Here is a 72,089-nt window from a genome sequence, read left to right on the forward strand (position 1 = left end):
GTCGGCCCATGTTAAATGCTTCTATCACTGATTTTGCATGTTAAAAATTTATCATCTTATGAGCTTAGAGCCATATTCGAGAAAGAAACTCTTTTAGTTTGGGTTAATGTGAGAACGCATTTCTGATACATTTTAGTGAGAGCTTGAAAAACATAAGTTACGGTGTCTTATTATCATAATTTGAAGTATTTGTTGTGCATTGTTTCTTTTTGCTCATTTTTTAAGGACCTTTATCTGGGAACAAATGCTGAATAAATGAATGGTAGGGGATAGGGATCGCAGTGGGTTGGGTTTTTGCACATAGCAGACCGAATCCTAATACGATGGATTTGAGTATTATATAATTAAGTTTGTAATGGGTTTAGATTTGAAGAATAATGTCTGTTACAGGTTCCGGTTGGATTTGAGTTTTATATATTAGGTACTCGTTATTCGAACTTCTTTATATAAACACTTAATTAAATATAAAATATGTTTTTTTAATAATGTTTATAATTTTTATATATTTTATTTTATATAAAATAGAATTTAAACTATTTATGAAATTATTAAAATTTTAAAATATAAATTATTAATAAAAATAAATTTTTTTATGTAGATTATTAATTAAAATAGATAAAATTAAATGGGTTAAGTTATTTTTTAAATAATAATAATAATAATAAGGTTTGGGACTGATAAAAATAAAGGTTGTGAGAAACTTTATTTTAAGCTTTCAAATCTAAATTTGAATATTCAAATGTTTATTAAAATTCTTTTAAAAACTATAAATATTTTATTCACATCAAACAATAATTATTATGAAGGACATCACATAATTAAATCTAATTAAATGAATGAGATATAAATATTTGTCTATGTAAAAATAGTTATTATTATAAAACTGCCAATTTTACTTTTATTTTTAGATGGTAACCATAATGAAAATTATTTTAATAAGATAAAAAAATAATAATGATAACATTTTTTCCTTCATCATTGGAGGGAGTGGAAATCAAATTAAAAAGAAAAAGTAGGGACACATCTATATAACAAGAAATTTCCAAAACTTGAGGAGGAGTTGGGTAAAAAAAAAGGAAAAAAAAAGAGGCTATATCAAAAAAATACTCAAAATCTTAGGGGACCAAATTAGAAAATGAAATAACACACCTTATCTGTTGATATTGTAGGGCTAATGCCTTTCTCTTGTTTTTTATGGGTCCTTCTCTTCTTTTTCTTCTTGAAAGTTAGATGCCTTAAAATAATATTCAATTCTTTTGTTTGAGAGGCCTTGTAGAATTACATCCATGATCATGAGATAATCTTGAAATATTATATACATATTAATTTGATCTTGGTTTTTTCATTTTTAGAAGAATGGATGCTTGTTGATAAATGTTTTGGTATTGGGTTAGTCAATCAATTTAACCTCAATGAGGTCTACAAGTGTTTCGTCCATTGGGGAACAAGAACAGTAAGATAGACCTGTTTCAAGGCAATCTCCTCTCATAATTTCCCACCAGTATGAAGTAAGAGTAACCTCTTAGTTTCTTTTATTATCAATTGTACTTGTAAAACTTCTATCAGTGTTAAAAATGTTTTAATTATTTGAATTAAAATATTAATTTTAATATTATTTTAATTAATTATATAGATAAAAATATTTATTTATTTAAAATTATTATATTTTTAATGATAACATAATTATAAACTTAAATAAAATAAAATAAAACTTTTAAAAATATAAATAGATGAAGATATTTAAATATTAAAATAAATTATTAAGAAATACAAGTTAGTTCATTGAATTAAATTTATTTAAATTTTGTTATTTTATTTTTTAAATTGATTTGCCTATATTATATTTTTTATAATTTAAAATAAAATTAATTTATATAATGAGATTGTAAAGTTAGATTAATATGAAAGAAAATTATTTATAAAATTAAAAAATAGGATAATTTTTAAAATGTATTTTTGTAGCTTAGTAATTATCATTATGCAATTTTTATTTTCATTATATTAATATTTTGAAATTTTATATTGTGATGTTGTTTAATATAAATAATTTTAAAACTTAATAATATATTATTTAATATATTTAATAAGTATTTTTATTTTTAAAATTATAGATTATATTATGTATGTTATAAACGCATCAATTATACATTAAAATATAAATAAAAATTTAATCTAATTAATTCATATTAATTATATAATTAATACTCTTAAATAGCTAATTTTCTTTTCTTTTTCTTTTTATATATCTCTCATTTTTATCATTTTGAAAATCTAAAACATATAATAATTTAAAATTAATACTGAAGGGTGTTTATCTTTTTACATAAATATGTTTAAAAATATAATTAAAATTTCTTATAATCTTATGGTCAAAATCAACAACCTAACTAAGATTGCCATGGTAATTTGAATCAAAACCAATGCCAAAGGCTCATCAATAAATTGCTCGATGAAAAATAAAAATACGGAAATGCCCACATATTGAATTAACATGTTAATGAATGATAAATTTATTTATAACATATTTTTATCAACTTTGGAATGACTACGCGTTGGGTGTGGGAATCAATCCCTCTATAATTATTCCTTAGAAAATTGGGATAGAGCAAACTTTCTAACTAGAATTTTTCTTTTTATTTTTAATTTATTATTAAAAGTATAAATTACAAGTTAGGAATATAAATTTTACGCATAAATACCTTAATACATAAAAAAATTAATTTTAATTAAAAATAATAATATACTATTACAAGAATTCAAGGTAAAGATTTTTTTTTTTGCATCACTATCTTGCTTGTCAAAGTCGCAAAAAATTAATCAAGTCAGATTTAAAAATAATTATCATTCTATTTTAACTCTACTAATGAGAATCAATGCTAAAAAATATTGAATAATTAATAATTTTAAAAAATTAAAAATTAGATATATAAATTATTAAAATGCAATTAAATATTAGCGATTAATATTAAGCATTAAAGTAAAAAACTATGCAATCAATTTTAATTAATTTAATATTAAGATTTAATTATTATTCTACAGTACAAAGTATAAATTATAAAATAATGTATTTTCGTAATATCGAGAAGTTGATATTTAATTTTTCTTTTAATTGTGAGATTCACATGTATGGGTTTATAATTTTTTTTATAAAATAATATTTTAATTGTAAGAATTTCAATTTTGATTATGGAATAAATTTATAATTAAATTCTAAAATTAAGATAAATTATTTAAATTAAAATATTTAAATATAATTAAAAAAATTCATATAGATTTATTTATTTATTTATTTTTATTAAATAGAGTAATAAGGTTTAAAAAATAGAATAAGTTTTAAATAAATTTTTTTTAAACATTTGGACAGGGGTATGCATTAAGCATCAGCAGTGTTTAAATTGATAAATCGAATCAAATCTCGTCATTTCACTTTAATTGATTCAGTTTTTCAGTATTTTTAATTCCATTTTCTTACCAATTATAACCGAACAATAGATTAGATAGATTATTAACTTTTGCGATACTATGATACTGGACTAGTCAATTTTTGATATTGCGATGCTGGTTTATCTTTATGAACTTTTATTTATGGATTTTAATTCATTATGGTTACAGACTTCTATGTAATATTGTGTTGTGTGGAGTTTTATGTAGCAAACTGATAACGTGTAGTGTTTTAATTTTATAGATTTTTATGTAGTTTAAATTTATAATTTTATGAAATGTGTTAGGGCCGAGTACTATTCGGTTCAAATTGAATTAACCGAACCGAATCGTTCTATTTTGGTAATTCAGCTTGGTTTTAAGAGTGATTAATTTTGATTCGATTTTATTTTTATGAAATTTTGATTATTTTAATTTGATTCGATTTTGATGGACAAAAAGTTCGGTTAAACCGAATCGAATAGAAATTTATCAAAACTCTGCGTTATGGCCTTGGGAGTTAGGGCTAACTTAAGTAATTTTCTCCAGACCAGGCGCCGCACCATTCTCCTCCTCCTCCGCGCTCACTGCTTTTTGGTCTGGTCATCAATTCTCGTTGTCAATCCTCTCTTCGGTTGGTCTTCAAGCTCCTCTTCCAAGATCAGTCCTCATCACGACATCACCGGTGTTTATCAACCTGCAGTGGCAGTGTGGCTCAATCAAACAATTACTTAGTCCTTTCCACTCTTCTCTCTCGAATCGTTATTCTAACTGCCGCCGGCTTGGAGAGGGTCTTTCGCTCTCCTTCTCCTTCTCCAATCCACGGTAGGTTCAACTCTCCCCTCTGATAAATTCCTTGATCAATTTTTATGCAAAATGCAATGAACTTCTTATTGCTTGTAAACTGTTCGATACTATGGGTCAAAGAAATGTAGTGTCTTGGATTGCCTTGATGACTGGGTATTTACATATGGGGTTAGGACTGATATCCATATTAAGGTTAGGACTGATACTAATGTAAAAGAAAATCAATAATGGCATATTACTTAAAAAAGATTAACACAGCTTCTTCAAAAGTGCATCAATAAATCGTGGTTGCAGAATGTGCTAAAAATTGTGTGTTCAGATATCAAAGAACAGACCAAGCTATTATAGCTCAACTTTCTATAAGAAGATGCTAGTGTGAGACTCTGATTTAAAGTATACTACCATTCATTATTTTATGGTGCAATGATACAAGCATAAGGTTGTCCACAGCATGCGAGGGATTTGACTCTTCGTTGACTATGCCAAAACAGATGAAGTTGCGTTTAGTTGGCTATTTCTCACATCTTGTTGATTTGAAATTTATTTTTTATTTATTATTTTTTTTTTCTACTCACCCACCCTGATGCCCTATTTAGACTGTAATTTTATTAGCAGGTTTCTTGTTTATATATCACATTAACCCTCTGAGAAAGTGTGGAAGGTTAGCGGTGTAAGCTTATATGAGGAATGTAAATAATTCATGCATCTTAGCAGAGGCAAACCACTAAACCTGAAGAGAGCATTGTTGTCTTCAGCTATGTTTTTGGATTGTTAAGGACTTTTGTATTTGCTTTTTGATGAATTTTCTTTTTTAAATTATTTTTTTTATAGGGATTTTGTGTATTATATGTTTAATTTTATTGATTAATGTGAAATTAAGTCCAAAAATAGGGTAAAAATCTGATAAAAAAAAGCAAAAATCAGGTTTAAATAAAGTGAAATCAGGTCCAAAACAGAAGCCCATTTAAAGCCCAAACCGATCGAACCGAACCGAAACATTTAAAGCCCAAACCGATTGAACCGAACTGAACCGAACCGAACCGAAATATCTGTTTCAGTTTCTTGTATATTTCGGTTCGGTTCGGTTCGGTTCATAATATTATGTAATTCGGTCTATTCGGTTTTGTCGTTCGGTTCGGTTCGGTTCGAATCAAATACTCAGCCTTAGAATGTGCACTCTCATTTAGTATTGATTTACAATTTTATAGATTTTGGATGAATTTATAATTTTATGGATTTTTGTATGGATTTTGATGTATTATTTATATTTATTTCTTAGGAGTAAACTGATTTTTATGTAATTTTGTAAGGATTTTGGTTTACGGCAATCGAACTGAGCTGAACTTTCTATTTTCTGTTTGGTTTGGTTTGTTTATTCTTTGAAGGTCGGTTATTTGGTCTATTCTTCTATTGAACGCTAGAAATAATTTTTGTAAATCTTTAATTTGGTTTGTCTTGAACACTAATAATTATTGATGTTCTTGGACAGACCCCTATATCTTCCATACATAGAAGTGGTTAATAGTTTGATGGAGCAAAATATATAATTAGATGATTTGATAGTTTGATCTTATGATTTGTGGCCCTATATATTGAAGATACTTGTTTAGTCATTAGATGCTTATTTTCAAATCGGATGTTTGGTTTATAAATGGGAAGGATCCATTTGCGCTTTAAGGCTTCTGATTGTTATTTTTTTTGTTTCCCAACCTAAAAGTTGTTGAATTTGGGGAAATAATTGTTTTGCATCTGCATAAAACATGCATCCACCCATATTTCAAATAATGTTTTTACTACATATTTTTAAAGTCTACCTTTCTTAATTGTTGGGATCCTTTGATATTTTGAAATTAATATGGACAATGAGTTCTTGTTTCATTGAGTTGGGGCTTCTTCAATGTGTTAGATTACTTTTTTTAGTTTAATATCTAACTAGTGAATTATTTATTTTATTGGAAAATAACAATTTGAAATTAAAATTAATTTAAATTGAATTGCTATAACAGGTTTTCTTTAATTTTCCTCAGGCGATGACTACTCAAAGGAAGAATATATGTGTAAATGAGTAATACGATTGTGATCTTGAAGAATGGTTGATTAAACACAACACTGATGCTAGGTGGTCAAGCAAGCACCACACATGGAATTTGGATCCTGTTAAAGCATCTATTAATTGGAACTTAGAATATCCCACATTAGATACAGTGCAATTGGTGCAGGGCATGATAACATCTGTCATAGAATTTCATGATAAGAATGGAATTCATGTTTATCTTCATAATCATAAGAACTTTTTGTTGAAATTTGGAATGAAGTGCTATTTAGGTGCACATGTGAGAAACATCATTAAAGTTTTTATTGTGCATGATGATAAGTCAGAGAAAAAGAATGGTGAATTGAAAGAGAAATCCAAAAATGCTGATGTGACTGAGTTGGTTAGCATGATTTGTCATACCATACTTAGTAAAGAGATGAAAGAGCTACCTTCTAATTGTATTAACCCAACTGACAGCGTTAATATGCTATACACGACTGATAGACATAAAAATGTTATTTCAGTGGAATTTGTGAAGAATCATCCAGCATTGTGGCCATGGCGAAGAAGATTTATGTTTTATGAGGAATGCTGAGTTCGAGCTAGACATGCGACGACTGACATGCACAAATATAATAGAAAAAAAGATTATATCCACAAGTAGGTTAGAAATATTGCAATTAATATCAAATTTGTTGATTGGTCTTCTAATGTTCCTATCGATACACCGATGCGACGACTTTTTAATGATATGTGTGGCGGTCTAGATTAAAAACATATAATAGTTATGATCTCCTTCACTTTCACAGGGTTTTTCATTATCACTACTGTGATCAAGATAAGTCGCAAAATCTCATTGTACATCAAACTGATAGCAAGGATTATAAGGATAAAGAATTTATCGAAATTGTAACAACACAGTGTTTTTTATTGTTTTTTGTGACCATATACAAAACATTATGCACGTATGATTTATTTTTTTAGGTATGTGCTTCTAGAATTTAATAAGCTATTATTTCTTTTTGTAATTAAAATTTATTATATTAATGTCTCTTTTTGTGCAATTTTCTTTTATCTGGTGTAAGAAGTGTAGGAGGAGACAACCATTTTTCTGTTGCAGGAGCCTCCTTCTACACTTCCTACACCAGATAAAAGGAAATTGCACAAAAAGATACATTAATATAATAAATTCTAATTATAAAAAGAAATAATAGCTTATTAAATTGTAGAAGCACATACCTAAAAAAATAAATCATACGTGCATAATGTTTTGCATATGGTCACAAAAAACAATGGAAAATACTGTGTTGTTACAATTTCGATAAATTTTGTCCTTATAATCCTTGCTATCAGTTTGATGTACAATGAGATTTTGCGACTTATCTTGATCACAGCAGTGATGATGAAAATCCCTGTGAAAGTGAAGGAGATCATAGCCATTATCTGTTTTTAATCTAGACCGCCCCATACATATCATTAAAAAGTCGTCGCATCGGTGTATCGACAGGAATATTAGAAGACCAATCAACAAATTTGATATTGATTGCAATATTTTTAACCCACTTGTGGATGTAATATCTTTTTCTATTATATTTGTGCATGTCAGCCGTCGCATGTCTAGCTCGAATCCAACATTCCTCATAAAACATGAATCTTCTTCGCCATGGCCACAATGTTAGATGATTCTTCACGAATTCTATTGGAATAATATTTTTATGTCTATCAGTTGGGTTAATCCAATTAGAAAGATAGCTCTTTCATCTCATTACTAAGTATGGTATGGCATGGCAAATCATGCTAGCCAACTCAGTCACATCAGCATTTTTGGATTTCTCTTTCAAATCACCATTCTTTTTCTCTGACTTATCATCATGCACAATAAAAACTTTAACGATGTTTCTCACATGTGCACCTAAATAGCACTTCATTCCAAATTTCAACAAAAAGTTCTTATGATTATGAAGATAACCGTGAATTCCATTCTTATCATGAAATTCTATGACAGATGTTATGATTATGAAGATAACCGTGAATTCCATTCTTATCATTCAAGGATCTAGAACATACTTCAAATTTAGTTAGGTAATTTTTAGTAACTAGTTTTCAATTTTTAGCTAGTTTTGGTTGGTTGAGCAGTTAAAAAAATCAACATTGGTTGGCTTTCAATTGGCTAGTTATTGTTTTTCCACTTATTTTCTTTATTCCACCCTCAATTGTATATAAGACAGAACAATTAATGTGATTGAGTGAAAACTTGCAGTTGTCCACCAAGTGGAGGCATTTCTATCATTGTTTTTTTCTCCTCAGCAAGCTAATATTGTTGCAATGATTTATGGGTAGATATGTGGAATTCTTATCTCTACTTTTAGATTTGATTATCAAGATTCAATTATGTAATTCTGGCTTAAATTGGTTACTACCGCAGATAAAGCAGTTGATTGGCTTAAACACTTTAATTCCATTTTATTTGATTTCTAGTATTCTAAAATCAGTTTCAAGAAGGATGGGAAGGAGATAATATTGCAGGGAGTTAGCGATATGGGATCTCAATCCAAGCTACTGAATTGTTTGAGTTATCAGCAGCTATTACAGAAGCAAGGGAAGGATTTTCAAACTCCTTTATTATGTGTGCAAGTGTCGTAATCACCTTCAACTATATTTTCAATTACTGCAGTAGGTAATGTTTTTTCAAGTACTCCTGATACTAATTCAGTTGAATTGCAGAATCTATTAAATAAGTATCAGTGTATATTTGAATGATCCAAAGACCTTGCCACCATTCAGAAGTCACAATCATTCTATTCCCTTGGTACCAACAGCAGAACTTGTGAATATTAGGCCCTATAGGTACCCGTGTTTTCAGAAAGCAGAAATAGAGAAATTGATGGATGAAATGTTACAAAATGAGGTCATACAACTCAACATCAGTCCTTATTTTTCTCCAGTACATCTTGTCAAGAAAAAGGATGGTTCTTGGATGTTTATTATTATTATATTTTATTTTTTTACCAGCTTTGGGTTTTTGTCTTGCTCAGCTGTATCTATGTGAGTGTGACATTTTGTGTTTGTGACCTCTTCAATCAATATATCTTAGTTCTGTATGGTTACTCCAGTTAGGTGCTCGAGCAGAATTAGAAACCATGTCACTTCTCCATGATACAAATGGATTAGAAGTTGGAATAAGTGATGCTACATTTTCCTTATTGTGCAGGGCAGTGCTTGTTTTATTGTCGTTGAATCACTATATAGGTTGCTGACTTAGTTTAAGATCATTAGTACTGTGAGCATCTTTTCAATTAGAGTGACTCTACTCAGAAGTTGACTCTTTTCATAAGTTGAATTGTAGCAGTTTTATTTTGCACTTGGGGAATCGGCATTTCTGTTATATGCTCACTGGGTCTCCTCCTCGTGGTTTTGGATTTCCTGCTACTATTCAAGATGATTACTCCCGCACTGTTAAATTGTTTGTCTTTGAGGAAACCAATTTCATTGCATCCGAATTATCCAAAAATTGTTTATTCTGCCAGTTTTGAGATCAAAACTTCATTCATTAATAGGGGTGACCAGTGAGCTTTTAATTTTGTGTTTTTGTTACTATAAATGATACATCTTTGATTGTTTAGAACCATCCAACTTGTTACTGTGCTGAAATGGCTTAACCTTACTGTAATTCTTTTCTGATGGGATCATTTTGGTTTTAGCTTATAGGAGGAAATTTCCTCTGTTGCATCCTTCAGTGCTTTTTCATTTCTGTGGTATTTTTGTTTGGCTTCTGTTGGAATTTGATAATGGTTGTGCAGGGAGAGAAGCATGGGAGCATGAAGAGGAAACATGAAGCTAAGTGGAAGCATGAGAGCATGAAGAGGAAATAAGAAGATAGCTGACAAAGTCAGATTAGATTATTGTTTGTTGACAAAGTAAGATTAGATTATTGTTTGTTTCCTTCTTGCCTTTCCCTTTGTTAGGTTTTGAATCCCTAATATGGCAGTTATAGGTAATTGGGAAAGAAAATAATGAGGAAGAAAAGAAATAGAGAAGTTAGAGAGAGATAATAGCAGAGATAGAGAGAAGAAAGAATTAGAGAGATGAGAACTTCAGTTATCATTTCAAGTGTTCTTTCTACTTATTTACACAGCTTCAGCTAGCTTCAGTTATTCTAACTGAAGTAGTTACAGCTGTTCTTGTCTAAGTGAGTCCTCTTAACTACCTCTATAACAGTTCATCCTCTTAACTGTTCTCTAGACATCTCTTACCATTTTGAAAGTGAAATTGACGAAATTCTAAAAGAAATGAGCTTCGAATCTGATGATGCTAATAATGACCTATATACAATTGCTCTCAAGTTTCGGCCAGTTAGAAAACAGGGCTATAACATGTCGTGTGGTTTGTCCTCTTCTCTTTTCCTTCACTTACTTTCTTTTTCTTAATTTAGGCTATGTTAAGAAATTTTTGATATTGCATATAAAAAAAAATGGATGTTCATTGATTGTGAATTTACAAGTGCAGATGTTTTCAACAAGTTCAAGGACAGCCAAGGGAACCTCAAGGATTCCCTTGTCAATGACCACAGAGGAATGCTAAGCATGTATGAAGCTACGCATCTCAGGGTGCACGGAGAAGACATTTTAGACGAAGCACTAGCTTTCACTACTGCTCACCTTGAGTCCATGGTTACCCGAAGTTCGCCTCTCGCGGCGCAAATTACTCATGCTTTAATGCAGCCTATTCGCAAGGGCATAACCAGACTAGATGCAAGGCATCACTTATCTATCTACGAAGAAAAAGCCTCATGTAATAAAGTTCTGCTATCTTTTGCTAAGCTGGACTTCAACTCATTGCAAAACAACATCAAAAGGAATTGAGCGGTATTGCAGAGTAAGCACTATGCTAAAATGCAAGGTTTATATTTCTCTTTTTAATTATTAGCTTATGCACTTGACATTGAAAATGAGCTGAGTTCTGTATACTGATTATATTGATTAGGTGGTGGAAAGAATTAGACTTTGCAAACAAGCTTCCTTTTGCAAAAGACAGAGTCGTAGAATGCTTACTTCTGGATTTTGGGGGTGTACTTTGAGCCTGAATATTTTCTGGCCATAAGGATTCTAACCAAAGTGATTGCTATGACCTCAGTCATTGATGATATTTATGATGTCTTTGGAAAGCCTTAAGAACCTGAGCTCTTTCCGCCAGAAACAGAAAGGTTTGACCCATCGCATCCTCTCACATTAAGGCCATTTAAGGTTGGAATCCCTCAGCCATCTAAGGTTGGAATCCCTAAATGGGAATGAGGGGGAGCTACCTCATAGTGTAGTTCATAATAATAATAATAATAATAATAATAATAATAATAATAATAATAATCTATTCGGGTAACTTTATTCCAAGCACAGTTTAGACGTTAGATACACCATAAATTATTCCAATTGACATGGGGCTATCTTATCTTGATCAGGTGGGATAACAAAATAGATGAGCTGCAGGTGGGATATCAGCGTCTTCATCTCGTTTACCAGAATTAACAGATTGGGGAACCACATGAGGAGTCAAGGGTGGTGGAGGTGGCAAGTTTTGCCCATAAAATCGATCGTCATCATGAGATTTTACCATGGATGTATCCCCATATCGCAGCTTGCTTCGGTCATCCTTATTTCGTTCATCTTTAGCTTTGTCAGAGGGCTAGTCAAAATTCCTATCAGCACCTCTCTCCTGCCCTCTCTCTACTGAATGCTCTCTTCCATATCTTTCCATTGACCCGTCTGTTGATCTTTCCAATAAAATATCATCTCTACGAGACTTATCAGGATGCTCTGATCTTTCACTATATTCCCTGTCATATCTCTCATTGCCTTTATCTTTTAATCTATCCATAACTTTATATATGCTTCTATGCATACTTTGTTCATCAGTTCCTGTCTTGTCAAGATTCACTAATCGAGCATCCATGGACCTCTCCCTATTAGAGAAGCGAACTTCACCCTCTAAATCTCTCAATTCACTATCACCTTTCCAGCGTTTGCTTAATCTGTCAGGATCTTCTGCAGGACTTGTTCTCCTTTCAGCTTATCACTAGACTTTGTTGTCACAAGAGAACTAGCATGCCTGGGAGCGTGAACAAGTCTAGGAGGCTGCTTTTGAATAGCACCACCTTTAGTAAGTTCATCTTTTACCACAGATTTGGCAGCTCCATTATCTACCACCATGACCATCAGAGGTTCTTGCAGATGATGTCAAGCCTCTTGCTGTGTGGAAACTGCATTACCATTAGATGTGATTGCAGAAGAAACATTAGTAACATTTCCTTGCCTTCCTTCTAACAAATGAGAAGGGATATCTTTGTCACCGGACGAAGTGCTAGGAGTTCTGCCGACTGCTTTTCCAGATTTGGAGTCTTCTTTTGCAAGATCTTGTTTAGGTGTTTTAATTGATCCAGCAGGTATTGACTATTTTCCTGAAGCTTTCACCTGCCCAACAAATAAAGAATATAATTATAATAACAATATTAACAAAAAATAGAACATAATAAATCCTTCCACATTTTAAACAAATAGAGTTAGATTGTAGATCAAGGGTAAGTCTAACCCTTCAATAAAAGAATTTACAAAAATAAACAGATAAATGATTCATGCAGCTAAAGCCACCTAATAACTATATGATAATTGATCAATTTCTGTTTTTCTAGCCAATTACGGCATCCTTACCTCCTCCTATCTACAATGATTAACAGAAGTGCAAAACTTCGTAAGTTGAGAAATTAGGACTAAGGTCTGATATTGATTACACCCCTTAAATATTCTTTCTACTAACTGATAGGCTGGACATAGTATGCATTACACCATTAATGCTACTTCACCAAGAAAAGATCCAACAAAATTTAAACCATGGACCCATCTTTGATAACACAGACTGGTAATTTTAAGTGATCCAATGGCACCAGCATAACAATTGGTGGTGAGTCCCATTTCCTTTTTATTTTAGTCCCCAATTCATTTTCTTTGGATGTTTATTGAGTTGGCAGCTCAATGATGTGCAGGATCCCGTGCGAAAGCTGGTGACACAATGGGGAGAGACAAAAGATTGGTGTGTATTTATAAGCATGTCTACTAGTTAAGAATGTAAACATGATAGTTTTTTCTTTTTTTTGGAAGACAATGTAAACATGATAGTTAAGACACAGAAAATTAACAAATTGATAAATGACAGAAATAAACAGGTAATTTAAGTAGGCACCCTTCACCACATGTTAAACCATGATGATTCCTCTGTTGCAGTAATCAACGGTGAATAACTTAAAATCAGATGGCTCTTATTTTCTATACAGGCCAATCTAATGGCAAGTGATTTCACCTAAACACAGAGAAACCAATAACAATTATGAAGCACATCCATACATAACAAATAACACGTTTCATAAAATAAAATACCTCAGATTCTGTAGAGTTCTTTGAGGCAGCTCTGCCTGTGCTTTCATCTGGTATTCTATTTGCTGATTCTTCCATTTGCTTTTGATTCTCCACTGATCTTGATGTTCTAGTTGCAGTAGCTGAGGAAGCAGCTGACTAAACATTTGACCATTCATAGCAAAGATTTTAATGAATATAAGAAAATATATACCTTCTGCAGCAATATTATATCACGGTAAAGATAAGGTCCAATAGTTGCAAGCATCTGAAAAGGCTCTTTGGTAAGATCAACGAATGACCTATGGCCAAGAGAACCAATTGTGTCCTTAGAATCACTGCTAGCCCCTGAAGAACACCCAAAATTTTGGAGATGCATTTGACGAATGATATCATATGCTGCTGAGACTAACTTTTCAACAAGCCCGAACATAAGCAAGACAGAGTTATCAAAAAAGCTAATGCACACATCTAGTGGTGCTGATAATGGGTTAAAAAGAATTCTAGTCCAAAAAATCCTTTCTAAGGTCGACACGCCAATCTTGGTGTGCATTCAATTTACCTAGAAAATGCATCGCATATTTGAACATGTGCCACTGGATTTGGTGAAGAGAGATGATCAAATGGTATGTGAGCATGATACCTGGGAAAAGAGATGTCATATAGAGCACAATAACACATAGATGAACTATCAATCTCAATTAAATAGGGCTATAAAGTTCGGCATGAGGAAAAATATTTAAATGTAAATTTTTTTTTTAAAAAAAAGCAAGCAATGATAGAATATTCAATCATTCCTTTGGGGTAAAGGGTACAACTATGCATGATAAACATAACATTCATAAAACATATATGTATAGACTAAAGGCCTATATCCGTAAACAAATTATAAGTAAATAACAAAGGAAATTGTTAGAGATCTGGGGAGTCTACCAGAAGAGTGCCTTCCTGCTCCATTGGGCCTACCAGGAGTCATTTGACTCTTTCATCCACATGTCAGAGCATAATGAGAATCACTGACCATCGTTTTCATACTCATTCCTTGCCAAACCAAGGCTCTGATACCACTTGTTAGAGATCTGAGGAGCCCAAAGCACCTGGGGAGAGTCCTTATTGATGGATCTTATGAAAGAATACACTTACGGGCTTGACACCACATCCAACCCAAAATCTTAAGGCAATGAGTCTATGGGTCATTCCCACTTATATGTCTCTCATTCATCTCATCTTTTTCCGATGTGAGAATTCCACACTTGTATATTCCCAACAGAAACCATTACACAAGGAATAATGAAAAAAAACAAAACACAATGAATCATTCTAGCAGTCCTTAGGTGAAAAAGGGCAAAATTCCCAAGAACCATTAATGACAAACAAAACATTTATCATGCATTATTTATTTATAAATCAATCACCGTCAGTCAATAAATTAACTTCTTAGCATTTTCAAACTTACAAAAAGGTCCTCTAATGATGCATGAATAGCAATTGAATTGAGTGAAAGCATATATAGCTTTACAGAACCACATGAAACTTCAACAAAAATTAAATAAAGACTCAAAATTACAATGAATGAGCAACCTGAAAAGAACAAGTTAAATAAGTAACATGTGATATAAATTCCTTTCTACCATCCTTGTTGTATTTAGGTATCAAAGTGATTGAACAAATCTTCTAAAAATTGAAGCCAAATGATGACAAAAGAAATAAGACAAGTGGTTATTAATATTTAATTAGAACCTTCATAGCTAATGACTAAAATTGATCCAATTCAAATGCGCAAAGCTGATAAAGTATAACTATGGAGAAGCAAAAAGAAATTATGTGCATACTGCATAATGATCATAAACCACAAGCAAAAGCAAAAGAGATTTTCTTAGCCATTCCAAAAAATATCTACTAAAAGAAAGCTCATGAGCAAGCCCAAAGTTTGATCGCTTTCAAGATCCGAGGACCTTTCCAATGACCTCGATTTCCATGTCAAAAGCAACAAAAGCTCGATTGTCATGTCTCCTTGTTTATCATCATCCATGAGGTCCTTTCCAAGAGTAGCGATTTATTTTTCCAATCTTGTTGGGTTGCGAAATGGAATAGGAAAACCCATATAATCAAAATATATAAGAATAATATAGAAATTAGACAGAAAAATCACTTAATATAACCACTAAAAATAAAGAAAAATATACCTTATAAATATAAACAAACTGAACTCTATCAAGGGCAACAAATAATTATAGCAATTATACCATTATAAGAATATACCTAGTCCAGTTGCTTGGATGAAAATACCTTATAATGCTCAAAAGCCTCATCATCCCCAGGAAGTAGATGAGCCTATCTACCACAAATATGAACTTTTTATCAGGATAAATAAAAGCGGAGAGAAAATTTTGGGGTGGGGGGTATCAACCGATCAAGTGAATAACTATGCATATATAATTCTTAAGGGTGAAGCTATTACTACAGCCACTTAGCAGTCCACACAGACCATAATAAGCATAACTTTATTGACCAAAAATACCCTCAAAATTTCTATCTACACTTTAAACCCTAAACTATTATTCTCCTTTCACAGTACAAGAGTGCCAGCTCCTCTTATGTTATTCCAGTATTAGCAATCACCATTGGTAGCTATTAGGTCAATGCATAGAGTGGAGTTCTGCTTTAAGAGTTTTTATGACAACCCTCACCCATCTACAGTGAAGCCGAGCAGGGCATATCACACAGAGTGCCGGAGTATCATATTTTATCTTATTTCAATTTACAATTGTTAATTTATTGATTAAAAAGCTTTTGGGTGAAACTCATAATATTTATGTTATTTATTGAAATATTGATTAATTTTTTGAATTTTCAAAAATTTTACAGAAAATCCGGCAGAGTATCGGCTAAAAATTGAGAAAACAGTTCTTCGGTACCTATTAAAAACACTTCCAATATAATCATCACATTCTCAAACTCCATTTATATCAACACAATCTCAATATTTCTCAAAAATTTCAACATTTCAACACAAGTTCATAATTTCATCCATATTATACTTAAACTCAATCTCATGGAGAAATTCTCAAATTTTTATTAATTAACAAAATTTACAAATATTTACATCAACATATAATTACATGAGTTTGTAAGTTACAAAACAAAAACTAATATCTATTACAAAATGCAAAATACAAAATCCAAAAATTGCCTAAGAGTCCTACCAAGGATGCACTGTACTAGAGGTGACTCTGGACTCAATGCAGATCAGTAGTCTCACCCAGTCTGAGGTCTGCTGGGTTCTCGCTCCGTGTCTCTAGTACCTACGCGTTGCAAATAGCGACGCGCTAAGCAATACTGCTTAGTGATGCCAATATAAAATAAAAATAAACTAAAATAAAATAACTCTGCAGAATGTATGTTGATATTTATACAGACTAAGTTTTTGGTAATTATTAGTAATATTATTAATTTGGTACTTTTTATGTTAATTATCTGGTTACAATTTATTAAAACTTATTTGACTGGGCTGGATAAACGGGTAAACTGGCACTGGTACCAAGTACCTCGGCCCATTACACCATCGATCACAAAGTGTCTCCAGGTGTGCAACAGAATGGGTAATAAGCCATAGTAATTATCAGGCACAAAGCCAAATATCTTAAGAGTATCAGAATTGGCCAAAGGCAATAATATCACCAAATGGCCACAAGAGCCATAAGTCACAGAATGGCATAATGCCATATGCAGTACTGCTATCAGAACTCTATTGGCATGCCAACCTATCCAAACCAATCATTCTAGGCATACTATAGCATTTTATACAGTTAATTTTTTTTAATTACTTGTATTTGTGGTTTGGTAGTTACTATTCACTTGACTATTCCTATACAAATGTTGACTTTCTAATACATAATAGATTTGTTAATTCTAATTCCACCAAGATACCACATTTTGAACTTTATACTTGTTGGCATTAGTTCCCAAACTCAATTCATAGCCCAATGAGTGTGATTTCAAATTTCCAGATTTCATGGTCCATATTTACTATTCCATTGGACCAAGCTACAGTAAAAATTTGGCTAAACTTTCTTTATGAAAGTTGTTCCTTTATGTGTTTAGTTTAATTTCTTTTTTGAATCACTCCATTTGGAGTTTTGTAGCTTAAGTTATAACCTTTTTACCATAAAAGGCCGGATTAGCTATTGCCCATAATTTCTGGGCAGGAATTGGTTCTAGCAATTTTTGTGACCTAATTTTAGCTAGCAATTTCATTTGGTTAAGGCCAGAAATTGAGTTTGTGTCCTTCATATAAGTTGTTCCAAATTATCTAAGCTTTCCAGGGCCATAAAAATCAGGTCATTTGAATCTTTCTACACTGAGTTATGGCCAACTGTTCATTTGGTCATTTTCTAGGGCCAACCTATTGGTTACCCGGATTGAGGTAGAATTTAGTTCAACTTAGGTTAGTTTTCTGGGCAGGGTTTCTTCATAAAAAATATGCCATTATGTGTCTAGTTTCACCTCCAATTAGCCTTGTACCAATTGAAGTTACACAAATCAAACTATTATAGCTAACCACACTGGACTTAAGTCCAGTAATTCTGGCACATTAAGGGTAGCATACCAATTCTTAATTTAATGTCACAGCTCATTCTAAATTAAGGTCAATGCACCTCAATTGGTCACTAATTGACCATTAACACTGTAATTCACCATCAATTGAGCAAAACCCTAAGTTTTGCTCAAACCCTAATTCCCAATTTGCCAATTTCATACATAACTCATAAATTCAACTTCAATTTCATATCAACTTATTAATTATAATCATTAAGCACATTTAAATCCAATCAAAACTAAAAGACTCATTACTCCCTCAAGGCTGCCGAAAATACATGGTGCCCTAACATGCAAAATCTTGTTTAAATTCTACTAATTTTCCCTCAATTTCATGCTCTTAATAAGGAGTTCATAAAGAGAAAAGATTAAAGGGCACTAACCTCACTTGAGAGATTTGCAAGAGTTTCAAATCTTCACTTTTTCTCTTTCTTTTTGCTGCCTAGGAATTATTCAAGGTGCAAGGAGAAATTTTTATAAAAAGTCCAAGGGGTTTTATGGTAAAATGGAGAGGGAAATGGAGCTTTTGTTGAACAAAAATGGTGGAGATGCAAGGGAGAGGGTTTCGGTCAGCTGAAGGTGAAGAAGAAGATCTGAATTCTTTGGTCAATTTTTATGTCTTTTTAAATAAGTGTGTGTCTAAATAAGATTGGTTGGGAGATTTTAATTGCGTCATGCTTACTCAAGCATAATGTCAAAATTAAGCTTTTTCTTTCATTTCCCTTTTCTTTCTTTTCTACTCATTTTTAATTTAATTTTTAGTAATATTTATTCATATTTTATGTCATATAATTCACTTACTTAATTGGACAAGTTGGTCAAAATTCATCTCTGAAGGCGAAATGACCAAAATATCCTCCGTTTGGCTTATTGAGCTAAAATCGTCTGTACCAATTGATTTAATTTTTCTAGTATTTTCTTAACAATTTATTATCATCGAACCCTCAATAATCTTTCTCTTGAGTCCCAGAAATTATTTCACAAGGTTCCCCACAGGTTTAGGATTGATAGCTGTCTGTACAGTAGCTTCCCGTTAGGTCACCCATCGCTGAGGCTATGGCTCATTTAACCTTAGTGCATTTCATTACTTAAATTTTTTCCTTACTTTTTCTTATCATTATTTGAATTATTTATGACTCCTTACTTTAGTTTAAATATAGTTCTAGACATTCTAGCTATCTGAACAGATATCAGTCACTGAAACAGTAGAATGTACAGACCAGCTAAAGTGAGGGCGTTACAGTTTTCAGTAAGTTATTCTTACCTAACTAGATTTGTAGAGCTTTACAATGTTGACCTTTTCTTTTCATCTATTTATCGATATTTTATTCGGAAAAGGATACTTCATTCTCGTATCTGTACCTAGCACTTCTTAGTCTTCCATCAACAAATTATTCTTTTATCAATATAACTTGTTAAAAAAAGGTAGGAGCAGCTTTTAGTAAAGACTCTCTCTATACTCACGGATGCAGTTTCAGCCTTTAAGATTTTAAATTATTGGTTATCACTTTTTTCATATTCAAACTGTCCTTGACTTCTTTGATACTTTCACCATTTTAAATGTAAGAACAGGGTAATAGGGTCACAATAACACCATTGCCAACACCTATTGGCAAGTAATAGCCATATAAATATTTCAAATTAATATTAGATGGTAGCATTCATGAACACATATGGCACATTTTGTCTAGAACAGATAATATTAGTAACTACAGAAGTCCCTTTAATTAAAACAATAAGATAGCATCAATATCAATACAAGCCAATATAACACCATGTCAATCAAGTTAACGTTGCAAATCTTCATATTACAATGCAATAATAGAATATTTTGTCACCATATGAAACTGAATTCTAATTTCAAAGTGCAGTGCGATCAGTTAAAACAGATAACATACATATGAGTTCTTAATTCACAACCACAGCAAACTAAGAATTTCACACCTTCAATCCGGCCTAAACTGTATGTTCACATCATGAAGCTATCAGCTCAGTTAAAGAATTGCTAACAACTAAAAGTTCCTGAAACCTCAAATGGAAAAAATATAAAAGAAATTGAAGCATGTAAATCTAAGCAATAAAAATAATCACTATGCAACAAGACAAAATAGCTTGAGAAGACCACTCACATGCTATCAAGATCAATGAATTCCTCCTTCACCAACAAAGCAGTAAGCTTATAGAGCCCAAATGGTACAGGACTATTTACTTCAATTCTCTGATTTTGTGATGCATGATACTGAAAATAAAATACAAGTGTTAGCAAACGAATGGTTTGTTATAATTTGAATATAAACCAAATATAGATGCCAATGTCCTTAACTATAATTTAGCACACCTTGGGAAAGATAGGAATCAACGCCAAAAAGATAGTGTTGTCAGGCTGAAGTTCAAAAAATTCTAAAACCTGATTGTTAGAACAATGAGAACCGGGAATTAACCATGGATAATCAAAGCTCTAAAACTGTAAATAATAATAATAATAATAATAATAATATAATAATAATAATTATTATTATTATTATAAAAGAATAAAAAGACAACTTACGATATCAAAAACACGGTTGGGATCGAGATCAAAATGCCCAATTAATGACTACAGAGGTTGCATTAATCAGAAGAGAGAGTGAAAGGAATAAGGTAGAAGACATGCTGGGCAAAAAATGAAGCTCAACTCAAAACCTCAATGATGCCTATTGTTGTTGTTGATGCATTTTCAGTTGTATCTTCATAACCTCAACATAAAAGGGTAACCTGCAGAAAAACTAAATTCTGTTGGTTACATGCAATTTTACGTTTTATTAATGGCCAATGAAAACATCTATTACAATGTTCTGTCACGTCAATGTGCTGTTCAAAATAAAATTACATAAGAATCTTAATAAAGAAAGTTTCAGAACCATAAATGCCTTGTAAACTATATAACATTTTTGGAAAAATGCAATAATAGAGTTCACAATTGCAGCACAATATTAAAAATGAAAAGCAGTGATATTTAGCATGTTGCAACATGTTACTTCCAAGATAATAATAATAATAATAATAATAATAATAATAATAATAATAATAATAATAATAATAATAATAATAATAATAATAATAAATTAAATAAAAAGCCTTGCACCATAACAGTAATAGTCGGCAATCTAATAACTAATTCAGTTAGAGAAAAAAAAATCTAATTACTAATTCAGACACCAAAAAGATACATTTAAAGCAAGCATATGTCTATGAAAATATACAAAAGAGATGAGAGAAAGGGGGTAGGAAGAGAGAGATTTCTGATCAGAGATCTCCATAATAATTAGACAAGATAGTGAGGAAAAGTTTAGACCATAATATAGGAATCCTTTCAGATACAATCCTACTCAGGTTTTTGGAAACTAAAGGAATTAAAAAACTTGGCCAAATTTCTCAAAACTATTGTGTTCTTATTTTCTAGATGTACAGTCAAAGATAGGCTGCTACAAGTAAGAAACAAAGCCTTTAGTTAACAATGCTTTTATTTTACATTATAATATTAGGTATAAAGCCAGCCCCAACTAATTTGGAATTAAGGCTTAATTGTTGTTGCTTTATAATATTAGATCTATGGCTAAAAATGTGAAGAAAAGTAAGCTTCTGCCTCAAAAGCACCCAATAGCTTCTGCCTCAAAAGCACCCAATTTTTATATGGGAAAAGAGAAAATTCAATAATCTCCAGCAAGAAAACAAATTCTGATGTTAAAAAGATAAGCACACGGCCATACACATATTAAAATAAATCTATTATAAGTAACTAGGAAAATTTTCAAATAGAAAAAATTATCATACCAGTTTGGCATAACCCTTACTTTCTTCTCGGAGAAGGTTAAATTTTGTTTACTGATAAAGAAGACGAGTGTTTACACGAACCTGAAACCAACATCAAAGTGTATCAATTGCATGAAGGGATTGGATTTTAATCCAATTTGATAGTAAGCCATATGCATCACTGTGCGTATCATCAAGCTCAAAAAAAAAAAAAAGAGGTGATCTTGTTACATCAGCTCCTCCTTAATATAATGAACAACTCCAGCACTCACTTGTAGAACCAGGCTCTCTTTCTAAAGACTATGCACTCAATTTACATTGAGCTACAAGAATCACCATAAATATTAACTTCATCAAATTACAATTGTAACAGTACAACATTCATTAGAAGAGACAGCTTTACCACCACAAGCTGAACATGAAACAATATCAAGGTACTAACCATAACAAAGTTTAATCACTCAGGAACTTGATACAAGATTCCATCATCCATATCTCAAAACTCATATTTCCTCAGTGACACACTATCACCACTCACTATTAACTAGCTTTGGAGTGCTTTACAAAGACTTCAAATAAAAACCTGAAGCCCATAATCATAGTTAGCTAGAGACGCTGGCAAAAGACTCAAAACCTTCAAGAATGTGGGGCTCAATCTATAGAGGTAGTGTTACTTCATCTAGTGATTTATTCTAAAATTCATGCATTTCTCATTCTATCAACAGACCAATATGCCATACTTAGGAGGCATTTAATTCACAAATTCCAACTTACTTTTTGGTGTCCTAGCAATGTGAAGCATAGCTATAAGATTCCTATGAATGATTTATTAACAATTTTTTGGTTGAAAATAAAATTTTATTAGGGATGCATCGTTTGAATCACAAAGGTATTAAAGAAAGATTACTATTATAACCTTAAGTACAAAGTGGTCAAATGTTTTTTAAAGCAATATTTGCATTGCTTTTGATTATTATGGAAAAAAAATACACATTCTTCTAATATCATGAACTTTTCTATATTCACTTTCTTTTTGTCAAAGGTCACACAGGAATCCAGTTAGATTTTGACAGCACAATTTTGGGAGATATTACACTTCAATAGGGGAAAAATTGCATTACACATGAACATTAGTGATTATTCTTCTTGAAATTATATTTTTTGCCCATAAAATATAATATAAGGGAGTGTTTGCCCTACCACGATATTCAATTGCTAAGCATCCATATATTTGAGATTACACTCATTAAACTCCATGCTCATTCCTTTTGGGGAGAATGAAGGTTTCATGGAAGTTGGACTGTGATGTGATATTCTGGGTAATTTTATATTACTATGTAAACCAAACATGGTAATATCATATTACAATCCATATCACCCCCACACTGTGAATCTTAGTAGGACATCAGAGATAAATAGGGGTATCAATTAAATAAAGACCACAAGAGGGATTTTTCAAACTTTTGAAATCAGCACAAGAATCCAGTAAGAATGACACTCAAAAGTTAACATTAGTTATAAATCTGAAATCAAAGTACCTCCTTGCCTTTCAAATCCTAAGCCTTTTATCTTTATCATTTCAGCCTCCCAAAGAAATTCCTCTTACAAAGTGAGAAAGGTTCATTGTAAACATTCTTTCTTTGCCCTTTCATTCAGCATAATGGCAAAGCATCAAGCATATAAAGATCAAGAGGTCAAGCAAGTATGACCAGAACCCCAATAGTAAAATTCTCTCAAACAACTGAGTACTCACCTCACAATGCTCTTGGAAAAGCCTCAATGGGACCAACATAGATTCCACCAGCCACTTTGCCTACAAAGAATGAAGAGGGGCTCAATTTTAAACAATAACCACAAATCAATATTCAAAAGGAAAAAATCATCGGTGAATCAAAAATAAAATAAAGGAGTAGCTACATAAAATCTTATTCCAATTATTCACCATTGAACAAGCTGTTCACACTTCATACACATTTTCTACAAAGATGCATGTTTGATATACGGATATAGAAAGACTACATGAACAAAAATGTCATGTTGACACTGAAATAATAAAAATACTATAAAAACAAAAAGTACTGCCATCCAAGCCACCAAGCTTCACACTTCTTAAAGATATAGGAAAAAGTGAGGAGTAAAGAGGTTTTCTCCTTAAAGAACGTCATCTAATAATATGTGTCGCAATGGGATTTTGCGGTTGCCCGGACGATCACTCACCGAAGTGGGAAAGAGTGAGGAGTCGCCACCTTAGTTTTGAGGGAAACTAAAGAAAACCATTTGAGAAGTTAAATTAAAAATGAAACCACTTCAAAACAGAGATTCTAAGTTCGGGGTCCGTAAACGGGTGGGGAAGGTGTTAGGCACCCCACCTCGTCCCTTAATAAGGGTAAGTAGATTTAATTCTGCGTCCTTTACAAATTAGTTAGAAGAGCTTAGGCGGCAATGTTAATCCTTTTGGTAGAAGGAATGTTTGATTTTTCACTAAATTTGGATCACCCAGATACATAAGTAAATGAGACAACCTTAGTGAACGGGTGTGAGAATCGGATAAGAACTCTCCTCCGATCTTTTTTTAAGTTGTTCATTAAAATTTTGAGGTTGAGACCGGATAAGAACTCTCCTCCGATCCCTATTTAATGTTTATTAAAATTTTGAAGGGAGACCGGATAAGAATCCTCCTCCGATCTCTTTTAAGTTATTTATTAAAATTTTGGGAGGAGACCGGATAAGAACCCTCCTCCGATCTCCTTTAGAGTTATTCGTTAATGTTTTGAGTTGAGACCGGATAAGAACTCTCTTCCGATCCCTACTTAATGTTTATCAAAATTTTGAAGGGAGACCGGATAAGAACCCTCCTCCGATCTCTTTTAAGAGTTGACTTAAAACTTTTAGGCAAGGATAGGATAAGGACTCTTCCGACCCCTTCTATTTTGATGAGACTCGGACAAAGACTTTTCCGACCTTCAACAATTTAACCACAACTACGGGTCTTAAGAACCTAAAACTAAGAATTCTGACCTTCAAAAATGCCGGGGATAAGGTTTATGGATATCCTGTGGCCGAACGGGGAACACTAGACTTGATTCACTGACCTTTTCATGTAGTCATTTTACCAATATTTATTAATGACCGATCCACTCTGTTTTGTTTACTTTGGTCTTATTCCATTTCATGACATCTTTGTCGAATTGTTGTTTACGTCGGCCTAATAGTTCGGTTATCTTCCTGACGGTTATTCAGGTTCTCTTTTTAAAGGAGACCTCTAAGTTGCAGCTACCTACGTTTACCCAACCATTTACATACTACAAAGAGTTAGAAAACTGGTTTTCAGAAATGACGGAGATCAATAAAATGAACTGATCACTAAAAAATGATTTGAGAGTGACTTTCTTTGGGATTGCTTGTGCAGAAATGGTCTAGATGTAAGAAGAACAAGGAGAGTGCGGGAAATAAACGTAGACGCTTAATAAAACAGTAACATGAACTCTTATAACAATATTTTCTCTTGGGTTCTCTTGTACAAAATACCCTTGAAGAAAGTTGCAGATGTATGAAGAACAAAGGAAGTGCAGGAAACAAACGTAAACAGTAGTGTGAACTCTTACCTGTGAGGAGCCAAATATATTGAAATAACTGTGAAGTGATAAACAGTGATGGCGGATTGACCAGCCTGAGAGTTGATGTCTGTCGTGAAACCGAGAGATGCTTTAGCTAAAAGGTAATCGGGTAAGAACCAGGTGAAAGGAAGTTGAGCTTGAACAGAGGAAAGGAAAGCAGAGATGATGAGAGTATGACCAGATAATGAACAAACTGGAAATGTAGAGTTCCAATATTCAAAATCTTTTTCAAGAAAACACTCCTGAAAACTAGTTTCAAAAGTCTTTTTAATCACTACAAAACAGCAGAGTAACAAACTGAATGAAGTTTCAGAGTTCCTCCACGATAATAGCAGCCTCTTGCCTATATTTTTGTCCGTTTTTTTTTTCGTCCCCTGAACAGTTTTTCATGCAGGTATTTATAGGAATCGGGTGCTCCCCATGAAGGGTCAGGATTCATTTTGAGGGAGATGGAGGGTCAGGATTTTGAAGTACATGATCGGATGTTCAGGAATTAAAGAGAATCAAAACGAATGGCTGAGATCGCTTCTCAAAGTATTTGTCCTTTTCCTCTTTTAATCCGACGGTCTTGAATCCTCTTGTCCGGAACGATCTGAGGGTGAGTGAAAAACGCCGTATTGTCATCTTCTCTTTTCATCCAAGGAATCCGGATTCATCATTACAAGAGAGAACAACGCTGGAGATTGGGATGTACAGACTGCCATGACATACCTCGGCACTGGCAAGATTAAGGCGATTCTTAGGCGTGCGGTGGAGATCTCGCTCGCAACGCTTTAACTACCTCGGCTCTGATTCTGACGACGGTTATTGGGATTTGTCTTATTCTTTTTGTCTTCCGATCCCTCCCCTAGCTCCTATTCCGATCTCTCATGCTGATCTCCTATCTCCCGATCTCTTTTATCCCTTGATCAGTCTGGATTCGGTCCAAGCATTAATTACATCTCGATTTTCGAAGCGTCCGCTTCGTTTTCCGCTCAGCATTAAATGCCCATTTTCCCCTATATATACCCCTGTTGATAGTGGCATTTCCTTCATTCGATTTTTCTCTCTTTCTCCTTGTTTCTTGGTTCTAGCTGTTCCGGGGAAAGTTCCGGCTACAACTGTGGTTTTGATCCTCTTCCGATGGAATTCCCTATTCCTCGACTGAAAATTTACGATCCCGGTGATTGGATGGTCCTAATTGACGATGGTGAGAGAACTGGATTTGACCGATCCGTATTGCGGGCTTCGGTTGTACCGATCTCGAGTTGCTCAAAGGAGTTCATTAGGATTCTCATCACAGTGAGTGTTCCGAATGATTCGATCCACATTGGGTGTTCGACAATGGATTAAGCTTCCGGTCGGCAATATCCTTGGGATCAGTTATAAACTGATCCTTAGATCACCTGGGAGTATCCTTGGAATTAGTTATAAACTGATCCATGGATCTCCTGGGAGTATCCTTGGGATAAGTTATAAACTGATCCTTAGATCAGCCTCTTCAGATAGGATTTTTCACCGGTCTCTAGAGATCGTCCAAATGATGTAATTTTTCAATGTAATCAGATCTCTAGAGATCGGCCACATGATGTAGCTAGACCTTTATTGTAATCCGATCCCTAGAGATTGCCCAAATGATGTAATCCGATTTTTTGAGAATAAAGACTTTATTTTGTCGGTTATCGTCTTATTTTTGCATTGATTATTTTCCGATCTCTACTGTGTTTATCCGATCTGGTTCTTTACCTGAATGACACTTAACTGATCCTTTATTCAAAATATTTAACTTATTATGCCGATCTCCAATTAACCGATCTCTGAACATTCGGATATTTGAGAGAAGTGTCAGAACAGCTGTCGAGTCTCACCAATCGATGCGCCGCCTAGAACCTCGCGAGCATTAAATGCTCGGACTAGTATAAATAGGGGAGGGTTAGCCAGTTTTTTTCTCATTCCATTTTCAGTCTCCTGCTCATAGCTTCGAAGTTCTCTCATTTTCTTCAGTTTCTCCGACGCCGATTAGACTCTGGTAAGGACTTTGATCTTCTTTTTTGTTTAAGTTCTTTGTTTCTTTTGAAAATGAGCGGTGCCGAAGGTCAGAGAGCGGCGAGCCCTCCTTCCATTGAGTTCTCTTGGTCATCGTCTGATGAAGAAGAGGCGCTGCCAGCGCAACCTGGACCCCTTAGGGTCCTCGCTCCAGTCGGGGCGGTCGTACCATTAAGCGCGCGCCCTTCTTCAAGGAGAGAGACCCTTCCCATAGACGAGCTTCCATCGGTTCTTCGAGAATCCGCTCGCAATGCTTGTTTAAGAATACAATATTTGTCCCGATTCGCTCGAGCTAATCAAGTGCCATGGCGACCTTCGTGTCGATCACTTCTTTGAAGAGAACGGCAGGTTATGGTATATGAGGAACAAGTTAAAGGCCGGCCGAGGTTCCTCTAGACGATTTCTATAAGGAAGTCCTAAAACTTCACCGAGCATCCATTGTTCAAATTCACCCCAACTCGTGGCGGATCTTGGTAGCTTTCCGAGGTCTATGCCGAGCTAAGGGAATCAGACCACGGCTAAAGTGTTCGCCAAGCTGCACCGGCTAACTCACCGAAAGGACGATGACCATCGGTTCTTTCAGCGGCCTAATTGCGGGCTCTTTTCCGACCGCCTCGTCTCTTAAGAATTGGAAGAATCGCTTCTTCATTGTGAGGAGCAAAGATCCGAGCCATTTTGAGGACTTCCCCGCACTGGTGGTACTGTGGACCTTTGCTTCGAATCACATCACCCCGAGCCAAGATGAAAGCCTAATAGTGATGGATTTGAAGAGTGAGGCTGCCACTAAAAAGTATTCTTGTTTGATGCGTGATCGCCGAGCCGCACCATTGGACTGCTCACCGCCATCGCCAAGACCGCGAACTTCCGCTCTCTAACCTCGGCATCGGTATTTTCTATACCTCGATCTCGTGACCTTAGCGATCTCACTAACCTTTTCTTTGTGCAGTATGGCGGTGGTGAGGGTTCAAGGAAACGGAAGAAGGAGAGAGAGATCTCCTGAAGATAAAGAGATAAAGCGTTCGAACGACTCCAAACGCCTGGCCACGAACCCGGGAGATACAAAGTGATCCTCCCAACCTTCGGTCCGCCGACCACCGAAGCTACCCGATCTCCTCCTAGATCGGAGGAGCAGCCTCCGACTCTTGCAGCTTGTTCCAAGCAGGAAGGGGGCCTACTCAAGCTTCGGAGGACCTCTTCTGGGCGCCAAGTACGATCGATCGCTTGAGGAATAATCTGATCGTCAAGGAGAACTCGATTTCGCCAAAGTCCCGGGTCTACCATCTTCTTCCGAGGATCGGACAGTTATCCTGCATGGTCTCGACGACATATTGACTCGGACCATGAGCTTAAACGTGGAGTGTCCGTGAACTGCACCATGATCCGAAAGGATTCAATACCGGGTAAGGAGATCGAAGAAGAATCGAGGTGGATTCCTCCGATCCCAACTCTCATCCGCCGGATTATATATCTCAAGTCGAGGGACGCAAAGCTCCATGAAGACCGGTTGGCGAATGTAATCGTGCTTTGGATGAGAGGGACCGTGCTCTTAAGGAAGTCCAGTGCTTCACGCCAACGGTTAGCCAGTGTCGCTCAACTTATAGAGGAACTTGAGGCGAAGGATAAGGAGCTTAAGGAGAAAGACAAGGAGCTTAAGGAGAGGGATGAGGAGATGGTGACGGAATAGCCGAGGCCTATGTGAAGGCTCACAAGGATCTCTTGGCCGCACTCCAGAGCGTTACCTAAGAAGACTTTTCTTGGATGGCCGATGTGGCTCCTGAGGACAATGATGAAGACAGTGAGGATGAAGCCGAGGGTGAGAGGGAGAGAGGGAGTGATCCAAATGTAGATCAGGCTGGGGGATCAATAACTTGTACAAATTATGACATGAAATGGAATGCCTTTTGTTCAATGAATGATTGTGATCGGAAAATTTTAAACCATTATTTGTCCGAGTATTTGATTGTATGAGCACAAAGAAAATAAAAACTAAATGTGATTATTAATCTAAGTATGAGAGATCGGAAAGCACTTTAAACATGAGATTGGTAGGGGAGAAATGATGAACGTAACTTGACTGAAAATTTAACTCGAACACTTAAGATCGGAATCGAACCAAAACTTTAGCTCTTAAACTTTCGTAAAGGAGGTCGGCAATAAAACTGTAGGAAAAGATCTAGTGCCGCTTCATTTCATTTATCAACAGAGATCGAATATTCTTGACAGTCCGAATCCGACATCGGGTTTGAGAGGTCGGTAAAATGATTTTGAGAGATCGGCGAGGCTTTAATGAATGTGAGGACTTAGCATTGATTCAATTCTCTGTGAGGAGAGATCGGAAATGTGACCGCCTATCAAAGAGGGACTGAAACGTGATTAGCCGCTCAAAAAAAGAATTTTTATTGATTCTAGGATCGCCAAAATATGGTGTCGACATTGCCCCTCTTTACATAATTTCAAGTAAAGGAAAAATTTCCGTATAGGAATTATGTAAAGATTCCGACTCATATTTTGGACGATTAGGTATTTGAAATTAGGGAACTAAAGCACACCTAAGTTAATGACCTAGAAAATTAAAATCAACTTGGATCTAGAAACCAGAGGTTGATAACAGGAATGTAAGTTGCATGACATTAAAATCAACTTGGATCAAGGATCCAGAGGTTGATGGTGGAATTGCAGGAAATTAAAATCAACTTGGATCAAGGATCCAGAGGTTGATCACAGAAATTTAAATTGCAGGAAATTAAAATCAACTTGGATCAAGGAACCAGAGGTTGATAGCAGAAATTTAAATTGCAGGGAATTAAAATCAACTTAGATCAAGGAACCAGAGGTTGATAGCAGAAATTTAAATTGCAGGAAATTAAAATCAACTTAGATCAAGGAACCAGAGGTTGATGGTGGAATTGCAGGAAATTAAAATCAACTTGGATCAAGGAACCAGAGGTTGATCACAGAAATTTAAATTGCAGGAAATTAAAATCAACTTGGATCAAGGATCCAAAGGTTGATGGCAGAAATTTAAATTGCAGGAAATTAAAATCAACTTAGATCAAGGAACCAGAGGTTGATGGTGGAATTGCAGGAAATTAAAATCAACTTGGATAACAGAAATTTAAATTGCAGGAAATTAAAATCAACTTGGATCAAGGAACCAGAGGTTGATCACAGAAATTTAAATTGCAGGAAATTAAAATCAACTTACAAGGCGAGTCTAACCCTGACACATGAAGTTCTTTCCCTGAAGAAGTGTACTTAACAAGATAACGAAGGCGGATGATTAATGGAGGAGGAGTTGCAAGACCTGATCTATGATCTCATTCTTTCGGATGCCCCTTTTTCATTCCCGACTTTCTTCTTACTCTACGGAGAGCGCCCTTGCAGGTTTTCACTTTCTCTTCGTCCATTCGACCAGAAGCGCCCTTTCGGGTTTTCACCTCTAGAAGTTTTTTTTTTTTTTTTTTTTTTTTTTTTTTTTTTTTTTTGAAGGCTATTTCCTGCAAATCTCATAATAAAGTACGTGAGGTTATCAATTTTCGAATTCAAATCTTATGGCAAAAATTTTAACTAATTAATAGCGCATTAAACAAAGAGAAAGGATCGCATGGGGAAAATAACAACAGAAGGAATGAAGTATAACTTTATTAGAAAGAATAGACTTTCAAAGGAGAGGAAAAGGTACAAAGATAGATCTCACATATTCCTTATGGTTAGTTTTGAAGTCTTTTAACTGCCATTATTTCGAGTTCTCCGGAGTCTCATGCCTTAACGGTCTCTTCTCTATTCGCGGTTTCATACCCTCTTCCTTATTTCTCCACTTTGGTTCTTGGGACGCCCTTTTGGGTTTTCACCCCGAGAAGGTTTTTTTTTTTTTTTTTTTTTTTTTTTTTGGATGCCCTTTCGGTTTTCACCCTTTCCCTTTTTATGCATAGTATCTCTTGACAAAGGTTTCGGCATTGATCGGTCTCGAATTCTTCACCGCCTATGTGGGTCAAGATCAAGGCTCCTCCGAAAATGTCTTTTAACCACATAGGGTCCTCATAGGTTGGTGACCACTTGCCCCGGGGTCGCTTTTGGTTCAAAGAAGACTTTCTTCAAGACTAGGTCTCCGGTTGGAATTCACGCAGCGCATTTTTATCAAATGCCCTAGCCATTCTTCTCTCGTATAATTGTCCGTGACATGTCGCGTTAACCTCTTCTCATCCAAAGAAGTTTAGCCGATCCAACCTTGATCGATCCATTCTCGACTATCAACCCCGATTCCTTCGTAATCCTTAGGACGGAATTTCAACTTCAATGGGCAATACAAATTTCCATCCCGTAGACCGGTGAGTATGGAGTTGCCCTGGCCGAGGTTCTTACTAAGTCCCAGATGCGTGAAGAGCGTAAGGAAGCATATCATGCCAATCCCTATATGTGACCGTCATTTTCCTGGATTATTCTCTTGAGGTTTTTGTTTGCGCCTTCCACCGCTCCATTCATCCTGGGACGGTATGGGGAGGAATTGAGGTGTCGGATTTTGTATTGGTCACATAATTCCCGAATCTTCTGACCATTCAAGTTCTTGGCATTATCAAGCGACAATTTCATTTGTGAGACCATGCCTACAGATGATATTGTTTTTGAAGAATTTGAGAAACGTGTTCGCGTGCTGTGAGCATAGGATGTCGCCTCGACCCACTTGGAGAAATAGTCGATGGCTACAAGGATGAATCTGTGCCCATTGGATGCCTTGGGATTGATGGGACCAATCACATCTATGCCCCACATTGCAAAAGGCCACGGTGAGACGAGATTGAACAGCTTGTGAGGTGGCACGTTTATCTGATCTCACAGAATCGACACTTGTGGCACTTCCGAAATACTCGATGCAATCCTTTTCCATTGTGGTCCAAAATACCCACGCCGCATGATTTGCTTCGCCATCATGTGACCATTGGCGTGAGTGGCACAATTTCCCTCATGAGTTTCAAAGAGGATTCTCTTTGCTTCTTTTGCATCTACGCATCTCAGTAATTCGCCGTTGGAGCTTCTTTTGTATAGGGTTTCTCCACTGGGAAAGTACCCTAATGCTAACCTCCGAATCATCTTCTTTTCATTTTTGCTTGCCCCTGAAGGGAATTCTCTGGTTCTACAGTAGACTGTGATGTCATGATACCAAGGCTTTCCGTCGCTCTTCTTCAATCATGAAGCAATAGGTCGCTCATCCCTTACCTTAATCTTCAACGTCTCAAACGTCCCGCTCTTCTTCGATTTGAGCCATAACACTAGAGTAGCTAAGGCATCAAGAAATTGATTCTTGTCTCTACTGTGTGAGTGAAAGAGATTTCTTCAATTTCTTGATCAACTCCAGAAGTACTTCGATATGGGATCAACTTGGGATCCTTAGTTTGCCATTCTCCCTTGACTTGATAGATTATCAGAGCCGAGTCTCCGTACACCTCCAACTTTCTGATTTTCATCTCTATAGCGGCATGTAGACCCATTACACAAGCTTCATACTCTGCGACATTGTTGGTACAAATAAACCCCAATTTAGCAACTATCGGAAATGTTTTCCGTCTGTGGATACTAGTACTTCTCGGATTCCATTTCCGATAAATTGATCGCTTCCATCAAAATACATTTCCCATACATCGGTTGGCTTGTCTTCTTTGCGCCTACCTCATTAATATGTTCATCGTGGAACTCAAATTCGTGAGCTTCATAATCTCGATAGGGTTTTCTCGCTAGAGGTCAGCAATCACGCTACCTTTCACCGCTTTTCGGGTCATGTAGACTATGTCGTATTGGGAGAGTATAACCTGCCACTTGGCTATCCTTCCCGGCACGAATGGGCTTTCAAATATGTATCTGATAGGATCCATCCTGGAGATAAGCCATGTCTTGTGATTCAACATGTAGTGCTTAAGGCGATCTGCCGTCCAGGCTAACGCGCAGCAAGTCTTTTCTAAGAAAGAGTACCTTGACTCACACTCATTGAGCTTCTTGCTCAGGTAATAAATGGCCCTCTCTTTTCGGCCGGTATCATCATGTTGTCCCAAAACACACCCCATAGAATTCGTTGGACCGCTGTGCATGGATCAAAGGCCCGCCGCCACAAAGTGACCAATATCGTGGATTTGACAAATCGCTGATTGTTTCAAGGCCTTTTGACAATCCGAATCCCATTGGGTAGGGTTGTTCTTCCGAGTAATCAAAATAGGCTCGCTTTGGCAAAGTGAGATTAGAAATAAACCTCGAAATGTAGTTCACCTTTCCTAAAATCGCGCACCTCCCTTTCGCTTTTTGGGGACGGCATGTCTTGAATAGCTCGAACTTTGTCCGGATCCACTTCTATCCCTTTCGCTACTATGAATCCCAACAGCTTTTTCCGATCTAGCTCCGAATATGCACTTAGCAGGTTCACTTCAACCGATATTTCCGAGCCTTTCAAACACCCTCCTTATCACCGAACGTGGCTCTCCTCTCCCGGATTTGATGATCATATCATCCACATACACCTCCACTTCTTTATGCATCATATCGTGGAATAATGTGACCATTGCGCTACCGGTAAGTAGCCCCGCATTCTTCAACCCGAATGGCATGACCCGAGCAGCGTATCACCCCCATTGGGTGATAAAAGCGCTTTATCCTTGTCTTCCTCGCCCATTGGGATCTGATTGTACCGATGCCCCATCAATACACGAACATCCGCCCAAACCCGCGGCATTGTCAACTAGCACATCAATGTGGGGAGAGGGAAATCGTCTTTCAAACTAGCTTTATTAAGATCCCTGAGTCAACGCACACCCCGACTCTCCCGCCTTTTCTTCATCACCGGACGACGTTAGCCACCCATTGGGGATATTTGACCACTTCTAAGAACCCGCCATATCGCTTTGACTTCGTCCCAACCTTAAGCAAAGGTGTCGATTCATTCTCCTTAACTTTTGTTTTACCGGATTGTCCCCGGATCAAGGGAATTTTGTGCGCATTATCCGAGGGTCCAAACCGACCATGTCATCATAGCTCCAAGAGAACACGCCGAGAAATTCCTGCTGCATCGATCATATCTCCCAATTCCTCACTCCACTACCTTAAGTTCCCTTTACTTCTTCCGTGCCTAAGTTTATTGTGCGCTTCGCCTTCACAAGGCACGAGGAGGGTTCATCTTTTCATTGCTTTCTTCTGTAAGGTCTTCCTGTAATTACTTGAAGTAATGGCGCTTATGGGGATTTCAAAATTAACCAGGAATTTCGAGTCTATTGGATTATTAGGTGTTAATTGATGAATGGTCCTGAATGAATAAAGAATAGAACATGTTATAAGGATGGAATTAAAAAGGAAAGAGAGTATTGGATTTAGAATGCGCTATCAATTCATTAATATTAATGCCATAAGAAAAGGTCCATTTACAGTATTACACTTGTCACCATGGACAAAATGATCAAGTGTAGATAACCAGAGGTACTTTACTCAAATTGAGTACGTGGATATCCTCCGTCGTCCAGCTTGTCAAGCTCCCGCTCCTCACCATGGGTGAAATTAGGGCCTCATACAAGGAATCCAGTTGGATGACATCTATGGATGGATCATCGTGATTCTTCCAGATTTGCTTGGATGTTGAATGACCGGTTTGGTGAAGATTTCCGTGATTCTCGGACTACTTTCACCTTTCCCATCTTCCGTCAAATCTCCGATCCCAAGCATTTTCCTCATCCGGAATCGCCCATCCACGAGGGCATCCTCCTCATACCCCAAACCACAACGGCCTATCTTCTGAATGGCCGGTATAGGCTCGACAATCCCTTGTAATGTGGCGCCTAGGCCTTTACCCTCTTCATACCCGCTTCTTGACATTACTTTGGCCACCATAGCCATGGCCCCTCCTTCCCAAAGATCTTGCAATTCAAGGGCCTGGAAAGAACTTTCCAATGACTCTCTACCGCTTCCACATAAGGGAGTGATTGCGCTTGGTGACCAAGATGGCCTCTTCGCCTCACCGTGATGATTTTGCCGCCCCAATGTATTTGATCTTCCGTGCAAAGTCGAAGGAACAAAGATTCGCAGAATGGATCCACGGCCTCCCAACAACATAGTGTAAGTTTGGCCAATGTTCATCACTTGAAACGTGATATTGAAAGTACATGCACCGACTGGATTGGCAAGTCAATGTCCCCAAAGACCTCTCTCCTTGTTCCACAAAAGCTCTCACCACCATAGCACTTTGACGTATGTCCGATTGGTCAACCGCAATCTAGCCAAGGTAGCGCTAGGCGACATTGAGGGTTGATCCGTTATCGATGAGGACCTTGGCCACTATACGCCTTTACATTTCACCGCTATACATGCAGAGCTTTATTGTGCCCTAAGCTCGCGGGATCTACCTCTTCTTCGTAAAAGGCTACAGAGCCGATGCCCGGATTTGTCCTACTATTTTCTCAAACCGCCTTGAGTAATGCTCTGGTTCACAAAGGCTTGATCCAGATTCTTTGTAAGGCTTGTCGGTGGACTTCCGAGCTCGTGGATCAATGATAACAGTGATATTCAAGCGGGGTTTTCTCAACCGCCCACTACGCCATACTCGCCTGCTTTCATTATTTGGAGCAGCCTCCTCTTCTCTATGCTCAATGTGCTCGCTTCCCCTCGCTTTCAACCTCCTCTTCCGTGTTTTTTGACGACTCTCCCATTTTTACTTTCCCTTTCCTCTTCTCTCTTTCTTCGCTCGTAACACCTTCCACTTCGAGTTATAAACTCGACTTCTTGTTCAGGTGGAGAGGATCTTGTTGCAATAACGGGCCGAGAACTGGTTTGGGGAGTGATGTTGCTGGTAGGTCCATCATAAGTCATCCTGAAATGCTCGTGAGTAGCAAAAAATGTTTTTGTTGGTGCCGAGGCAGGCCGTGCTAGGAGCGATGTGCCGCTTGACGCCTCGAGTAAAAACTTGGAAATTATAGTTCCAAGGGACAGCATGAGTGTTGGTGATGGGGAGCCGAGGTGGAGTTCGATAACTGCACGGCGGTGAGGCTACCGGGGTGAGAAGGTGATTCTGGATTTGGAGGTAGAGGTATTCTGGCTGTATCTTGTGGTGTTCACTTCCCCTTCCGTCTTTGACCTCTTCTGACATCTCAGAACCTTAAAAGACAATAAGTTCCGGACCTCTTGCCCGAACTCCCTCACAATCTCGCACTCATGATCACCGCCTCCATGGTAAGGACACCCCTTATTCTCCTCTAATCCCGTTGCCTGGTTGCAAATGTGACCATCTCTTACTGATATGGCAAAAATTTCTTTGAAGTAAGGGACCAACTTGTCCACTTCCGGTGTCGATCCTTCTCCCTTGGACTCAATCATATTTACACCACTACCCGCATTATGGTTGGGCAGTGGATTTGAGGTGACATTGGGGAGGGAACCATTCCCCTCAATCTTCAACCACCTGCTCGGATTAAAGCGCACTCTCCTCCGAGTGCCCCGCAGCTTATCGGTTGAATGCCCTTGTGCCCTCCATGGTACTCACACCGGCAAGGCATCATACCACCCGGGATACGGCTACCGGATTGGGTCCAAAGGGACTGCACGATTTGGTTTATACCGACAAGGTATCGTATATTTCACCGAGAGGGAGGGGAAGGTGGATCAGTGATTCCTTGGAGGTCTCGGTTATTTTGTGGTGGTCGTGGTTGAGTTGGTGGAGGAGGTGGTCTTGGTTGGAAATTTGTGGGTGGGGCGACAGTGGCGTGGTTGTGGATAATTAGGAAAGGAGGTGGAATGTTGGCGATGGTTTGGCCATGAGAGGGGAATATGGCCAGAGTTATTTTGGGGAAATTGGGGTAATTATTTGACGGGTGACAGAGTGTACATCACCTTCCTTCTTTTGCCAAAATTGGCGGGCTTCTTCACTGTGGTTTTCACCAACTCCCGTAGTCTTCCTATTCTCGATTAGCTTCAATTCTCTCACCGGCTTGGATGATATCCGAGAAGCTATTGGAGGTATTGCCAATCATCAAAGTTGAAGTAGGGAGCCTTCAATGTTTCGATGAATAGGAGCAAAGTTCATTGTCGCCACCGAGGATATACTTCGCAGCCTTCTCCTCCATCGTTGGGCATCGCTTGAAACTTTCCCGCCTTCTCAGACTGTGTTCGAGGTCCCTCCTTGTGGGTGCCGCATCACAATTGAATTTATATTGCTTCGTAAAAGTATCGCTAAATCCTTCCAGGAGTGTAGCTTGCTCCCGCCTAATTGTATGCACCATCTCGTAGCCGCTCCCGAGAGGCTCGTGAAAGAAGTGAATGAGAAGTCTATCGCCTTCCGTTAAGGCGCACATTTTGGCAATGTAGGTCGCCAGTGGATGCGATCCGAAGTTTCCTGTACTTGTCTAAATCCGAACCTTGAATTTGGGTGGTACCACCACATCCGCACCAATCTCGTGATTTACACATCGATCGAACCATACATGTTCACTTTCTATTGCTCTCGCCTTTTTCTTCTAGGCGTATAGTTTCTCGTTATCTCTCGCCCTATGTTCTCCTTCCATCAGATGATATGTTCCTCCAACCGAGCCGAGGGGTGGAGTAAACTGGAGGGATCGGATTGAATGGTGAGGCTCGGCATTTGAGACTACGGGTAATAGGAAAAAGGTGGGTCATTATTTATGGTCACCGGATTGACAGTGATTGTCGTCCGAATGGGAGACCAAAGGTAAAAGAGGTTGAAGCTTGTTGAGGATCATTTGTCAGAGGGGCGGAGGAGGTAATGGTGGGCTAGATTCTCAAGTAGGTTTGTTCTGAGACATTTCCTTCATTAGTCTCATAATTTCGTAAAGTCGATCTTTCAACTCTGAGACCGCCTCGTAGGTTCTCAGACTTGCTCCCGATTTTCCATTATCTTCCTTGTTCGAGATCTTGTTAAGTACACTCGCTTGGGTTGAACCGTGTTTGGTCGACTTGCCTTGTTTGAATCAATATTGATTTCTGTGAGGAATAAAAAATTTAAATGAATTTGAGTTTTGCAAAGAAACTAAAAGCCCTTGTCCGACGAAGGATACAAAGGCGCTTGAGAGCCGTTGAGTCTGCAAAGGATAATCGCCTCAGCTTTATCATGGCATCGTTCGATAGTCTGACCGTGAATGACGGGATTGAATGCGCATTTATGATACCCGTCCATATAGCGCATTTCAATTTTTCACATAACCCTAGCGAGGAAGTTCCTACGGGAGTCATACTATTCATTCACAAATTTTGCTAAACACTGGTCCAAAATCACTTCATTAATCGAGTAATTTGTACATCGTATCTTTTACATTGGCCTAGGCTCGGAAGATTCTTTATAATAAGATGACATTTTCGAGATACTCATATAACCTTTCTTCTTGCTTGGGTGGTCGAACACTTTCAGAGCATACTTGATCTGTGTAATAGTTCCTTTTTCCCGTGCTATCATCTTCTCCAACTGGTCCACATTTTCTTTCACCTTGATAGAGGGCACTTGTTTCTCTTTCTCTTTCTTTTCTTTAGCACACTCTTTCAAGATGTCGTTGATGAGGAGTGCCTGTTTTAATTCAAGCTTCTTCTTCTTGTTTTCCTGCTTATACTCTTCAACGAGTACCTCTTGGTACTTCATCCTTTCCTCAAGCTTACTATTCGCCCTTTCATTTCTTTGACCTCACTTGAGAGAGTTTCTTTCTTTTCCCACTGCACTCTTGCTCTTCGAACCCTATCCTTTCGGCCCTTGCCTCTTCATGGAGCTTTCTTACCCTTCTCTTAAGTTTCTGCTGTTGGTCCTCCCATTGTGTCATTCGTTCTTGCAGCTGTGAGTTTTCGGTATTTGCCTTTTGTAGCGAGTCAACCAAAGCGTTATTAGCTTCCTCTAATAGGGCGCCTTGGCGAGGGTTGTCGCCCTGAATTCTATGGTAGAGCGCTCTGGTCCCTATCGCCTCCATTTAAGGTAATCGTCCGAGGCACTCGGGCCTTTGGGTGATCTCTCCATTAGAGTGATGTTTTCCCAGGACTTGCGAGCCATTTTCAACCCTTCTTCTTCCTTGAGCTCATGGTAGAAGTGACCTTGGTGGTATTCTTCAATGTTAATCACAGATTGGGTTGAGCCGAACTGCCTCATTACTAGTGCCGAATGTAACTTGTATACCGGTTATTCCAATCGTGGACACACTCGTCACCCCTGCATCGATCGTAACGGGTTGGCTTGATGTCCACGCCTTCCTCCAACAAGAATCATGGCTATTGAAACTCAAAATCCGTTCCCACCACTGTTTTTCACTCTTCGGGCTGATCACTAACCGGGTCATCTTCTCAATGGGAGGCTGGTCAAGGTACCAAGTCAATCCTTTTGTCTCCACAGGACACACGTGACTGATAGTCCAGAGGTATAACAACTGAGAGCAACACTTAATGGACCCTTTCCCCTGTTGTCTGCAGTAAGTTAGGGTTAACAAGGTTTCGGCAAGAATTGCTGGTATCGGATTGATCCTCGTCTTTCTACCGCCCAAAATACCTCCACCGTGACCGCAAGTGATGATCCTCAATGGCCCCGGAATGTGATCGGACCATAGATTCCCAAGGCGAGTGCCATGGAAACTTGATCCCACCGCTTTCTCTTGGAGGTAATGATCTAACCGCTTCTCAAGGTACGCCCAATACCATCCATGCGTGTTCCTTTGATCGCTTTCTCCGACTTCACTTCTTCCGGGGAAAACCCAACATGTGTGCCAACCGCTTCGTGTCCGCTCATGCTCGAGGTGTAAGTAGATCCTGCGCAAGGAGTATGGGATCCCCAGCAATGCCTGATATTCTTCCATAGTGGGGACCGTGTCAATATCATTGAAAGAGAATACTCCGTACTTAGGATTCCAAACCGACAACATGGCTTTTAATGCCGGGATTTGGACCTTGACTTGCATTAAGGTTGCAATCCTTCCGTACTTTTCTTCAAACTGTACCTTGACCTGATCGGGAAGCGACCTCCATCTACTAGACATGCACTTCGAGGTTGTTCATTTTGACCTCTATTTTATCCAAATCCGGTGAAGGTAGCGAGCTAGCAGCGCTAAAGCATCGCTTTGGGAGGGTACTGACTATGAGCCGATCTGCATCAAGTTTAGCATTCGAACCTTTCTCGCGATCGACTCGAGGATGCCATGATAAAAATGATGCCTATCCTTCTACAAACTCTTGGTTTGGTAATGCCTGTGAGAAGATTCGTTAGTAAGACAAATTAGGGTAATTTTGAATCATACTGTTGACAGGGTGACACGTACACATTTATCAAAGTAGGAAAATGTGTAGGTGTTTCAGTAGAATTCAAGATTACCCTCACAAAATGAACGAAAGGAAATCAAAAGAGAGCAAGGTAAGAGTAAACATGTCCCTTTTGTCCTATAATAGGAGACTCGATACCGGTAAGCGCTACCTATTTGGATTAGTTCTATCTTATAAGGTAGTTTACTACGCTTTCAACTATCGTGACGGTTTAGCTCAGATCTAATTTTTCTAATATCCACAGGATCCCAAATTGCCCCTCATCAGAACAAGAGAGCCCCATTCTACCCCCATGATATTGTCGGAAAATTCCACGTATCACGGTAAATAGAACGAGTTTCAATTTGAGCGAAGCCTTCACGGATACTAACGGGTAAAACCCACTGCACCGCTACATGACCCCCTCCTACTTTCCTAAAATGGTAAGAAAGCCCGGGTTAGGACCATAGTGGGTGAGGATATTGTGTAAGTGTTCAGTGTGTGAAGGGACACTTTTACCTCTTCCCAATTCAGGGGGATTTTATTTTTCCATTTTTTTTCTTTTTCTTTTTCTTTGAAATGAAGAGCACTGTAGGAGATAGAACAGGCAAAACAAAATAGTTAGTAGCAATAATAATTAGCATATGAGACATCGCCGAGTGAGCCCCTCTAAATATAATTTGATCGGACAAAAATTAAGCCTACTTTTGGGCCTCTAGACTGGGGTTGGGTCCCTAAACAAGTCCCCAGTGGAGTCGCCAAGCTGTCGCAATGGGATTTTGCGGTCGCCCGGACGATCACTCACCGAAGTGGGAAAGAGTGAGGAGTCGCCACCTTAGTTTTGAGGGAAACTAAAGAAAACCATTTGAGAAGTTAAATTAAAAATGAAACCACTTCAAAACAGAGATTCTAAGTTCGGTCCGTAACGGGTGGGGAAGGTGTTAGGCACCCCACCTCGTCCCTTAATAAGGGTAAGTAGATTTAATTGCAGGCCCTTTACAAATTAGTTAGAAGAGCTTAGGCGGCAATGTTAATCCTTTTGGTAGAAGGAATGTTTGATTTTTCACTAAATTTGGATCACCCAGATACATAAGTAAATGAGACAACCTTAGTGAACGGGTGTGAGAATCGGATAAGAACTCTCCTCCGATCTTTTTTAAGTTGTTCATTAAAATTTTGAGGTTGAGACCGGATAAGAACTCTCCTCCGATCCCTATTTAATGTTTATTAAAATTTTGAAGGGAGACCGGATAAGAATCCTCCTCCGATCTCTTTTAAGTTATTTATTAAAATTTTGGGAGGAGACCGGATAAGAACCCTCCTCCGATCTCCTTTAGAGTTATTCGTTAATGTTTTGAGTTGAGACCGGATAAGAACTCTCTTCCGATCCCTACTTAATGTTTATCAAAATTTTGAAGGGAGACCGGATAAGAACCCTCCTCCGATCTCCTTTAAGAGTTGACTTAAAACTTTTAGGCAAGGATAGGATAAGGACTCTTCCGACCCCTTCTATTTTGATGAGACTCGGACAAAGACTTTTCCGACCTTCAAAAATTTAACCACAGCTACGGGTCTTAAGAACCTAAAACTAAGAATTCTGACCTTCAAAAATGCCGGGGATAAGGTTTATGGATATCCTGTGGCCGAACGGGGAACACTAGACTTGATTCACTGACCTTTTCATGTAGTCATTTTACCAATATCTATTAATGACCGATCCACTGCTTCGCTTACTTTGGTCTTATTCCATTTCATGACATCTTTGTCGAATTGTTGTTTACGCGGCCTAATAGTTCTGTTATCTTCCGACGGTTATTATTCAGTTCTCTTTTTAAAGGAGACCTCTAAGTTGCAGCTACCTACGCTTACCCAACCATTTACATACTACAAAGAGTTAGAAAACTGGTTTTCGAAATGACTGAGATCAATAAAATGAACTGATCACTAAAAATGATTTGAGAGTGACTTTCTTTGGGATTGCTTGTGCAGAAATGGTCTAGATGTAAGAAGAACAAGGAGAGTGCGGAAATAAACGTAGACGCTTAATAAAACAAGAACATGAACTCTTATAACAATATTTTCTCTGGGTTCTCTTGTACAAAATACCCTTGAAGAAAGTTGCGGATGTATGAAGAACAAAGGAAGTGCAGAAACAAACGTAAATGATGAGTGTGAACTCTTACCTGTGAGGAGCCAAATATATTGAAATAACTGTGAAGTGATAAACAGTGATGGCGGATTGACCAGCCTGAGAGTTGATGTCTGTCGTGAAACCGAGAGATGCTTTAGCTAAAAGGTAATCGGGTAAGAACCAGGTGAAAGGAAGTTGAGCTTGAACAGAGGAAAGGAAAGCAGAGATGATGAGAGTATGACCAGATAATGAACAAACTGGAAATGTAGAGTTCCAATATTCAAAATCTTTTTCAAGAAAACACTCCTGAAAACTAGTTTCAAAAGTCTTTTTAATCACTACAAAACAGCAGAGTAACAAACTGAATGAAGTTTCAGAGTTCCTCCACGATAATAGCAGCCTCTTGCCTATATTTTTTTTTTTTGTCCCTGAACAGTTTTTCATGCAGGTATTTATAGGAATCGGGTGCTCCCCATGAAGGGTCAGGATTCATTTTGAGGGAGATGGAGGGTCAGGATTTTGAAGTACATGATCGGATGTTCAGGAATTAAAGAGAATCAAAACGAATGGCTGAGATCGCTTCTCAAAGTATTTGTCCTTTTCCTCTTTTAATCCGACGGTCTTGAATCCTCTTGTCCGGAACGATCTGAGGGCTGAGAGTGAAAAACGCTGGTATTGTCATCTTCTCTTTTGATCCAAGGGTTCCGGATTCATCCTTACAAGTGAGATCAACGGTGGAGATTGGGATGTACAGGACTGTCATGACATACCCCGCACTCACAAGATTGGCGGCGATTCTTAGGCGTATGGTGGATATCTCGTCTGCAACGATTTAACTACATCTGCTCTGATTCTGACGAAGGTTATTATGATTTGTCTTATTCTTTTTGTCTTCCGATCCTCCCTAGCTCCTATTCCGATCTCTCATGCCGATCTCCTATCTCCGATCTTTTATCCCTTGATCACCGATTCGGTCCAAGCATTAATTACATCTCGATTTTCAATCGTCCGCCTGCTTTCCGCCAAGCATTAAATGCCCATTTTCCCCTATATATACCCCTGTTGATAGTGGCATTTCCTTCATTCGATTTTTCTCTCTTTCTCCTTGTTTCTTGGTTCTAGCTGTTCCGGGGAAAGTTCCGGCTACAACTGTGGTTTTGATCCTCTTCCGATGGAATTCCCTATTCCTCGACTGAAAATTTACGATCCCGGTGATTGGATGGTCCTAATTGACGATGGTGAGAGAACTGGATTTGACCGATCCATATTGCGGGCTTCGGTTGTACCGATCTCGAGTTGCTCAATCGAGTTCATTCGGCTTCTCATCACATTGAGTGTTCCGACAATGATTCTCGATCCACATTGGGTGTTCCGACAATGGATTAAGCTTCCGGTCGGCAATATATCCTTGGGATCGCTTATAAACCGATCCTTAGATCACCCGGGAGTATCCTTGAATTAGTTATAACCGATCCATGGATCTCCGGAGTATCCTTGGGATAAGTTATAAACCGATCCTTAGATCACCTCTTCAGATAGGATTTTTCACCGCCTCTAGAGATCGTCCAAATGATGTAATTTTTCAATGTAATCGATCTCTAGAGATCGCCACATGATGTAGCTAGACCTTTATTGTAATCCGATCCCTAGAGATTGCCCAAATGATGTAATCCGATTTTTTGAGAATAAAGACTTTATTTTGCTTGCTATCGTCTTATTTTTGCATTGATTATTTTCCGATCTCTACTGTTTATCCGATCTGGTTCTTTACCCGAATGACACTTAATCGATCCTTTATTCAAAATATTTAACTTATTATGCCGATCTCCAATTAACCGATCTCGAACATTCGGATATTTGAGAGAAGTGTCGTAATTGCCGAGTCTCACCAATCGATGCGCCGCTTAGAACCTCGCGAGCATTAAATGCTCGGACTAGTATAAATAGGGAGGGTTAGCCGCTTTTTTCTCATTCCATTTTCGTCTCCCGCTCATAGCTTCAAGTTCTCTCATTTTCTTGGCCCGACGATTAGACTCGTAAGGACTTTGATCTTCTTTTTGTTTAAGTTCTTTGTTTCTTTTGAAAATGAGCGGTGCAGAAGGTCGAGAGCGGCGAGCCCTCCTTCCATTGAGTTCTCTTGGTCATCGTCCGATGAAGAAGAGGCCGCTGCAAGCGCAACCCGACCCCTTAGGGTCCTCGCTCAGTCGTATGGTCGTACCATTAAGGCGCACGCCCTTCTTCAAGGAGAGAGACCCTTCCCATAGACGAGCTTCCGTCGGTTCTTCGAGAATCCGCTCTGCGATCGCTTGTTCAAGAATACAATATTTGTCCCGATTCGCTCGAGCTAATCAAGTGCCATGGCGACTTCGTGTCGATCACTTCTTTGAAGAGAACGACAGGTTATGGTATATGAGGAACGATTAAAGGCGGCCCGAGGTTCCTCTAGACGATTTCTATACGGAAGTCCTAAAACTTCACCGAGCATCCATTGTTCAACTTCACCCCAACTCGTGGCGGATCTTGGTAGCTTTCCGAGGTCTATGCCGAGCTAAGGGAATCAGACCTACGGCTAAAGTGTTCGCCAAGCTGCACCGGCTAACTCACCGAAAGGACGATGACCATCGGTTCTTTCAGCGGCCTAATTGCGGGCTCTTTTCCGACCGCCTCGTCTCTTAAGAATTGGAAGAATCGCTTTCTTCATTGTGAGGAGCAAAGATCCGAGCCATTTTGAGGACTTCCCGCACTGGTGGTACTGTGGACCTTTGCTTCGAATCACATCACCCTGAGCCAAGATGAAAGCCTAATAGTGATGGATTTGAAGAGTGAGGCTGCCACTAAAAAGTATTCTTGTTTGGATGCGGTGACTGCCGAGCTGCACCATTGGACTGCTCACCGCCATCGCCAAGACCGCGAACTTCCGCTCTCTAACCTCGGCATCGGTATTTTCTATACCTCGATCTCGTGACCTTAGCGATCTCACTAACCTTTTCTTTGTGCAGGTATGGCGGGTGGTGAGGGTTCAAGGAAACGGAAGAAGGAGAGAGATCTCCTGAAGATAAAAGAGATAAAGCGTCGAACGACTCCAAACGCCCGGCCACGAACTCCGGGAGATACAAAGTGATCCTCCCCAACCTTCGGTCCGCCGACCACCGGCTACCCGATCTCCTCCTAGATCGGAGGAGCAGCCTCCGACTCTTGCAGCTTGTTCCAAGCAGGAAGGGGGCCTACTCAAGCTTCGGGAGGACCTCTTCTGGGCGCTCAAGCATCGATCGATCGCTTGAGGAATAATCGATCACAAGGAGAACTCGATTTCGCCAAAGTCCCGGGTCTACCATCTTCTTTCCGAGGATCGGACAGTTATCCTGCAATGGTCTCGACATATTGACTCGGACCATGAGCTTAAACGTGGAGTGTCCGTGAACCGCACCATGATCCGAAAGGATTCAACGCTGGGTAAGGAGATCGGAAGAAGAATCGGAGGTGGATTCCTCCGATCCCAACTCTCATCCGCCGGATTATATATCTCAAGTCGAGGGACGGCAAAGCTCCATGAAGACCGGTTGGCGAACGTAATCGTGCTTTGGATGAGAGGGACCGTGCTCTTAAGGAAGTCCAGTGCTTCACGCCAACGGTTACTGTGTCGCTCAACTTATAGAGGAACTTGAGGCGAAGGATAAGGAGCTTAAGGAGAAAGACAAGGAGCTTAAGGAGAGAGATGAAGAGATGGTGACGGGAATAGCTGGAGCCTATGTGAATGCCCACAAGGATCTCTTGGCCGCACTCCAGAAGCGTTACCCAGAAGAAGACTTCTCTTGGATGGCAGACGTGGCTCCTGAGGGCAATGATGAAGACAGTGAGGATGAAGCCGAGGGTGAGAGAGAGAGTGAGCCAAATGTAGATCAGGCTGGGGGTGATCCCCCAGCCGAATAACTTGTACAAATTATGACATGAAATGGAATGCCTTTTGTTCAATGAATGATTGTGATCGGAAAATTTTAAACCATTATTTGTCTGAGTATTTGATTGTATGAGCACAGCAAAACAAAAACTAAATGTGATTATTAATCTAAGTATGAGAGATCGGAAAGCACTTTAAACATGAGATTGGTAGGGAGAAATGTGAATGTAACTTGATCAAAATTTAACTCGAACACTTAAGATCGGAATCGAACCAAAACTTTAGCTCTTAAACTTTCGGAAAGGAGGTCGGCAATAAAACTGGTAGGAAAAGATCTAGTGCCAGTTCATTTCATTTATCAACAGAGATCAGGAATATTCTTGACAGGTCCGGGAATCCGACATCGGGTTTGAGAGGTCGGTAAAATGATTTTGAGAGATCGGCGAGGCTTTAATGAATGTGAGGACTTAGCATTGATTCAATTCTCTGTGAGGAGAGATCGGAAATGTGACCGCCTATCAAAGAGGGACTGGAAACGTGATTAGCTGTTCAAAAAAAAGAATTTTTTATTGATTCTAGGGATCGGCCAAAATATGGTGTCGACAATATGAATATTCAATTAAGAAGAAATATATGTAAACAACAGACATCATTAGATACTAAGATCAATATCATCTACATGGTTTCATATAACGGCCGTTACATTCACAGTTTTTGGAAGAGCTCGTTATGCTATACACCATTATTTATAGGCAAATCTGGAGTTGCAGGTGTAACAACCTTTACGACCATTACGTAATGGTAACAGCCGTTATTTATTGTTACATAATGATAATAGCCATTACTTTAATTATTCCTTTGCTACATCTCTTTTTTGTTTGTCCGCATATTCTCCCTTCCAAAGTTGTTATATCTCTCATATTCCCTCAAATTTTCACCTAAATTTCTCATTTCTTTTACAAAATCTCTTCATCATTGTTTGCTAAGCTAAGATCATACTATAAATTGTTTATTGCTAATGATGTCTAAACATGATAGATTTAATATCTTTATTTGACGTATTTGTGCTTATTATATAGTTGTGTATTTTAATTTTACTTGTATCTACCAATATATAGTCATTTTACGAACTTTGTAAATTTTTCAAAAAAATTTGCGTGGTGCCAAGCCGTTATCGGTATATTATGGCTGTTACAAGCCTATTTCCGTTAACCACAACCGCGATTTGAAACCATGATCGGCCATACTAAAAAAAAGCTAAGGAGAGAAAAAAATGGTAAGGAAGGGAAGGGACCCAGCCTGAATTACTGATACAACCCAAACAAAAAATTGAATTTGATGAAACTGATATATTCACATAATAACTTCCTAGCAATTCCATATTTTAGAAAGACTTAGTTTAGAAGGCTTGTGAATAAAAGATACTACGTTCTTGCTAATGTAATCATGACAACTTAAAGTGTTGAACCTCCATTAAGTGAAACAATATTCGTACATATTGTGCGAATCATTACCAATATTTGAAATAGATAATTAAACCGCCAATACCATATAGCACCACATAAAACAGAAATCTGTAAAAATCAATGCTTTATTCTAAATAACAATACTAACCAACTTTGTGAGGTCAGCCTAGTACTCTCGAGGCATTGTAAGCTGTAAAATCGATCAACACAATGTAATATAGAAACTTATTTTCAACATCTTAATTTATAGAACAGTTACTCTTTTTGCTGTCAAGACACACTATCCAATAAACTCACATCCTGAGCCATTTGGGTAATGATATCAGCAAAATTCGAGGCCAACTCTTCACCAGACACTCTATCCGAAAACTCTACAGAATCGAGTGCCACTCTGCACTTCTGAAACAGCAATTCTCCCCTAACCTAAAAATTTCACACACCAATAAAACGTCAATGCCAAAAAGAAAAAAAAAATGTATATTTAAAGAGGTATCTACCTTGATCCAGCAGAGCTCGTAAAGGAGGCGAAGCATAGACACGGGAATAGGGATGCGGAAGCTTTGGTTTCCGCTTTTCCATTCATGCATATATTCTTCTGTAACGTATATACAGTCAATGGGAAGGAGAGACATTTTGTATTCAATAACTAACTGAGCATTGATATGGAAGAACTACGAAGGTATCCATAGCCCATAGGTTCCAAACGAAAGAGAAAGGCGTCTTTCACTCGAGCTTTGTTTGCAAGGAGGGAAGCGGATGAAAAATAAAATACTTGGGACAATTGGAAAAATCAAATCTCAAAATTTATTTTATTCTAATTTTGAGTGAAAAGAAAAAAAAAATTATATAGGCTATAATTATAAATATACATTTATGACATGTTTATGTTCACACAACGTAATCAAAATTATTATGTTATATTATATATTTAATTATATTGTTTGATAATATAAATTACAAAAAAATATCAAATGTTTAGGTCAATTCACATTTATATCCATAATTTATAAATTAGCTAAACTTTCAAGATTTTTTACAATCCTATTCAGATGAGTGAAATTGAATTTGAAAAATTAATAATAAATTATAATATAGTACTTAAAATTTTATTTAATTAACAAATAAAAGTTTTGGATATAATCGTGATTTAATATAAATATTTGACATTTTAGTCGATTGATTAAATTTTATATTAAAAAGAAAATATATTTTATATTTATTTTTAATTGAAATTTTACACTAAAAAATATTTTTATTAATTGAAATTAACATGATTATTTTTGAATTAAGCCAAATAAATATATGTATCTAAATATAAAAATGTAAAAATAAATTCAAACGTTCTTACAAAGTGTTTTCACCTGAATTTAAAGCAATTTTGAAAATAATATATATTATTGAGAAGAATGTATTTCACATGAATTGTAGCATTAATTAAATAAAATATATATTTTATATATAATTTACTGTAATTGACATGTGTATTTTATTTAATAGATGCTACAATTAATGATAAATTGGGTCTAAACATAAAATTTTTCACTAATTTTTTACTACATTTTGAAAAACCCGTCAATGAGTTTAAATTTTAATCGAATAAGATAAAAAAATTAAAAAATTATATATATATATATATATATATATATAAAGCAGAGAGGTATTCTCAAGAATATGACACGTAGCACTTTCCCTATAAATATAGATGAAATGTGAAATGCTCCATTCAATGTACCTTACATCAATTAATATTCTCATGGTTGCACTATTGTTGGACTATTGTTGGAGGGATAAATATTAATAATTATCCCTGAACTTATATGGTTGTAACATTACGGTCTTTCAAATTTAAAATGTAACATAAAACCCCCTAAACTTTTAAAGTTTGCACAGTAAAATCCCTTTGACTTTTAATTATTGATTTTCTAGTTAGAAATTGACGTGAATAGTTTCTGCATGGTGCTTAGTCAACATTTCTCTCTTCTCTCTTATACAAAGTGTAAAATTATTCTCACTACATGAAAAATTTTTCTATCTATAAAGAGGAAAATGATTCAATTTACACATGGCTTGAGAGAGAAAAGAGAAATACTGATTAAGCTCCATTCTGAAACTGTTCAGATCAGCGTCTAACTAAAAAATTAGTAATTAGATATTAGAGAGATTCTACTGTACAAAATATGAAAGTTGATAGGATTTTATGTTACATTTTTAAGTTGAGGGACTGCAATGTTACAACTAGATAAGTTCAGGGACGATTGTTAAAATTTACCCATTGTTGGAGGGTTGCATTATTGTTGGAGTTATATTGGTTCTCTCTCTCTCTCTCTCTCTCTCTCTCTCTCTCTCTCTCTCTCTCTCCCCCCCCCCCCCCCTCTATGTTTCCTCTTATCGCCTTAATTTCTTTTCTTTTTTAAGAACCATAATACATAGTGGGCTTTTATTTAATCTACCTTTAAATTTCAGTCCTAATTAAAATTTGAGATAAAATAAATTCGGGCAAAATTTTTCTTGGTACATATTTTTCCTCGACTTCTATTAGTTAAACTTAAATGAAGGTTGGAATTTGCAAATTTTTTGAATAGCATGACTACTAATATACTAATAGTTGATAGAAATGGTGAAGAGGAGGAGTCCCGGGTTGAAATTCGAACAAAGATCATGGCATATGTATCTAATTTTATAAAAAAAAAAAAAAAAAGAATTGCATGGTGAGTTTTACTCAAAGTGTTAGACAATTACATTTGATAACTTGTGTAGTTTTTAGTTAACTTCTAGTTGTTTCTTTTCTGTCTTATTTTTTAATATCTTTTTTATAGTGATTTATGCAGCATATCTATATTTAGGAACTATTTTTATGCCCCAGTGGGCCTTAGGTTATGAACAATGTCATTGGAGCTATGATTATGATAAGAGGGTTCATGAGGTACGGTGTTGATGCATGTTAGTATATTGACCACTATGGGATCTCAAGATTGTTTTTATTTACTTATAACTATGGAAAGTCAAGTTTTAATAGTTCCCTTTTGCAAAGTTTTGTTTATAGTTTTTACTATAGGCCTTTGATAGTTAGACATCATATATCCTTTTTTCTTATTGTTAAGCCTTTTGCACTTGCAAATTGCCAGAACATTTAGGAAGAAGGGCATTCTTTGTGATCTCATATGGATGGACATTGACTACATGGATGGTTTTCACTGTTTCACATTTGCCCGGGTATGTTTCCCTTGTATCCTTTGGATGATAAATTCATCCCTAATTAAATTGAAATGTTAGATTACTACATGGCTAAATGCTTCTCATTTTTTTTCCTTGAATAAGCTCAATGTGATCATATTTTCCTTGCCTCATTGCTTTTTGCTACATATCCACTTCTAGACAATGTTGAAATTTGCCACTTATGGATGAATCAAGAATGATATTTTTCCATGGAGCACATTTAGTGGGTTGCATTACCCAAAAAAGGACACGGTGATCTCCTAAGACAATAGCAATTTACAATTTGAGATGATCTCTCCAAATTTTGACCAATCTTCTATAGTCAATAGAATAGCAAAATGCACCTCCTAGCAATCAATCTATACATATGATAACCTTAATTACATATAGATATATATATATATATATATATATATATATATATATATATATATATAGTCTTTTTTTATTAAATTCTAATTCAATATCATTTTGATACGGTTATAATTCGATTATAGATAAATAATCAAAACTGAACGAAAACAATAAATATAAATTCAATTTAATATTGTTCGATTCTTACAATAATAGTTTTTTTTTCTGATATAATTTGGTGTGATTTTTTGAAACCCTAAGGCCATGCACTACCTTTATATCAAATGATTTATAGGTTATAATAATTTTTTATATAAATTTGCGTTAAATTTAATTACTTAAATTAAAATTAATTTAATTAATCTTGAAAAATTAATATTCAATAAAAATAATTCTAACATAATAAAAATGTTTTATATATTTTAATATTTAAGTAGTTTTTTTATTGCTTAGTTTAAATATATATTAATTGTAATTCAATATAAATAATTTATGGCGTTTAATATATTTTAAATTATAAAAAAATTGTGATAAAAAGTTAAATATTTATATTTTAATAAATATTAAATATTATAAATTAAGAATAACTTTTATTCATCACAAAAGTTTTTATACCTATCTCGAAAAAAGTTCAAATCTTAATAAAAATAAGAATTAAGACAATTTTTTTTCTTTTTCCTGCATCATGTAAAATTTATTTTATAGTATCATATTATAAATATAATATAAAATTTCAATCCTTTAAGGCCTTTATATTAAATATAATATAAAAAAATGCATAATATGAAAATGAAATTATAGAGATGCTCGCAAATTGATTTAAAATGTTAAAAGTAAGATCGCTCCTCCTATCTCTGCCCCATGGATTTATTTCATTTTTTTTTGTTTTAGTTTATCATTATATAATATAAATTTATTTATTAAAAAAATAAATTATAAATTATATATATAAATTTTACACACAATCTTAATAATATATTAACATTTTTCTATTAAAATCAAAATATTTAAATACATAAATGCATAAAAATAAATTAATTTTTGCTATTTTAACATAAGAATTTCCTTTAACCTTATAAGCATTACAAGCCATAGCCACTTGTAAAATATTTAAAGTTTGATATTCAGATAGACCATCTAATAAATTCTATTCATAAATAGCTTCACCATCACATTTAACTTGAGTAATTCAACTTCTTTCTTCAAATTGTACATAAGGAGGAATGGGTCTTGCATAATAATTTCTAGTCTTAAATAAATTATATTACAATATTAGTTTATTAATAATGCATTCCTTGTAGTTTTTTACTATTATTTTTATTTTTCACTTATTAATTTTTTTATTTGAGTTAATTACTTCTTATAATATTTTATATTTAATTGAAATTAAGTATAATTAGAATTAAGAATTTTAAATTTATATGTACTCTAAAATTAAAATTTTAAATTTATATAAATTTTAAAAATTAATTTAAATAATAAAAATATAATTATATTAATATTAATAGTAGTTTCCATAATTATTTCATTTAAAATATAATAAAAATATTTTATTCAAAAATATAATTTAAATTTGGAAACTTAAGACATTGAATTTTAAAATTCAACGAATATTATCATGACTATCTAATTATTACAACAACTAAAAATTTAATTTCTTTTAAAATTTCTACTTCAAATTAAAACTAAGCATATTTAAATTTTTGTGAAAAATTAATCATTGAATTTTCTTTTAAACATGTCTAATTATTAAAGATAGTACTTATTCATTAATTTTTGTTTTTTGTACTTATCTATTAATTTTTAATTTTTTTTAAAGAGAGAAAAGTTAATATTATTATTATTATAAAAATAATAAAAAATAGCAATTATATAAGATATTAAATTAACATTAAAGGTTAAAATTATGGAAAATTAATATTCCATAAATACTATATGAAATTTAATAAATATTAATAAAATCAATTCAGCTTACTTTTTTAAAAAAAAATTGCTATAAATGAAATTGGCATATGTGGCAAAGGAAAAAATTGCTAGCAATAAATTCAATTTAATATTGCCACTTGTGGCATAAATGTAATAGTTTTATAATCTTACGTGGCAACACTGGAGAAAAATTGATTGCTTTAAATATTATCACGTGGCATAAATATAATAGTTTTAGAATCTTAGGTGACAGCACTAGGGGAAAACCTGTCTGCTTTATATATATACTAGCGGAACATCCGTGCTATGCACGGTAATATATATATATATATATATATATATATATATATATATATATATATATATATATATATATATATATATATATATATATTATTTTTTAATTAAAAATATTTTAATATTACTATTTAATATATTAAAATTCTAAAATGTTAGTAGTAAATTTTAATCAAATACGTTAACAATTATCCCAAATCAATGAACTTAATAGCCATAAGTTTTTTTTTAATGGCCATAAATTATTTTTCATATATAATAATAATAAAATCATTTTAAAATAATAAAAATAAAATAAAATTAAAGTAAATTAAAATTTATTAAATGCATAAAAGGAAGAGAAAAAACTTTTAAATATTAATTTTTCTTCAAAGTAAATATGAGTCTTGCATTTTAGAGCAATTGATTTTTTAAATTAAAAATTAGGAACATAATAACATGTGATAATTATATTATATCTATTTAAAAATAAAAAAAAATACTTAATGTTGACTTTTCTCTTTTAAAAAATTAAAAATTAATGGATAGGCATTACCTTTAATAATTCGACATGTTAAAAAAAATTAATCATTAATTTCTCACAAAAATTCAAATATGTTTGATTCTAATTTAGAGCAGATATTTTAAAGGAAATTAAACTTTTAGTTGTAGTAATAATTAGATAATCATTATAATATTAGTTGAATTTTAAAATTAAATGTCTTGAGTTGTTAAATTATTAGCAATTAAATACTAAATTTAATTGTAGTAAATGTGTTCCAAAGTATTCAACCTTCTTTTAAAATAACTGCCATTGACTTTTTAAATTAAAAAGTAAAAAACTTATAATAAATGACAATTATATTTAGTAATCAATACTTTTTCTCTTATTTAAATTTGAAAGATCAAAATAATTAAGAATCATATTTAAAAATAAAATTATATAATAATTATATATCACAATAGTTTAAGAAATATAGAAAAATTATTATCAACAAATTTAATTAAAAATTGTTACCTACTATAAATGTGACAAATTTAAAATTCTATATCTTATTTAATTTGTTTTATAAAATTTGAACAATCTCTTTATCAGAAAGCGAACATAAAATATACATAAATTAACATATATATGTTCATTGAGTATAATTAATAAATTAATATGATTAACTCTTAATTTTTCCTAACTCTAATTAAATTAAACTTTTCTAGACATTTATAATAATAATAATAATAATAATAATAATAATAATAATAATAATAATAATATTAAAATATAATAATTATATAATTTATAACTTACATATACATAATTAGGGAATTAATAACTTAATCATAATTTATAGAAATTGTATCATTAATTAATTTTTCTAAATAATAATAAAATAATATAACATAACATGATTAATATTAACTAAATTAATAATATTAATTATTTATTAATATACTATAAAAAAATATCAAAAAAATAATGAAAATTAAATATTAATATAAATTTATTGTTTACCATAACTATGAAAATAAATTTCTATTTCATTTTATTTATTCACAATTTATTTTATATAGCATTCAATATATAATTAAAAATATGCCTTTATTAAATGAATACTAAAATAAGATAAATAAAAATAAAATAACATTAAAGTAAATTAAAAATTATTAAATATACAAAAGAGAGAGAAAGAAAGTAAAGTATTTAACTTCATGTGACTACTTTCATAGCATAATTTTGAATTATTTTAATTTTAAGATATATATAATTATTAAATTTTTATAATTAAGTGAAATAATTAAAAATTTAAGAATCATTAAATAAGAAATTTATAAAATATGTCTAATATTTTTAATTAGTTAACAACAAAAAATTGTGATAATAATGGTAATAGTAAAAATAATTAATGGTAATAGTAATGGTAATAATTAATTACATTAATTAATATAATTATTAAATATAACCTCTATATATATATGAAATAAAGAGTTTTTCCTATATCTAATTAAATTGATATTTTTACATAATAATAATAATAATAATAATAATAATAACTACTTATTACAATATTAAAGTAATAACTAAGTAAATAGTTTGTAACTTATATACACATAATTAGAGAATTAATAACTTAATCATAATTTAAAAAAATTGTATCATTAATTAATTTTTCTAAATGATAATAAAACAATATAACATAATTAATATTAACCAAAGCAATAATATTAATTATTTATTAATATACTATAAAAAAATATAAAAAAAAGTGAAAATTGAACATTGATATAAATTTCCTATTTACCATAACTATGAAAATAAATTTTTATTTCATTTCATTTTTTCATAATTCATTATATATATATATATATATATATATCATTTAATATATAATTAAAAATATATCCGTGATTCTTAATTTTAATTTAGAGTATATATTTTAAAGGAAATGAAACTTATTGAAAATTTTTATCATTAATTTCTAAAAGAAATTCAAATATTTCCTAATTCTTAGTTCTAATTTTAAACCTATATTTTTAAGGAAATTAAACCTAATCATGAGGTGTGTGTGTGTCTATATATATATATATATATCTCTCTCTCTCTCTTAATCACCAAGAATCTTGGTCCTAATTTAGAGTAAATATTTTAAAGGAAATTAAATTTAATTAAAACTATTTAGAAAATATAAATAAAATTTAATGTTGACCTTTCATTTTTTTTTTAAATTGAATATTAATTACCTTTAAAATTTCAATCATTAATTTCTTATAAGAATTTAAATATCCCTTGATTCCTTATTTTAATTTAAAGCATATATTTTAAAGAAAATTACACTTAATGGAAATTTTTATCATTAATTTCTAAAAAAAATTCAAATATCTCTTGATTCTTAGTTCTAATTTTAAACAGATATTTTAAAGAAAATTAAACCTAATTATAGTAATTAATAATTTTTTATTATTTAAATTTGGAAGATCATATTAATTAAGAATTGTATTTAGAAAATTAGATTATACAATAATTATATATTACAACAATTTAGGAAATATAGATAAAATTTAATTTTGATCTTTTTTTTAAAATAAACTTTAATAATTTGACATCTTTTAAAAAAAATTCAATTATTAATTTCTCACAAATATTCAAATATCATTGATTCTTTGTTCTAATTTAGAACAGATATTTTAAAAAAATTAAATTTAATTAAAACTATTTAGGAAATATAAATAAAATTTAATGTTGACCTTTCTTTTTTTTTTTTTAAATTTAAAGATATTTAAATTGAGAAGTTATATAATAATTATATATTTTAACTCTTTAAAAAAATACTGAAAAGATTAAGCCTCCAAGACAGAGTCTTTATAATTACCATTCTTTTCTTTTTCTCCTTCATTTTATTAGTGTTTTACTTTAAAATGACAATTCCCCTCATTGGGATTGTTGATTTTCTACTTAATTTCTCTAAAAAGAAAAATATTTTAACTTTATTTTCAAAGAAAAACTTGAAAGGGAGAAGTATCTGAAAGAAAAACTTGAAAAATGAAGTGGAGAGCCTCTTCCTTTTATAGACGAAGGAGAGAGGTTTACAATAATTATAAGTTACTATTACACATGTGAAAGTTAAAAAGATATATAAGTGGGGTGAAAAATGTTGAAGTTCCCTTTTGCAAAGTTTTGTTTATAGTTTTTACTATGGGCCTTTGATAGTTAGACATCATATATCATTTTTTCTTGTTGTTGAGCCTTTTGCACTTGCAAATTGCTGTCATATGGATGGACATTGACTACATGGATGGTTTTCACTATTTCACATTTGACTAGGTATGTTTCCCTTATATCCTTTGAATGATAAATTCATCTCTAATTAAATTGAAATGTTAGGTTACTACATGGCTAAATGCTTTTCTTTTCCTTTTTTTTTTTTGTTGAATAAGCTCAATGTGATCATATTTTCCCTGCTTCATTGCTTCTTCCCACATATCTACTATTAGACAATGTTGAAATTTGGCACTTATGGATGAATAAAGAATGATATTTTTCTGCTGAAAGTATTTAGTGAGTTGTATGACCTAAACAAAGGACACACTGATCTCCTAAGACAATAACAATTTACAATTTGAGATGATCTCTCCAAATTTTGACCAATCTTCTATAGTCGATAGAATAGCAAAATGAACCTGCTTGCAATCAATCTCTACACATGACAACCTTAATTACATATAGACATATATAATTTTATTAAAATTATATATATATATATATATATATATAACAGAAAAGAACAAATATTTCAATTTCATTCTGCAAATTGGAATGATTGTCAAAAAAAATACTCTACCATCAAAAATGAGATTCTTGCAATTGTCATGTGCATACAAAAATTTCAAAATAATTTATTACATCAAAAATTTTTGCTTAGAATTGATTGCAAATCAGCCAAAGAAGTTTTGTAAAAAGATGTTCAAAATCTTGTATATATATATATATATAGTCCTTTTTTTTAATTCTAATTCAATATCATTTTTATACGGTTATAATTTGATTATAGATAAATAATCAAAACTGAACTAAAACAATAAATATAAATTCAGTTTAATATAGTTCGATTCTTGCAATTATAGTTTTTTCGATTCTGATATAATTTGGTGTGATTTTTTGAAACCCTAAGACCATGCACTACCTTTATATCAAATGATTTATAGGTTATAATAATTTTTTTATATAAATTTGTGTTAAATTTAATTACTTAAATTAAAATTAATTTAATTAATCTTGAAAAATTAATATTCAATAAAAATAATTCTAACTTAATAAAAATGTTTTATATATTTTAATATTTAAGTAGTTTTTTTATTGCTTAATTTAAATATATATTAATTGTAATTCAATATAAATAATTTATGATGTTTAATATATTTTAAATTATAAAAAAAATTGTGATAAAAAGTTAAGTATTTATGTTTTAATAAATATTAAATATTATAAATTAAGAATATCTTTTATTCATCACAAAAATTTTCATACCTATATCGAAAAAAGTTCAAATCTTAATAAAAATAAGAATTAAGACATATTTCTTTCTTTTTCCGGCATCATGTAAAATTTACTTAATAGTATCATATTATAAATATAATATAAAATTTCAATCCTTTAAGGCCTTTATATTAAATATAATACAAAAAAATGCATAATATGAAAATGAAATTATAGAAATGCCTACAAATTGATTTAAAATGTTAAAAGTAAGGATCGCTCCTCCTATCTCCGCCCCATGGAAGATTGATGACGAGGTATATTCATGGATTTATTTCATTTTTTTTTGTTTTAGTTTATAATTATATAATATAAATTTATTTATTAAAAAATAAATTATATATATAAATTTTACACATAATCTTAATCATATATTAACATTTTTCTATTAAAATCAAAATATTTAAATACATAAATGCATAAAAATAAATTAATTTTTGCTATTTTAACATAAGAATTTCCTTTAACCTTATAAGCATTACAAGTCATAGCCACTTGTAAAATATTTAAAGTTTGATATTCAGATAGACCATCTAAATTCTATTCATAAATAGCTTCACTATCACATTTAACTTGAGTAATTTAACTTCTTTCTTCAAATTGTACATAAGGAGGAATGAGTCTTGCATAATAATTTCTAGTCTTAAATAAATTATATTATAATATTAGTTTATTAATAATGCATTCCTTGTAGTTTTTTCCTATTATTTTTATTTTTCGCTTATTAATTTTTTTTATTTGAGTTAATTACTTCTTATAATATTTTACATTTAATTGAAATTAAGTATAATTAGAATTGAGAATTTTAAATTTATATGTACTCTAAAATTAAAATTTTAAATTTATATAAATTTTAAAAATTAATTTAAATAATAAAAATATAATTATATTAATATTAATAGTAGTTTCCATAATTATTTCATTTAAAATATAATAAAAATATTTTATTCAAAAAATAATTTAAATTTTATGAAATATATATATATATATATATATATATATATATATTTTCCCCTACTATTGCCACTTAGCATTCTAAATTTTAATATTATTACATGGCATTATAAAGTAAGAAAATTTTCCACATGGTAGTTCAAATTTTAGTGCTGTCACGTGACATTCATTACGTAGAAATTATTATATTTAATAATTATAATAATTAATGTAAGTAATTATTATCATTACTATTACCATTAAGTATTTTTACTATTATCATTGTTACCAACTTTTTATGGCTAACTAATTAAAAATATTAGATATATTTCAATAATTTTATAAATTTCTCATTTAATGATTTTTAAATTTTTAATTATTTCATTTAATTATACAACTCAACTCAACTAAAACTTTATCCCAAAAATTTGTGGTCGGCTATATGGATTCGCTTTCTCCACTATAAACGATTTTGGGTTAAATCCTCAGAAATATGTAATGCTTCTAGGTCATGTTGTACTACTCTCCTCTAAGTCAATTTAGGTCTACCTCTTTTTTTCTTTTTATCCTCTAACCTAATGTGCTCTACTTGTCTAACTGGAGCCTCCGTAAGTCTACGCTTCACATGACCAAACCACCTCAATCTTCCTTCTCTCAACTTATCTTCAATTGGCACCACTCCTACCTTTTCTGTAATACTCTCATTACGGACTTTATCTAGTCTAGTATGGCCACTCATCCGCCTTAACATTCTCATCCTGCAACTCTTATCTTAGACACATACGACTCTTTCAGTGCCCAACACTCACTACCATATAACATAGCTGGTTGTATGGCTGTATGATAAAATTTCCTTTCAACTTATTGGAAATCTTAAGATCACATAAAACTCCCGTAGCATGTCTCCACTTCAACCATCCGGCTTTAATCCCTATAACTAACATCCTCCTCACATCCCCCATCTACTTGAAGGACTGAGCCTAGATATTTAAAGTGATTACTTTGGGACAGTACAACTCCTTTCAGACTAACTCCTTTCCTATCATCCGTTTGGCCTTCACTGAACTTGCAATGCATGTATTCTGTCTTCGTTCTACTGAACTTAAAATCCTTTGACTCTAGAGTACTTCTCCAAAGCTCTAGCTTTCTATTGACTCCTTCTCGTGTCTCATCTATCAGAACAATATCATCCGCAAACATCATGCACCAAGGAATACTCTCTTGTATATGTTTCGTCAATTCATCTAAAACTAATGTAAAAAGGTAAGGGCTTATGACTGATCCTTGGTGTAATCCAATTGAGATTGGAAAATCTCTTGTGTCCCCTCTCACTGTACGCACAATAGTAGTTGCTCCTTCATACATATCTTTCAATACTTGTATGCACCAAATAGATACCCTCTTTTGTTCTAACACATTCTATAAGACATCTCTTGGAACACTATCATAAGCCTTCTCCAAATCAATAAAAACCAGGTGTAGATCTTTCTTCACATCTCTATATTTCTCCATCAAGCTTCTAATGAGAAAGATCGCTTCCATAGTTGAACGACCGGCCATGAAACCAAATTGATTGAGAGAGATAGAAGTATCATGGCGTAGTCGATGCTCCATAACTCTCTCCCACAACTTCATAGTATGACTCATGAGTTTAATTCTCCTATAGTTAGAGCAACTCTGTATGTCTCCCTTATTTTTAAAAATAGGTACTAAAATACTCCTCCTCTATTCATCAGGCATTTTCTTTGAGTTTAGAATCTTATTAAATAATTTAGTTAACCATGCCACTCACATATCTCTCAAACACTTCCACACTTTAATTGGTATTTCATCGGGTCCACAGGCTTTACTCACTTTTATTCTCTTAAGTGCTTCATTTACTTCTAAAGATCTAATCCTTCTAGTATAATTCACATTCTTTTCTATTATTCTATAGTTTATATTCACGCTATTGCCATTTTGACTATTATTAAAGAGATCATTAAAATAATTTCCCCATCTTTCTTTAATGTCCTCATCTTTCACCAACACTTTTCCTTCTTTATCCTTAATGCACCTAACTTGATTAAGATCTTCACATTTCCTTTCTCTCCTTCTTGCTAATCTATAAATATCTTTCTCCCCTTCTTTAGTTCTAAGTTTCTCATATAACTTTTCAAAGACCTGTGCTCTTGCTTGACTAACTGCCTTTTTTGCCTCTTTCTTTGCTATCTTGTACTGTTCATATGCCTCATTATTATCACATTTAGGTAATTTCTTATGCCATTCCCTTTTTCTCTTTACTGCCTTTTGTACTTCCTCATTCCACCACCATCTCTCTTTTGAGGGTGGTTCATGTCCTTTAGACTCTCCAAGTACTTTTCTAGCTACTTCTCTAATCTTTGATGCCATCTGTATCCACATATCATTAGCCTCCATACCCAGCTTCCATACTTCGGACTCAAGAAGCTCATTTTTGAACTTCACTTATTTTACTCCTTTGAACTCCCACCACTTTGTTCGAGCTACACTATTTCTTCTGACCTTACTTGAATTGTTCCTAAACTTGACATCTAAGACCACCAACCGATGTTGACTTGTTAAAGCCTCTCCTGGAATGACCTTGCAATCCTTACACAGAGCTCTATTTGTCTTCTTGGTTAAGAGGAAGTCGATTTGGCTTCTATATTGCCCACTTTTGAAAGTCACTAAATATGACTCTCTTTTTATAAAGTAGGTATTTGCTAGTATTAGGTCGTATGCCATAGCAAAATCCAGGATGCTTTTTCCCTCCTCATTTCAACTGCCAAAACCAAAACCTCCATGAACATTCTCATAACTTTGTCTATCACTTTCTACATGTCCATTCAAATCTCCACCAATGAAAACATTCTCTTCATTCGGTATGCTTTGCATTAATCATCCATATCTTCCCAAAACTTTTGTTTACTCTCACTGTCTAATCCTATTTGTGGGGCATAAGCACTAACTATATTTATTGTTTCTCTTTCTAGTACTAGCTTTACTAGTATAATTCTATCTCCTTCTCTTTTCACAGCTATTACTGCATCTTTCAATGTCCTGTCTATGATTATGCCCACTCCGTTCTTGTTTCTCTCCTTTCTGGTAAACCACAATTTGTACTCTGAATTACCTACTTCCTTACTTTTCTCTCCTACCCATTTAGTCTCCTGAAAGCAAGCAATATTCACCCTTCTCCTTTCCAAGGTATCCATAAGCTCCATTAATTTTCTTGTAAGTGATCCAACATTCCAAGTGCCAACCCTAATCCTCCTCCTATCCTGCTCCTTCCTAATTGGTCTCCTTCTATGATATGTTCTGTTGTTTTCTATGTCTATCTTATATTATGTTCTACTATCTGTTCTACTATCTGTCCTATGGACTAACTTCTTTACCCACACCCGTCCATGATGTGGGAACCCTTGCTCACTTAACACCACACCCGGGCGCTAACATGGCGCGTCGCTTTCGGTGAACGCCCTACACCCTTGCATATTTCTCACTACACCCGGGCTCCGATGTAGCGCATCGTTAGTAGAGGACGCCCCAACGTTTATATCATTTGAATCTATAACATAAGGTGTGACGAAATTTTTACGCTGATTGTCACCTACCGCAACCCTCCTCCTTTATCCGAGCTTGGGACCGACTAAGCGCAAACTACTTAGGCGATGTTATTATTTCATTTAATTATAAAAATTTAAAAATTATATATCTTAAGATTAATAAAATAATTTAAAATTATACTATAAAAGTAATCACATGAAATTAAATACTTTGCCTTCTCTCTTTTTTTTTATATATTTAATAAATTTTAATTTATTTTAATGTTATTTTATTTTTTATTTATCTTGTTTTATTACATATTGAATAAAAACATATTTTCAATGATATATTAAATGATATATATATATATATATATATATATATATATATATATATATATATATATATATATATATATATATATATATATATGAATTATGAAAAAATGAAATAAAATTTTATTTTTATAGTTATGATAAATAGGAAATTTATATTCATATTTAATTTTATTTTTTATATTTTTATAGTATAATTAATATTTTTTAAATTATATATCCGACAAGTAATTTCATTAAATTCTCTCTATTTTTTATTAATTAATTATATAAATTCTTTAAATTATGATTAAGTTATTAATTCTGCAATTATGTATATATAAGTTATAAAATATTTAATTATTACACTTTAATATTATAATAAGTTATTATTATTATTTAATTATTAAAAATGCCTAGAAAGCTCTATTGGATTAGAGATAGATAAAAATTAAGAATGAATTAGATTAATTTATTAATTATACCCAATAAATACAAATAATAATTTTATATATGTTCCATTTACTTCCTAATGAAGAGGCGGTCTAGATTTTTGTAAAATAAATTTAAGAAGAAATAGGATTATAAGTCTATCAAATTTATACTAAGTAGCAATTTTTAATTGAATTTAATGATGACAATTTTTTCTGTATTTCTTAAACAGTTGTAATATACAATTATTATATAATTTAATTTTCTAAATGCAAACTTTAATTATTTTGATCTTCTAAATTTAAATAATGGAAAAATATTGATTACTAAATATAATTATCATTCATTATAAAGTTTCCTAATTTTTAATTTAAAAACGTCAATAGCAATTACTTTAAAAGAAAATGAAATATTTTTAAACACATTTACTGTAATTGAATTTAGTGTTTAATTGTTGATGATTTAGTATTTAAATTTGGAAACTTAAGACATTGAATTTTAAAATTCAACGAATATTATCATGACTATCTAATTATTACAACAACTAAAAGTTTAATTTCCTTTAAAATTTATGCTTCAAATTAAAACTAAGCATATTTAAATTTTTGTGAAAAATTAATCATTGAATTTTCTTTTAAACATGTCTAATTATTAAAGATAGTACTTATTCATTAATTTTTAATTTTAGTACTTATCTATTAATTTTTAATTTTTTTTAAAGAGAGAAAAGTTAATATTATTATTATTATAAAAATAATAATAAATAACAATTATATATTACAATTATATAAGATATTAAATTAACATTAAAGGTTAAAATTATGGAAAATTAATATTCCATAAATACTATATGAAATTTAATAAATATTAATAAAATCAATTCAGCTTACTTTTTTAAAAAATTGCTATAAATGAAATTGGCATATGTGGCAAAGGAAATAATTGCTAGCAATAAATTCAATTTAATATTACCACTTGTGGCATAAATGTAACAGTTTTAGAATCTTACGTGGCAACACTGGAGAAAAATTGATTGCTTTCAATACTATCACGTGGCATAAATATAATAGCTTCAGAATCCTAGGTGACAGTACTAAGGGAAAACTTGTCTGCTTTATATATATACTAGCGGAACACCCGTGCTATGCACGGTAATATATATATATATATATATATATATATATATATATATATATATATTATTTTTTAATTGAAAATATTTTAATATTACTATTTAATATATTAAAATTCTAAAATGTTAGTAATAAATTTTAATCAAATAAGTTAACAATTATCCCAAATCAATGAACTTAATAGCCATAAGTTTTTTTTTAATGGCCATAAATTATTTTTCATATATAATAATAATAAAATCATTTTAAAATAATAAAAATAAAATAAAATTAAAGTAAATTAAAATTTATTAAATGCATAAAAGGAAGAGAAAAAACTTTTAAATATTAATTTTTCTTCAAAGTAAATATGAGTCTTGATTTTAGCGCAATTGATTTTTTAAATTAAAAATTAGGAACATAATAATATGTGATAATTATATTATATCTATTTAAAAAATAAAAAAATACTTAATGTTGACTTTTCTCTTTTAAAAAATTAAAAATTAAAAATTAATGGATAGGTATTACCTTTAATAATTCGACATGTTAAAAAAAAATTTAATCATTAATTTCTCACAAAAATTCAAATATGTTTGATTCTAATTTAGAGCAGATATTTTAAAGGAAATTAAACTTTTAGTTGTAGTAATAATTAGATAATCATTATAATATTAGTTGAATTTTAAAATTAAATGTCTTGAGTTATTAAATTATTAGCAATTAAATACTAAATTTAATTGTAGTAAATGTGTTCAAAAGTATTTAACCTTCTTTTAAAATAACTGCCATTGACTTTTTAAATTAAAAAAGTAAGAAATTTATAATAAATGACAATTATATTTAGTAATCAATACTTTTTCTATTATTTAAATTTGAAAGATCAAAATAATTAAGAATCATATTTAAAAATAAAATTATATAATAATTATATATCACAACAGTTTAAGAAATATAGAAAAATTATTATCAATAAATTTAATTAAAAATTGCTACTTACTATAAATGTGACAAATTTAAAATTCTATATCTTATTGAATTTGTTTTATAAAATTTGAACAATCTCTTTATCAGAAAGTGAACATGAAATATATATAAATTAACATATATGTGTTCATTGAGTATAATTAATAAATTAATATGATTAACTCTTAGTTTTTCCTAACTCTAATTAAATTAAACTTTTCTAGACATTTATAATAATAATAATAATAATAATAATAATAATAATAATACTTATTATAATATAAAAATATAATAATTATATAATTTATAACTTACATCTATATAATTAGGGAATTAATAACTTAATCATAATTTATAGAAAGTGTATCATTAATTAATTTTTCTAAATAATAATAAAATAATATAACATAATATGATTAATATTAACTAAATTAAGAATATTAATTATTTATTAATATACTATAAAAAATATCAAAAAAATAATGAAAATTAAATATTAATATAAATTTATTATTTACCATAACTACGAAAATAAATTTTTATGTCATTTTATTTTTTCACAATTCATTTTATATAGCATTCAATATATAATTAAAAATATGTCTTTATTAAATGAATACTAAAATAAGATAAATAAAAATAAAATAACATTAAAGTAAATTAAAAATTATTAAATATACAAAAGAGAGAGAGAGAAAGCAAAATATTTAACTCTATGTGACTACTTTTATAGCATAATTTTAAATTATTTTATTAATTTTAAGATATATATAATTATTAAATTTTTATAATTAAATGAAATAATTAAAAATTTAAGAATCATTAAATAAGAAATTTATAAAATATGTCTAATATTTTTAATTAGTTAACAATAAAAATTGTGATAATAATTGTAATAGTAAAAATAATTAATGGTAATTGTAATAGTAATAGTAATAACTAATTACATTAATTAATATAATTATTAAATATAACCTCTATATATATATAAAATAAAGAGTTTTTCCTATATCTAATTAAATTGATATTTTTACATATTTGTAATAATAATAATAATAATAATAATAATAATAATAATAATAGCTACTTATTATAATATTAAAGTAATAACTAAGTAAATGGTTTGTAACTTATATACACATAATTAAGGAATTAATAACTTAATCATAATTTAAAAAAATTGTATCATTAATTAATTTTTCTAAATGATAATAAAACAATATAACATAATTAATATTAACCAAAGTAATAATATTAATTATTTATTAATATACTATAAAAAAATATATAAAAAGTGAAAATTGAACATTGATATAAATTTCCTATTTACCATAACTATGAAAATAAATTTTTATTTCATTTCATTTTTCCATAATTCATTATATATATATTTATATCATTTAATATATAATTAAAAATATATCCGTGATTCCTGATTTTAATTTAGAGCATATATTTTAAAGGAAATAAAACTTATTGAAAATTTTTATCATTAATTTCTAAAAGAAATTCAAATATTTCTTGATTCTTAGTTCTAATTTTAAACATATATTTTTAAGGAAATTAAACCTAATTATGAGGTGTGTGTGTATATATATATCTCTTAATCACCAAGAATCTTGGTCCTAATTTAGAGTAGATATTTTAAAGGAAATTAAATTTAATTAAAACTATTTAAAAAATATAAATAAAATTTAATGTTGACCTTTCATTTTTTTTTAAATTGAATATTAATTATCTTTAAAATTTCAATCATTAATTTCTCATAAGAATTTAAATATCCCTTGATTCCTTATTTTAATTTAAAGCATATATTTTAAAGAAAATTACACTTAATGAAAATTTTTATCATTAATTTCTAAAAAAAATTTAAATATCTCTTGATTCTTAGTTCTAATTTTAAAAAGATATTTTAAAGGAAATTAAACCTAATTATAGTAATTAATAATTTTTCATTATTTAAATTTGGAAGATTATATTAATTAAGAATTGTATTTAGAAAATTAGATTATATAATAATTATATATTACAACAATTTAGGAAATATAGATAAAATTTAATTTTTGATCTTTTTTTAAATAACCTTTAATAATTAGATATCTTTTAAAAAAAATTCAATTATTAATTTCTCACAAATATTCAAATATCATTAATTCTTTATTCTAATTTAGAATAGATATTTAAAAAAAAATTAAATTTAATTAAAACTATTTAGGAAATATAAATAAAATTTAATGTTGACCTTTCTTTTTTTTTTTTTTTAAATTTAAAGATATTTAAATTGAGAAGTTATATAATAATTATATATTTCAACTCTTTAAAAAAATACTGAAAAGATTAAGCCTCCAAGACAGAGTCTTTGTAGTTACCATTCTTTTCTTCTTCTTATTCATTTTATTAGTGTTTTGCTTTAAAATGATAATTCCCCTTATTGGGATTGTTGATTTTCTACTTAATTTCTCTAAAAAGAAAAATATTTTAACTTTATTTTCAAAGGAAAACTTGAAAGGGAGAGGTATCTGAAAGAAAAACTTGAAAAATGAAGTGGAGAGCCTCTTCCTTTTATAGACGAAGGAGAGAGATTTACAATAATTATAAGTTACTATTACACATGTGAAAGTTAAAAAAATATATAAGTGGGGTGAAAAATGCCGAAGTTCCCTTTTGCAAAATTTTGTTTATAGTTTTTACTATGGGCCTTTGATAGTTAGACATCATATATCATTTTTTCTTGTTGTTGAGCCTTTTGCACTTGCAAATTGCTGTCATATGGATGGACATTGAATACATGGATGGTTTTCACTGTTTCACATTTGACCAGGTATGTTTCCCTTATATCCTTTGAATGATAAATTCATCCCTAATTAAATTGAAATGTTAGATTACTACATGGCTAAATGCTTCTTTTTTTTTTTTTCGTTGAATAAGCTCAATGTGATCATATTTTCCCTGCCTCATTGCTTCTTGTCACATATCTACAATTAGACAATGTTGAAATTTGGCACTTATGGATGAATAAAGAATGATATTTTTCTGCGGAACGTATTTAGTGGGTTGTATTACCCAAACAAAGGTCACACTGATCTCCTAAGACAATAACAATTTACAATTTGAGATGATCTCTCCAAATTTTGACCAATCTTCTATAGTCGATAGAATAGCAAAATGCACCTGCTTGCAATCAATCTCTACATATGACAACCTTAATTACATATAGATATATATAATTTTATTAAAATTATATATATATATATATATATAGTCCTTTTTTTATTAAATTCTAATTCAATATCATTTTGATACGGTTATAATTTGATTATAGATAAATAATCAAAACTGAACTAAAACAATAAATATAAATTCAGTTTAATATAGTTCGATTCTTACAATAATAGTTTTTTCGATTCTGATATAATTTGGTGTGATTTTTTGAAACCCTAAGACCATGCACTACCTTTATATCAAATGATTTATAGGTTATAATAATTTTTTTATATAAATTTGTGTTAAATTTAATTACTTAAATTAAAATTAATTTAATTAATCTTGAAAAATTAATATTCAATAAAAATAATTCTAACTTAATAAAAATGTTTTATATATTTTAATATTTAAGTAGTTTTTTTATTGCTTAATTTAAATATATATTAATTGTAATTCAATATAAATAATTTATGCTGTTTAATATATTTTAAATTATAAAAAAATTGTGATAAAAAGTTAAGTATTTATGTTTTAATAAATATTAAATATTATAAATTAAGAATATCTTTTATTCATCACAAAAATTTTCATACCTATATCGAAAAAAGTTCAAATCTTAATAAAAATAAGAATTAAGACATATTTCTTTCTTTTTCCGGCATCATGTAAAATTTACTTTATAGTATCATATTATAAATATAATATAAAATTTCAATCCTTTAAGGCCTTTATATTAAATATAATACAAAAAAATGCATAATATGAAAACGAAATTATAGAAATGCCTACAAATTGATTTAAAATGTTAAAAGTAAGGATCGCTCCTCCTATTTCCGCCCCATGGAAGATTGAAGACGGGGTATATTCATGGATTTATTTCATTTTGTTTTTGTTTTAGTTTATCATTATATAATATAAATTTATTTATTAAAAAATAAATTATAAATATAAATTTTACTCATAATCTTAATAATATATTAATATTTTTCTATTAAAATCAAAATATTTAAATACATAAATGTATAAAAATAGATTAATTTTTGCTATTTAAGTATAAGAATTTCCTTTGACTCTATAAGCCGTATAAGCCATTGTCACTTATAAAATATTTAAAATTTGATATTCAGATAGGCCATCTAAATTCTACTCATAAATAATTTCACCATCATATTTAACTTGAGTAATTTAACTTCTTTCTTCAAATTGTACATAAGGAGGTATGGGTCTTGAATAACAATTTATAATCTTAAATAAATTATATTATAATATTAGTTTATTAATAATGCATTCCTTGTAGTTTTTTACTATTATTTTTATTTTTTACTTATTAATTTTTTTATTTGAGTTAATTAATTCTTATAAAATTTTATATTTAATTAAAATTAAGTATAATTAGGATTAAAAATTTTAAATTTATATGTACTCTAAAATTAAAATTTTAAATTTATATAAATTTTAAAAATTAATTTAAATAAAAAAATATAATTATAATTAATTTGAAGGATGAAGAGCATTATTAGCAATCCCAATGTCTCCAAAGATAGATGTATAAATTATAATTTGATATTATAAATTAACTAAAAGAATAATTTGTTAATAAAAATTAAATTATAAATTCAATGATTAATCAATTTAGAAAAATGGTCTTAAAGGAAAAAAACCATAAAAAATAAAGTTAAACATTTGAATTTCGATTGGAAATACACAAGCTTTGTGTTACAAATGTTACAAAAAAAAGGTGAATTTCTGTGTACTAAGTTAATTATTAAAAAAATGGATCAATTTTTTTAAATGAAGTAATGATTTTGGGAAAAAATTGATTGTACAACTATAATTATTATTTTATAAAAATTTATTTTAAATTATATTAAAAAATTTAATTAAATAAATATAGATAGGATTAAAAATTTTTAAATAAAATAAAATTTAAATTTAAATAGAAAATCAATCTAATCAACTAAGTTTAAAATTTTTAAAATAAAAATAATTATTAAATTATTTTTGAATTAATCAAAATATAGAATTCAAAACCAACTAATTAAGTTTATTTAAATGTTTTTTAATTTTTTTAATATCATTAATAATATAAAGAAAATTCTACTTATTTTAAAATTAATTTTAATTTTTATTAACCAACTAAATTTAATTATTTATTATTATAATTAATTTTAAATTACATATTTCATTTTTACGGTATTTTTACCCAATGTTCTCCTCCTTCGTCCCGATGCCCAAATTGTGAGCCTAGCCCTCCATCTGAAAATTCTTCAGGCACTTCGAATTGAAGATCAGCTCCAAACCTATCCTTCCTTTATCAAAACCGAATTCGTCGAGGAAATGAGTACAACGATTTAC

General features: G+C 32.5%; 1 protein-coding gene and 1 pseudogene across 1 annotated transcript in view; one reads left to right on the forward strand and one right to left on the reverse strand.

Moving 5' to 3' along the window:
• Positions 1 to 11,713: 11,713 nt before the first annotated feature.
• LOC110663303 (THO complex subunit 2-like) lies at positions 11,714 to 49,061 on the reverse strand (annotated as a pseudogene).
• Positions 49,062 to 71,964: 22,903 nt separating this feature from the next.
• LOC131173802 (uncharacterized) overlaps positions 71,965 to 72,089 on the forward strand; it is a 1,730-nt gene continuing 1,605 nt past the window's right edge. The window contains exon 1 of the mRNA XM_058136240.1: positions 71,965 to 72,089. This exon is cut by the window's right edge and continues 728 nt beyond it. Coding sequence (XP_057992223.1) covers positions 72,072 to 72,089 — 18 coding nt within the window. The 5' untranslated portion in view covers positions 71,965 to 72,071.

The sequence above is a fragment of the Hevea brasiliensis genome, chromosome 15 (assembly GCF_030052815.1).
Source record: "Hevea brasiliensis isolate MT/VB/25A 57/8 chromosome 15, ASM3005281v1, whole genome shotgun sequence".
Taxonomy (NCBI): Eukaryota; Viridiplantae; Streptophyta; class Magnoliopsida; order Malpighiales; family Euphorbiaceae; genus Hevea; species Hevea brasiliensis.